The sequence below is a fragment of the Panicum virgatum genome, chromosome 4N, assembly GCF_016808335.1.
Source record: "Panicum virgatum strain AP13 chromosome 4N, P.virgatum_v5, whole genome shotgun sequence".
Classification (NCBI taxonomy): Eukaryota; Viridiplantae; Streptophyta; class Magnoliopsida; order Poales; family Poaceae; genus Panicum; species Panicum virgatum.
Window position 1 is genome coordinate 34279386 of NC_053148.1, and position 71050 is coordinate 34350435.

At 45.6% G+C, this 71050-nt stretch overlaps 5 protein-coding genes across 5 annotated transcripts in view; 3 read left to right on the forward strand and 2 right to left on the reverse strand.

Moving 5' to 3' along the window:
• Positions 1-17962: 17962 nt before the first annotated feature.
• On the forward strand, positions 17963-19885 carry LOC120670601. The gene is made up of 2 exons (XM_039950744.1): positions 17963-19554; positions 19638-19885. The coding sequence occupies exon 1, from the start codon at positions 18026-18028 to the stop codon at positions 18770-18772; it is 747 nt and encodes a 248-aa protein (XP_039806678.1). The 5' UTR covers positions 17963-18025; the 3' UTR covers positions 18773-19554; positions 19638-19885.
• An 11869-nt stretch (positions 19886-31754) lies between these two features.
• Positions 31755-43698, forward strand: LOC120671024 (uncharacterized membrane protein YFL067W-like). Its single transcript, XM_039951247.1, has 3 exons — positions 31755-31832; positions 42892-42975; positions 43263-43698. Exons 1-3 carry the CDS (start codon positions 31760-31762, stop codon positions 43379-43381), a joined length of 276 nt encoding a protein of 91 aa, XP_039807181.1. The 5' UTR covers positions 31755-31759; the 3' UTR covers positions 43382-43698.
• A 970-nt stretch (positions 43699-44668) lies between these two features.
• LOC120669347 (4-hydroxyphenylacetaldehyde oxime monooxygenase-like) lies at positions 44669-47403 on the forward strand. Its single transcript, XM_039949116.1, has 3 exons — positions 44669-44932; positions 45032-45486; positions 46782-47403. Exons 1-3 carry the CDS (start codon positions 44669-44671, stop codon positions 47401-47403), a joined length of 1341 nt encoding a protein of 446 aa, XP_039805050.1.
• Positions 47404-54179: 6776 nt separating this feature from the next.
• LOC120671567 (tyrosine N-monooxygenase-like) lies at positions 54180-56880 on the reverse strand. The gene is made up of 2 exons (XM_039951939.1): positions 54648-56880; positions 54180-54556 (listed from the first exon to the last, which is right to left on the reverse strand). The coding sequence occupies exon 1, from the start codon at positions 56764-56766 to the stop codon at positions 55141-55143; it is 1626 nt and encodes a 541-aa protein (XP_039807873.1). The 5' UTR covers positions 56767-56880; the 3' UTR covers positions 54180-54556; positions 54648-55140.
• A 10490-nt stretch (positions 56881-67370) lies between these two features.
• Positions 67371-71050, reverse strand: part of LOC120670607 (transmembrane 9 superfamily member 7-like) — a 4570-nt gene continuing 890 nt past the window's right edge. Inside the window, exons 2-7 of the mRNA XM_039950752.1 lie at positions 70109-70273; positions 69873-69982; positions 69521-69614; positions 69204-69316; positions 68882-69029; positions 67371-68801 (exon numbers count right to left, since the gene is read on the reverse strand). Of these exons, the coding sequence (XP_039806686.1) occupies positions 67644-68801; positions 68882-69029; positions 69204-69316; positions 69521-69614; positions 69873-69982; positions 70109-70273 (1788 nt within the window). The 3' untranslated portion in view covers positions 67371-67643. The remainder of the gene's footprint in view (positions 68802-68881; positions 69030-69203; positions 69317-69520; positions 69615-69872; positions 69983-70108; positions 70274-71050) is intronic.

Genomic DNA, 71050 nt, shown 5'->3' on the forward strand with positions numbered 1-71050 from the left:
GCCGAGCTCTTGCGCGAGAAGGCGACCGTCGCCACGCTCACCGGGACCCTCGAGGAGAAGGAAGCGGCCATCCAAAACGCGGAGGCCACCCTCAAGGAGAAGGAGGAAGCCGCGCGGGTCCAGCAAGAAGAGGTGCAAGGACATATCGCGGGTAAGTATCGAAATTTTGCTGTTGTTCGATTCTAGTTTATCACAACTTATCTTGGTTCCCCTGTTCAGAGCTGAGGAAAAAGGTGGCGGACGAGACCGCAGCGAAGGAGGCTGCCAACACCGTGTTCACTACAGTGCACGACGAGTATGCAGAGCTGGAGCGGACTGCTGTGAGTGTGTGTCAGGAGCTCGAGGGGGACGGTGCCTTGTCTGGCAGCTCGGTGGCCGGCCGCCTGCGAGCGCTAGGAGGTCGGATCGCCGAGCATGCCAAGAGCACTTTCTGCCTCGGTGTCCTACGAGCCCTCGCCGTGGCCTCGACACACTACGACATGGACCTCCGGTTGGTGTCGTCGGGGTACGTCGTCCCGACCGACACCGATGCGGATGCTGCGTCGGCCATCATGAACAATGTCGCCGCCGCCGCCGAGGAGTTCGCCTCCGTTTTGGCTACGAAGCTTGAAGCCGACATCCCTCCGATAGCTGAATTTGATGCTGTCAAAGACCCATAGAGGGGAGAGGATAACCTGTAGGGAATCTGGGCCTCTGAGCCCATGTAAATAAGTTAGTACTTGTCGTAGTTGTACTTCTAGATTAAGTAATTCGTTATTGTGTATCGACGGTGTGACCCATCGAGGCCTTGTGCATTCGAGCCCTCGTTTTTTCTACTTTATTTCCGTGTTCTCGTATATGCTTTAGATAGGTTTCAGCGAGGAAGTTGTCATTCATAAATGTTTTAGGCGTAGGGAGGTGAGTGGGGATGCCGTATCCCGGAGGCGTAGGCGGTCCCGCGGCTTTGCCGATGCCGTTCCTTAGTCGCTTATGCCTTGCGTCTACCTTTCTAAGTACACGAGAAATTTAGATATGGATTTTTTTTTGAAAAAATGTTGGCGATTTTTGGGGACGTTCGGGGGTTCCCCCCGTAGTAGCCCCCGAGGGAGGCTTGGCTTTGCCGAGGGTAAAGCCAAGCGTATCTCAGTGTTCGTGCGCATCTGAGCCCCCGAGGGTTCAGAGAGTTCCCAAAGATAAATAAGTAAAGCATACTCCTTTATTGCTTCGGGAAATCTTAAATACGAGTACAAACGATGTACAAATAGCTTGGTATTCTAAGGATAGAAGCGACGTAGCTGCTGTATGTTCCAAGCATTGCGGAAGACTTCGCCATTCTCGTTCTCCAGCTTGTATGTGCCAGGCTTGAGTACTTCAGCGATGATGTACGGGCCTTCCCATGGCGGTGAAAGCTTGTGGCATCCCCTGTTGTCCTGTCGAAGCCTCAACACCAAGTCGCCCTTGTTGAGGTCTCGGCGTCGAACTCTCTGCGCTTGGTATCTTCGCAGGGATTGCTGATAGCGTGCTGAGTGTTGGAGCGCCACGTCTCGAGCCTCGTCTACTTGGTCCAACGAGTCCTCACGGGCCTGCTGGTTCTGCTGCTCTTGGTAGGCCTTGAGCCTCGGTGACCCGTACTCCAAGTCCGTGGGGAGCATGGCCTTGGCGCCATAGACGAGGAAGAACGGGGTAAAGCCCGTGGCTCTACTTGGGGTCGTCCTAAGGCTCTAGATAGCCAAGGGCAGCTCTGTGAGCCACCTCCGGCCAAACTTGTTCAGATTGTTGAAGATCCTTGGCTTGAGGCCTTGGAGGATCATGCCATTGGTACGCTCTACTTGCCCATTCGTCTGTGGGTGCGCCACAGCCGACCAGTCCACGCGTATGTGGTAGCTGTCGCAGAACGCCAAGAATTTCTTGCCCATGAACTGGGTGCCGTTGTCGGTGATGATCGAATTCGGGACCCCAAACCTGAAGACAATGTCATTGAAAAACAGAACAGTTTGCTCAGACTTGATCTTGCCGATGGGTCGAGCCTCGATCCACTTGGAGAACTTGTCGATCGCCACCAACAAGTGAGTGAAGCCCCCGGGCGCCTTCTGCAGCGGGCCAACGAGGTCTAGTACCCACACGGCGAATGGCCACATGATGGGGATGGTCTGCAGAGCGTGAGCCGGGAGGTGTGTCTTCTGGGCGTAGAACTGGCAACCCTCGCAGGTCCGCACAACGTCAGTGGCGTCGGCGACCGCAGTGGGCCAGTAAAAGCCCTGTCGAAACGCGTTGCCCATGAGGGTACATGGCGCGGCGTGGTGACCGCAGATGCCAGCGTGGATTTCTCGAATCAGCTCCTTGCCCTCGAGGATCGGGATGCAGCGTTGCAAAATGCCCGAGGGACTGCGCTTGTATAGTTCGTCGTCGATCAGAACGAAGGACTTGGCCCACCTAGCGATGCACCGTGCCTGAGCACGATACGAGGCTAGGATCCCTCGAATCATCCAGTCAAGGTACTGGGTGCGCCAATCTCTCGGGAGCGGGGCCTCGTCGATCTCCATTGCTTCCGCCTCGTCCACCGAGGAGGTCTCCAAGTCAGTGTCCATGGCCTCGGGCTCCTCCGTCGAGGGGTCCTCGGCCGATGGCTCCGTGGTCGCAGCCCCCGAGGGTCTAGGTGCCGCTCCAACGGCTTCCGCAGGGTTCTTGAAATTGACAGACGGCTTAGCGAGGTTGCGGGCGAAGACGTTCAGGGGAACGGTGGTCCGCCCGGACGCGATCTTGGCTAGTTGGTCTGCTTCCTCGTTGTACTTGCGCGCGATGTGGTTAAGCTCGAGCCCGTCGAACTTGTCCTCGAGGTGATGCACTGCGTTGTAGTACGCCTCCATCTTCTTGTCGTGGCAGCTTGCCTCCTTCATCACCTGGTCGATGATGAGCTGAGAGTCCCCCCGGACGTCAAGATGCTTTATGCCGAGCTCGATGGAGATGCGGAGGCCACCGAGGAGAGCCTCGTACTCTGCCATGTTGTTGGACGCCGGGAAGTGCAAACGCACCACGTAGCGCATGTGTTCTCCGAGGGGTGAGACAAAAAGCAGGCCCGCGCTTGCGCCGGTCTTCATCACCGACCCGTCGAAGTACATGAGCCAACATTCCGCTTGAATCTGGGGTGCGGGCAGCTGAGTGTCGGTCCACTCGGCTATGAAGTCCGCCAGGATCTGGGATTTGACTGCCTTGTGAGGTGTGTAGGTGAGGGTCTCTCCCATCAGCTCCACTGGCCACTTGGCAATCCTACCCGTGACCTCCTGGTTGTGGACTATTTCCCCGAGGGGGAAGGATGAGACCACGGAGACGGGATGGGCCTCGAAGTAGTGGCGCAGCTCGCGCCGAGCCAGGATCACTGCATAGAGCGGTTTCTGGATCTGTGGATACCGTATCTTGGTTTCGAACATCACTTCAATGATGAAGTACACCGGCCTCTGGACGGGCAGAGCATGTCCCTTCTCTTGTTGTTCCACAACGATAGCCGCGCTGACGACCTGAGTCGTGGCTGCCACGTATAGGTAGAGGGGCTCGCCGTCCACTGGTGGTGTTAGGATCGGAGCGCTAGTAAGCGACACCTTGAGTTTGTCGAGGGCTTCCTGGGCCTCGGGGGTCCACGAGAAGCGTTCGGACTTCCTTAGGAGTCGATACAGGGGCCAGCCTTTCTCGTCGAGGTGCGAGATGAATCGGCTAAGGGACGCCAGGCATCCCATGACCCTCTATACTCTCTTTAGGTCTCGGATCGGTCCCATCCGAGTGATGGACGAGACTTTCTCAGGGTTGGGTTCAATGCCCCGCTGGGAGACGATGAAGCCCTAGAGCATGCCTCGAGGGACTCCAAACACGCACTTCTCGAGGTTGAGTTTCACCCTCTTAGTCCTGAGACAATCGAACGCGGTCCTAAGATCGGCCACCAGGTCGTCCGCCTTCCTGGATTTCACAATGATGTCGTCGACATATGCCTCTACGGTTTGCCCTATATGGTCTTTGAACACATGGAGCATACATCGCTGGTATGTGGCTCCGACGTTTCTAAGGCCAAAGAGCATTGTGACGTAGCAGTACATGCCGAAAGGAGTGATAAAAGAGGTCGCGAGCTGGTTGGACTCTTTCATCTTGATTTGGTGGTAACCGGAATACGCATCGAGAAAGGATAAAAGTTTGCGTCCCGCAGTTGAATCAATGATTTGATCAATTCGTGGCAAAGGAAAGGGAACTTTAGGACATGCTTTATTTAAACTAGTTTAGTCTACACACATCCTCCATTTCCCACTCTTTTTCTTAACTAAGACAGGGTTAGCAAGCCACTCAGGATGGAATACCTCCTTGATGAATCCGGCCTCCAAAAGCTTGTGCACCTCCTCGCCAATCGCGCGCAGCTTGAGCTCGTCGAAGCGCCGCAGGCGTTGCTTGACTGGCTTGGAGTTTGGCAGGATATCAAGGGAGTGCTCGGCAACCTCCCTCTGGATGCTAGGCATATTCGAGGGGCTCCATGCGAAGATGTCAGTGTTGGCGCGGAGGAAGTCGACGAGCACCACTACCTATTTGCTGTTGACGGTGGCGCTGATCTTCAGCGTCTTGCCGTCGGGGGTCTTCGGGTCGAGGGGAATGTCCTTGGTGCCCTCGGCAGGCTCGAAGGTGCCCGCGTGCCGCTGCTTGGAGTCCATGGCCTCCTCGGCCATTCCTTGTAGCTGCGCGGCGAGGGCCTCGTCGAGCGCTAGAGCCTCGACGTGCTCAACGCACTCGACATCACACTCGTAGGCGTGCTCGAACGAGGAGCCGACAGTGATGACACCCTTCGGGCCCGGCATCTTCAGCTTGAGGTAGGTGTAGTTGGGGATGGCCATGAACTTGGCGTAGCAGGGACGGCCAAGGATGGCATGGTAGGCTCCTCGGAACCCCACCACCTCGAAGGTGAGCACTTCCTTGCGGAAGTTGGTCGCCGTGCCAAAGCAGACAAGCAGGTCGATCTGGCCGAGGGGTTGGACTCGCTTCCCCAGTGCAACACCATGGAATGGTGACTTGCTGGGGCGGAGCTTGTCCAGTCCGATCCCCATGAGCTCCAAGGTGAAGGCGTACATGATGTTGAGGCTGCTGCCCCCGTCCATGAGCACCTTGGAGAAGCGGGTGTTGCCGATGATGGGTTCGACAATGAGTGGATACTGTCCCGGGTGCGGGACGTAGTCGGGGTGATCCTCGCGGGCGAAGGAAATGGTGTCCTCTGACCAGTCGAGGTAGGATGGCATGGCCTTGGTGACGGAATAGACTTCTTGGCGCTCGCGTTTGCGCTGCTGAGAGGTCATGTTCGCCGTCGGCCCTCTGAAGATGAAGAAGGCGTTTTCCACCGAGGGGAACTCGCCATCTCCACCCTTGTCACTAGTGTCCTTCTTCTTGTCCTCGTCGCGGTTTGCGACGCAGTTGTAGTACTTCCAGAGCATCTCGCACTGCTCGAGGGTGTGGTTGACCGAGCCCTTGTGGTAAGGGCACAACTTCTTGAGCATGTCATAAAAAAAGCCGCCACCGCCTCGAGGGGGGCCTCGAGGACCTTTGGGGTCTGGGGCGGCGACGAAGGCCTCGTCAGAGTCCTCCGCCTGCCCCTGTCCGCGCTGGTTCAGTGGGGCTAGCTTCTTCCCTTTCTTCCCCCGCTTTTGTCTTTTGGCGGGGGCCTTGGTCTTGCTGTTGCTGCCCTCTGCGGGCGCATCTTCCTTGTGTTTGTTTGCCTTGCCATCGAAGATGGCACCAACTGCCTCCTCGCCAGTGGTGTAGTTGGTGGCAGCGTCGAACAGCTCGTTGGTGTTGGTAGGACGGCTTCGCGCAAGCTCGTGCACCAAGTTCCTGCACGTCGTGCCTTCGAGGAAGCTCGTGCTCCGGCATGGCTTGGAGTACGTAAGCCGCGGCGACGAGCTTTTCGCTGGCCCTTTTCAGTTCCAGCGATTTGCTGACGTTGTCGTCGGCCAGGATCCGCTCCCGAGTGACGCGTCCCGCTGCCTGAGCACGCGCACCGCACACGGCGCGCTTCTGCTCAAGCGTGGTGCGTAGCAGTCGTGTCTGCCGACGCTCCTCCTCGAGCTTTTTCTCGAGCTCCGTGAGTTGCACCAGCTGTGCCTGCCGTGACGCCGAGCTTGACAAAGCGGCGGGGTTCGGAGGGGCACTGCCCCCCGGTTCGCTGGTGGGGGTGCCACCACCTGGTCCGCAGGTGGATGCTCCCTTCGGTCCCCGTCGGCACTTGACACTTCCTCGACGGCTCCGTCCGCTAGCTCGACCATGAAGCACTCTCGAGTGGGATCGTAATCCCCCTCGTTGGAGTCTTCAGAGCAGGTGAGGCAGTGCGCCGCCACGAGCTGAAACGACCGGAAGGTGTCATGGTCACGGACCCCAGAGTAGTCTACGGCCTCCTCGGCCATGAAGTTGTCCATGAAGAAGTTGATGTCGTCGGCGATCGAGCCCACCGTCTCGGGGTAGGAGTCATCAGGAGATGACACAATGAGGTTGCGGATCGAGAAGAGGTGATGACCCGGCAGATCCTCGTACTCGGTGAAGTTGGTGATGGCTGAAGAGGCGTAGGTGGCAGCGTTGCGCATCCCGAAGGGAAAAGGCAACGGTGCAATCGCGCCCTCCCTGGGAGGCACCGGGGCTGTAGTTGGTGATGGTGCTAGCGCAGGTGGCGCCGGAGCACGTGGTGTCGAAGTGGTGACTCCGTCGGCCGCGACGCTGAGCTGCGACATGCCAACCTCGACCCACGTGGGGGAGCTGAGGTGTGCCGCCCTGCGCCGCTCCATGCGCCCTTATCGCGAGCACTGGCCCAAGCGCCTGTTGCACCGGGCTGGTGGAGTCGGAGCGTCGGGTTTGCCTCTGGACGAGAGGAGCTCCATGAGGTAACCATGGCCGGTTGCCCTGAACTCCAGACTACCGAACCAAATCACGTATCCCGCCGGGAGCGGATCCGAGACGCCCATGGGAAATGGGTCGGATCTGCTCGCCATCCTGGATATCAAATGGGAACAAAAGAGGAATGTCACGCAGCGTACCCATACCTGGCACGCCAACTGTCGGTGCCCAGACCCGACGGCCTAGCACCAACTAATGATGATGCTGCGTGTCCCTAATCCCAGATGGTTGATGCAAGAGGCAACACAGTAACGCACGGGTTTATCCTAGTTCCGGCAGCGGGGCCGTACTTTCAGCAAAGGGGTGTGTGAGGGCACTGTTTTGTCTTGCACCGAGGGTGCCTATAGTAGGGGGTACAAGCGAGGCGAGAGAGGGAGGGAAGCTCCAAAGTCTCTGCTAGAGGAGAAGTTGATTGAGGCAAGTGCCAATATTGGGGCTCAAGAGCGTGTGTGCTCTGTGAGTTGTGCTGAGTGTAGTGTTCTGCCCAGATATACAGATATATATACAAGATAGAGCCCACCTCCCCCTTTTATAGACACAAGGAGGGGCGGTGTACATGTACGGGAGGAGGGAGAAGTCGTCATTCTTCCCCGAATCGGGGGCGCATTGTGGTCGTCTACTGTAGGAAGTACACAGTGGGGTATGACGCCTGGCATGGCTGTTGTCCTGGGTGTCGTCCTTGGTCCTGCGGAGATCGCGGCGGCGTCCTTGTGGCCCCTGCAGGTGGTGTGGTGGTCGATGTGGAGAGTATGTTCTCCAGGCGTGACGTGGCGGCGTCCCGAGGGCCCTGCAGGTCGGGGTCTTGATCTGGTCAAGGCACGGGCCGCGTTCAAGGGTCGCGCCCATACTTGTAAAGGTTTCTGCAGCAGAGGAAGGTACACGGAGTTGGCAGCACAGTGGCGGCAACAGAGCCGGGCACGTCAGTACAGGGCGTCACAGGTTCCCACAGTGTTGCCACAGGGCCGGGGATGGCGGAGCAGTGACTGGAGTTGGCAGACGGGACTCCGGTCACTGCTGCCGTGCGGCGTGGTGGCCTGACGCCATCTGACCTGGGTGCCGCGGCGGAGTCGTGGGCATTTAACGCCTCCGTACGGCGTGCGGGTGAGCGGATGGCGGTTTGTCCTTTCCGTCGAGGGGTGGCCTCGAACGAGGCAGAGCCGATCTGCTTGCTCGAGGGTAGGTCGCTACCCTCGAGCGATGCGGAGCCGTGGGGCGCTGTCGAGGGTCTCGGCGGGGAACCCTCGAGCGAGGCGGAGTTTGCCCCGCTGGTTCGAGGGGGCTCAGATGGGTCGCACTGTGTTGTTGGGCCGTGGATTGGGCTTCTTTGAGTCCTTTCCTTTCCTTCGGATTGGAGAGAGGTTGTAGGCCTTCGTGGGCCCGATTGCCTAACACGTGTTTGCGTTTTAAGGGTGATTTAGTCCCCTAGTGTGGGTGCCCCTAATCATGGTACCCGACAATGCTCATATAGTGTGATGAAGGAACTCATTGCATATGAGATATGACATGGAATCATGTGATCAAAGTGGATAAGATCAAGACAAGGCTTGGCTCGATGGACCGGTTGCAATGGTGAAGGGCAAGTCAATGCTTTGAAGCGATGGACCGCTACGCGGTGAAGCTTGGGCAAGACTTGGCGCCGATGGACCGAGGCAACGGTGAAGAGCGAGCAAGATCAAGATCGATGGATCAAAGAGGTCATGTGATGATATGGAGTGGATCATATCATTCAAGGAAGATCAAGCCAAGTGTTGACACATGATGATGATCAAAAGGCTTGATGGAGATTGGTGCTTGTGTGACATAAACATTTCGGAAGATAAAATGGAATGCGCACGGCAAAGTTATGACTTGTAGGGCATTTAATTTCACCGGTCGAAGGTTGTGTAGAGAAGTGCATGACCGGATTTAGGATAGATGGTTGTACTATCAAGAGGGGCAAACTTGTTTGCATATCGGTCATCTAGTGCCACTTGAGCGATCTAACATTGTGATGTTGCTAGGATTGAGTGGCATGGTGAGATCAAGTGAAAATCCTTTGAAAATGATTGTGAAAATGCTAACACACATGCACATGATGTTTTTCACTTGGTATTGTTGGCACATTTGCAAAGGAGAAGGTGTTGGAGTTGATGTTGATCAACTTGGGGATGCAAGAAATGTTTTTTTGGTGTTCTCCGAAAACTAGGTTGGATCTTGGAGTAGAATACTGCTTTGATTCATTGTGTTTTGAATCAAGTATTCAGTTGGGTTGTGTAGTCCTCTGAATAAGCTTTCCACAGAGTCCAATATCACCTAATTTGGATGTCCGAGCTAAGAGTTATGGTCGTTTTACCGAGGTTCGTTTCTGCTAGAAATGTACCTGCGGATGGTCCGCTTCTGGGGGGCGGACGGTCCGTCGTTGCCTCGTTTGACCTCGAACAGAACCGTTCTTGGCTCTGGATGGTGGTCCAAAATGAATTGCGGACCGTCCGGTCCATGGGGGCGGACGGTCCGCCCTTAAAAACTGAAACGGGCGTAGAAACTTGGTCTTTGTGTATCGGGTGTCCAAATGAACTGCGGACCGTCCGCCATTTGTGAGGCGGACCGTCCGCCTGAGCTGTAACGGTCGACTCAGAGAAGCATTTATTGAGGATATAGCCGTTGGATTTCAAATGGCGGACCGTCTGGGCCCTGTCATGCGAACTGTCCGCGAAAACTCTGTTTTCATGGGATTTGAGTGTAACGGCTAGTTTGAGGCTTCCCTCTATAAATAGAGGTGGTGGCCTGCCATTTGAGAGGTTGAGCACCTTGGGGACTTGGTGTCCTTGTGTGAGAGTGCTTGAGAGCCCTCCAACTCACTTGAGTTTAGAGTAAATCATATGCACTAAGTGAGAGAGCGATTCTAGTGCGTTGCTTTGAGAGATTGCAAGAGTTTGGCACTAGGTGATCGAGTTGCAAGCCGGTGGTGCTTGTTACTCTTGGAGGTTGCCACCTCCTAAATGGTTTGGTGGTGTGTCTCCGTTGTGAATCCCGCAAGAAGATTGTGCGGTGCTCCGGAGAAGTGATTATGAGAGGTTTTGTGCTCACCCCGCTGGAGTCGCAAAGAACAACTCTAGTTGAGCGAGACGCGAAGAGTAATAAGTGTTTCGGCCGGATCATGTGCTAGAGCTTGGTGTGAGCACTCCACGTGGGAGCTATAGTGTGACTCGAGAGTCACCACTAGCAAGAGGATCGGCGGCAACCTTGGAGCTTGTCTCAACGGGGATTAGCTTGGTGGCATCCAAGTGAACCTCGGGATAAAAATCACCGTGTCAACTTTGTCTACTCTTCTCGGTGGTTTGCATTCTTCAAATCACAAGCTTTGTATTTACATTCATATATATCTTGTGCTTGTGTAGTCGCTCTAGTGATTAATTAGCTTGTGTAGCTTGCTAATCATCTTCTTACTTGTGTAGCATAGAAATAAAGATCTTAGTGTAGCTAATTATCTTCTGTAGCTTAATTAGTTGCCGTGCTTAGTTTGTGTAGCTAAGTTAGTTTGAGTCTTTGGATTTGATTTATGTAGCCTTGTCCATTGTGCATCTAGTGAGCTTAGGTTGGCTTTGTGCTTTTACTCATTAGAATTGTGTAGGAGCTCCCCCGGTGTGTGAAGTACTAGTTGCATAGGTTTGTGTGACCTTGCAAACTAAAATTGTGTAGGTGAGCTCTACCTAGCCCGGCACCTTAGTTGCTTAATTAGGATCTTTTTGTAAGGTGCAAGTTTTAGATAGAGAGGTGTAGTCTTGGCTAAGCGAATAGTTTCAATTCCGTATAAGTTTCGGTTAGCCGGCGCAATTAGTTTTAGAAAGAACTATTCACCCCCCTCTAATCCACCATCTCGACCCTACAGTTGGGCCGGTCTGCAGCGGTTGGATAGTGGGCTAATTAAGCCCAATATGACAAAATAACAGAAAATCCTGTTTTATGGTTGTATTTTTGCATTTTATGATACATATAAATGTTATATATTATATCTATAAATTTTTTACCAAAAATTTTGGGTATTCAACTGGATACCCATAAATACATATGGGGGCCGCCCCTGCTCGGGGCTGTATTAATTAATTTGCACGTCCAAAAAAATTAAAGGCAGCAGCGTGATTACTATCATGTGGAACATTAGTGGATTACTGTTGAGGAGTCACTGCTCTAGTGCTCTTTCAACTGCCATTGTCACTTTCAGCGTCCAAGTGAAGCAGAGAATGAATAAGAGGGTGCTGTCTGCAGGCTACGCCGGAACGTCCTGAGATTCCGGAAAATATCTATTTGCCTAAGTTTTAATTCACGTTCTCTTTTACCAAATACCAAATTTTATGTTAGAAAATTCAAAATTCAAGGTCGGAAATAACTATTTGCCTAAGTTTTAATTCCAATTCTCTTTTGCCAAATACCAAATTTTATGTTAGAGAATTCAAAATTCAAACCAAAATAAATTTGAACACATATTTAGTCTCTCTAACATAAAATTCGGTATTTGGCAAAATAGAATTAAAATTAAAATTTGACCAAATAGCTATTTTCAATCTCCAGTTTAAATATGAGTTCAAATTTATTTTGGTTAAAATATGGTAAAAAAGGGGAACTATCATCCTATCAAATTTGAATGAAATCCGAGGTTGTTTACTCACCTTTTTAAGCCCTCAAACATTTCTAAAAAAAAGAGAATTTAGTGCTTCTGCCCCTACTTCAAACCTTAATGGTGATTTTACTCCTTTTTTTAACTTTGTGATTTAACCGTTGTTATTTTCAAACGAAGCAGCCGTTTGCCCCTGGTCAATGTGTTTTTGCCCCTGTTTTGACCATTTTCTTCGTTGAATTTGCTCCTGTTTTGTGAAGAGTAAGGGTAAAATCACAAAGTTAAAAAAATAAGGATAAAATATGTAGGAATATGGGTAGCAAAAACAAAATTTTTGTACCATATAAACTAGGATTACTGCAGTTATAGATCACGAGATTACTACTAGACGCGCGGTTACCGAACTTCTGTAGCACGTCGGTGTAGTGCAGATGGAAGCCGGCAGTGCAGTTGAGAGAACCTCCTCTCGAACGGCTCATCCTTGTGCAGCAAGCATAGCACCTCCACGAAGTCCACACGTACGGGAAGAAGCTTCGCACTCCGGATTGCTAGATCCACGAGAACGAACTAGGGCTAGATGCACGAGGAGGAGGAACAGGGGGTGCTACTGTTCATCCACGTGAATAGTAGCAAGGGTAAGGGTTTTTAGGTGCCCTCTTCCTCTATTTATATAGCCCCTTAGGTGGGCTGCCTTGGGCCCCACCTTGGGCGCCCCCTTTTGGGACTAAAAGGCCCATTAGTGCACTTAAGCCTAGTCTAATTCGGATCTCATCCTTATCAGGCTTTTTTCCTTTAAGTGTGCGACCCTATGGGCTTACATGCGAATAGACATGGCCCGAGTACTCTTACTCGGCCCAATAATAGACAGTGGCCTCTAGCAAGACATGTCAACTCCTATACGCACACAAAGATCATATCAGACGAGCCGCCACAATATCATATACATGCTGTTCCCTTTGCCTCACGATATTTGGTCCAGCTTAAAGCCGACCACTCTTTCTCGATCCTGTGATTCGGAATCCTTGGTTAACTCTTAACCCCAGCATGGCCATGCATTTCCTGATCCAAATCACTCGAGGGGCCCAGAGATATCTCTCTCTTGTAGAGAGGGGCAAATCCCATCTTGACCGACTATGTCTCACAGCATGCTTCTTGACAGACCCGAAAGCCACCTTTATTACTACCCTGTTACGGTGCAGTGTTTGATGGCTCCTAAGTAAGTCGGTTCACATCTTGAGTATATACGACGATCTCAGGTCTTAGGACACAGCGTACATATTGTGTAATAAGAAGTCATCATCTCGTGTTGGGTCAGTTCTATCTTATGTCTCAAATGAGCCCACATTATTAGTTTGACATCACCATGTCCGTGACTTGTGAAACATAGTCAATCAACTAATATATGTGCTAGTCTAATATTCATGTGTGTCCTCACATGAACTCCGACTAGGAATATTTTAGAATATTCATACAAGTATAGAGTTTCACAAATACTTCACATAACCATTAATCAATACAAGTTGCCATCCATGAATATTCAAGGTACACTTTATTAATCATGAATACAAGAAAATATGATTGCCTCTAGGGCATATTTCCAACAAAATCATCATTTCACTTCAAAACAAGGTTAGAAACGCTATAGTCCCAAAAATAAAACACGGAGGGAGGCTTCAAAACCTGAGACCTAGTGCACACAACAAGCACCTCGACCATCCGAGCTAGAGGACAAATTCGGTTGTATACTGGAACGGTAGTATTTATATATTTTTCAACCCGCCACCCTGGCGCCACATCATCCCGAAGTCCCAGCGTGACTCATGGCGCCGACCCTTTGGGTCCAAAAAATGCAATTCTATTTTTAAGGATCTAAATGTGAAATTCTTTCATATAAAGGGCTAAAGTATAAAAAAATACGGGCATGACGGCGAGTTCGAAAAGGGCAGGTGGTAACGAGGTCGAGCAGGGCGGACGACACCAATGGACGGCAAATAGACCAGCCGGCCGCTAAGGTCTCTCTATAGCATTGTGCGTCCGTGAAAAAACAAAGAAGGGCAGTGACGACGAATATAGGTGAGGGGTCCACCGTGGCCAGCTTGTCCATCGCTCGGGCGCATGGTCCTACTCCGGTGCACGATCCTAACCCCAGCGCACTCCGGCGAGGGCGAGCTTCGCTGCCGGTGCGGGCCGCCGCCCCGAGGACCCAGCGAGGCTCGCTGGCTCCAGTATAGACTTTCTCACCGCCATGGACATGGAGCACAAGGAGGAGGAGAAGGAGGGCCCACGTGTAAGTGAGTGGGAGAGAGAGGAGAGTTAGATACGAAGAGGAAGACTTAGCTAGACTGTTGAAGGAAGAAAAGCTATAAAGAGAGAAGTCTAACTAAATTACTGAAGTTTAACTAAATATATATTTTTTCTGTTCATATGTATTAATTTTTAAATATCTTGTCTAGATGGATGGCCACATGGAAGATTTGGCACAAAAGGGGTCCAAAGGACTGTTGCTTCTAGCCGAACTTTCCCAGCAGGCTGCAATTATTGGTCAAATGGGGTCCCAGTACACTGATAAGTATTTGAACAAAGGAGAATATAGTATAGCACCAGAAACTGGACTTCAATGGGTCATGAGGTGCATGGATCGATCGAGGTACTTTTACAAAATGTTTTAGATGAGTCCTGATATTTTCATGTCACTCCATGACTTGCTAGTATCAACCTATGGGTTGACATCGACTATCCATGTTTCATCAATTGAGTCATTGGCGATGTTCTTATGGATTGTTGGAGGGCCCCAAGCTTTTGCACAAGCTGAAGATAAATTTACGCGGTCTCTCTGGACAGTTCACACCAAGTTTCATGAAGTATTGAATTGTTTGCACAAGTTAGCAAAGAATAACATCAAAGTAAGGGACCCTACTTTCAGTACTGAGCATGAAAGGATCAAAGAGGACCGTTTCTGGCCTTATTTTAAAGGCACTATTGGAGCTATAGATGGTTCACATGTTAAAGTTGAAGTACCAGCAGAGGAAGTGGTTAACCATACATGCCAACATGGATATACATCTCAAAACATCCTAACTGTTTGTGACTTTGACATGAGATTTATCTTCGTGTTGCTGGTTGGCCAGGTTCTGCACATGACTCACGGATCCTCAATCATGCCTTAGCAAACTTTTCTTCTTTTCTTGTGCCTCCTAAAGGTAAGAAAAAAAGTTTCTTACAAAGTAATGGTATCAATCATGCTGCTTTTGGTTTTGCTAATCCTTATTCTATAGGAAAATATTATCTTGTGGATTCTGGTTACCCTAATCAAGTAGGATATCTTGCCCCTTTCAAAGGAAGCACATACCATATTCCAGAATTTCGCCATAGTTCTGGGCGTCCTCCGCAAGGGAAGTATTAGATGTTCAATTTCTTGCATTCATCCCTTCGAAATGTCATTAAGCGGTCTTTTGGAGTCTTGAAGCAGAAGTGGCGTATTTTGAAAGGCATCTCTAGTTTCAGTACACGTGCCCAGAAGCACATTGTTCTTGCTTGTATGGCATTGCATAATTTTATTCGTGACAATAAGTTGCATGATAAGGAGTTTGATAGATGTAATGCTGATGAGGACTACCTACTGGAAGAGACATCCGAATCAGAAGAAGATGCTTGTCCAGATGGTGAGAACGAGGATACCATGAATACCATTCGTAGTAGGATAGCTGATGATTTTGTTTAGTGTGAGAGGATGATAAATTATGATGTAAGCATGTTGCCATATGAACCATATATATATTTTTATTATTATTGTACTTATGTGGGCCATATGTTGATGGTGGATGCAAAACTTTAAAGTAATTAAATTTGTTCTCCAAATATGGTTTATTATATGTCAATCAGTGAACAACAAATATTTTGACGATCAATTTGTATATAAAACAGTCTCACAGCCTTTTAGGAGCATTACAGACATTTTGTACCAAAGCTACATCCCACAGCAGCTTTTAGCCAAATGGTTTTCAGTTTTTTCACAGCTTACAGCACACAACAGCTTTTTTCACAGCCACAGCCCATAGCAGCTTTTTTTCACAGCCACAGCCCAACCAAACAGACCCTAGAGCAACTCCAACAGATTCTCCATCCCAAAAGATTAGCTAAAAAAATAGAAAAAACCTGTAAATTAAGCATCCAACAGCTTATCTATCCACCCTGCTTCGCTATCCTCTTCGCCATCCGCGAGGCCTTCTTATGCAAATATCGCGACACAGCCCCATTCGCTATCTGCCCCTCCCATGCTCCCCTGCCCTCCCGCGCTCCGCTCACTTCTTCCGCGCGCCCTGACCATAGTTGACGCCGGTGACGAGCGAACCGAGCAGGCGCGCCCCCCACAGAAAAGCCCCGCTCCCTCTGAGGCCGGCTCACCCACCGCCGATGAGCTCTAGATCCAGGCGGAGAGCAGTCTCTCGACGGAGCGTGAGGTCCTGGGCGCTGGAGGGTGAGGTCCCGGCGGAGCGCCGGAGGGCGGGAGGAGGAGGGCACCGCGGCACAGATGGAGGCCGCGCTCAACAGCAAGAACGTGGGGGTGGTCAACGAGGAGGGGCGGTCCGCGACGGTGCTCCTGGAAGAGGCAGTCGATGCGCTGCGGTGCGTGGGTGCCACCGAGGCTGAGGACACCTGGGTGCCCGACCAGGACACAGGCGTCTTCATCCCCGCAGAGGAGACCAGCAGACCAGGCCGTCCGTGCTGGACCAAGCGGTGTTCGTCCGTGAGTTCATGGAGAATAGCAGAGCAGGTCAGGGGAGGGAGAAAGGATGGAGTGGGACCCAGAGTTGAATAAATGAATGACTAGTTTGTTGGAAAGAAACATAATTTAGAGATATGATATTAGCTAAATGGCTAGCTAAAATAAAATTTGGCTAATGAGATTGGAGAAGCTTTTGGAGATTCTCTTAGAAAGGCTCTAAGATAGCGTTTGGATGTAGACATTGAATGCTGGAATCTGGAATTGTCATTGTGTGAACCTAATATCAGTTGTTTGGATGCTCTAGGAATTGACATTGGAAACCTCCTCCAATACCGAGCGGTATTCAGCATGCAGTTCCACCATCTCCCACGATTCCGACCCCGGCTCTCTGTACTCGCTTGCATTCGCGCACCCCTTCTTCTTCCCCGTGTTTCTCCACCATCGTGCAGCTCCCCCACGCGCCTCCGCCGTCACGCCACTCCCTCTGCGGCTATCTCCGCGTGCCGCTCTACTCTACTGCGCTGCTCCCCACGCTCGCTCAGTCGCCTCCCTCCCTCTGCTGCAGTGCCGAAGCCATCGCGCCCCCGCTCTGCACCCTCGCTCCACCGTGCCCCTCTGCCCTGCGCCGCTCCTCCTCCTCCTCCCTTGCCGGCATGGCTCGCAGCCGCGGCCGGCTCCTCCTCTTCCTTGCGGCCGCGGCCCCCCTCCTCTTCCTCGCGAGCGCACCGCCCTCCTCCTTCTTCCTCACCGGTGCGGCTTGCGGCCAGCGCCCAATCCCCTTCTTCCTCGCTGGCCGCGGCCACACCCCCTCCTCCTTCCTTACCTGTCGCGGCCCCCTACTCCTTTCGCCGGCTGTGGCCACACCCTCTCCTTATCCTTCCTCGCCAGCGCGCCCAGCTCCCGATCTCTGCCCAATGGAGGACGCGCCTCTGCGGCTGCCTCCCCGCTGCGCGATGTGGAGCCTTCTCCCCCTCCGCGCTTCGGCAGCGCAGCGCGGTGTCTGCCTCTTCCTCGCCGGCGCGGCTTCCTTGCGAGTCTCGACAGGGCGGCACCAAGAACAAATGTTAATACCACGTTTATGTGCATCCAAACAGGAATCCAATTTGTCTGCTTTCTAAGATTCCAAAAGATAATTCAATGGTCATCCAAACACTTGAATATGAATCATGACCCATTTCAATACTATGGTTGATTTGGTATTGAACCCAATTTCAATTCAATGTCATACCCTCCAAAGAGCATCCGCATAGCGCTAGATAGAATAAAAATCGACCCATTAAATTAAATCATCGAATCGTACTACTTCTCCAGTGGTGTGGGACCCACTCGACTCATTTCCTGGACGGAGCGCAACCAGAGGACGGGGAAAGGAAAGAAGGACGCAGATGGCGGTATCGAGCTCTCCGTCCTCCACCAGCGTCGCGCTCTCCGCTCTCTAGCCAGCCCTTCTCACCTCCAGCCAGATACCCCTCACCGCCCGCCTCCGGCCAGATCTGGACGCGCCGCCCCGCCTCCGGCCTCCCCTCCGTCCGGAAGCCCCTCCTCGGTGGCTCTTAGCAAGGTGAGGCGAGACAAAGCAAGAGTCCCAAACTGACTCACTGTCTTTACTTTCCAAATATCTCCACCTATCCCCAGAGAAATTCACTGGAAGTGGCAAATTCACGAGTGGTCAGTGTTTGCAGTCCTAATATTGCAATTTTTTCCTATCTATCCCCAACCCCCTCCCCACCTCAGATCCCTAAATCTGTGTGGATTCGGTGTCTAACCCTAACACCCGTCTTTCTACCCTACCGTTCCGGCGATCCCACCGGGCCGCCTCCATGTTCACCTCCCGTGGCGGCGGCGGCAACATCTGCATCTGTGAACCGAGCGACCTTAAGGACGGATTCCACTTTGCCAAGAGCAAAGATGAGATTGAATCAGTTCTTGCCAAGATCGAGAAGATCTACAGCCGGTCGAAGCTGCCTAAGCACGCGTCGCGCAACGGCTGCTGCTCCTGCGTCGGTCTCCTGGCTCCTGCCACCCTCGTCAACTTCCTCACCTGCAAAGATGCTGCGGAACTGCTGCCCGAAGGACAGGAGGCTGGGGGCATGATCCAGCGGTCTCTCGACGGCCTCATCGCCTTCCTCAACTGCCTCTTCCCCTACCTCCCCGACGCGGAGGCCCTGGCATATCTCTCCGCTGCCGACGGAGACCCCCTTGTCGCCGCCCTCATCATCATCGAGAGGCGCGGGCTGATCAGAGAGTCCTTCATCACCGAGACAGGACTCGAGATCGCCCTCAGATCCGCAGCGGTTGCCGCCCAGCACCCTGATCCGCAGCGTTTCATGCGAGGGTGGAAGCTGGTTTCACTTTGCCCACAAGAGTTTGCCAAGTTGGCCGTACCATGCGACGACAGTCAAGGGTTGATTTTTGAGCTGGCCCGCATAATGAGCGTGCTTGATGGGTCCTCAACAGATCTTTGCCTGGCTGATGGGACCTCTTGGGAACTAGCCAGGGATCGCCTTTCATCTTGGTCTCTTGGAAAGGGGGGCTTCCTCGGCTTCCTCCTGTCCGAGCAGCCATGAAGCGCCTGCTCCTTTCCATGATCCACGGATTCTATCTGAAGGCGCTGGGGGCTCTACCAAAGAAGGAGCTGACTGATTGCTATCACCGCAGCTTGCTCATGGGTGGCCACTGCTATGGCCCGCTGGACCCAGTCTCCAACATCATCGTCAACACCATCTGGTATGATCAAACCTTCCCAGCAAGAGAAGTACAGCCACTAAACATGATCAGCACCAACTGCCTGTGGCGCATCACGGCCCGATCACTCTATGGCCTTGTATCCTTCCTTCGCAGCCGCTACCCAAACCTCACACCTGACCAAGCCTTGCAGCGCTTGCTGGAGGCACGGGCTGAGTTGTCTTTTGCTGATCCCTTACTGCAAACTGGATGCACCACAACCTCTCGTATGCTGCGCAAAGACGCTGAACATACCAAGCCACACGCCACTCTCACCGAAGCGTATGTTGCTGCAGCCACCGCTGCGTTCCACCCAAGCCCACTATTGCAGAAAGATTTTCTTGGGATACCAGATTCTGTGCGTAATCTCATGGTTATCTCAGAGATGTTGTCTGTGCACGATGGTCAAACAATCCCTAAAGAGAAATTTGAGTGCCTTTTGATCCTTCTCAAGTGTCCATCCTCTGTTGGCACGTCACTCCGACTGCAACAGGAGCTGGAGCATAAACAGGTAAGCAAGAGGGTCTACGTCCAGGCTTCTGTATGCAAGAATATTTTCTGGGGCAAGGATGAGCGAGTCAACAGCATGGTGAGAGCAGTCTTCGACAAGTACAACGAGACCGCGGTTGGTTTCTTCAACTACTCACTTTTACTGCTTTCTTAGATTCTAATCTAAGTATCTAACACTCTTTTTCCTCGTGGTTAAAGGTATCCAAGTATAGTCTTCATGTTATCTGTGGTGTTAATGAGCTTGATGACTGGGAGTTTAGCTTGGACCGGAGTATCAAATGCCACAATCCTCGGACCCCTTACAAATACAATTACTCTCACATCAATTTCCTGGCGACTCGTGAAGGCTCTTCTTCTGCAACACTTTTCTTTGCTGAATGCAGTAATCATTGCACCAGCAATTCTTGGTGTGTCCCTGTGCTACTGCAGCCAGATGCTGGTATCACTACTACAGAAAGGCTAATTTATCCCGGTTGGGAAACCTTTGTTGTCCCGGTTTCCCAACCGGGAACGCCAGGCCAGGACAAAAGGGGGTCATTGGCTACCTTTTGTCCCGGTTGGTAACACGCACCCTTTTGTCCCGGTCTTTTTTTTTTCCTGTTTTCCTTTTCTCAATTCTTTTTCTATTTCAATTATACTTTTGCATTTCAATTAAATTTATGTATTGGAATTCAGTGTGTATGATCTCCACTAATATATATATATAGTTACTTATATAATATTTGTCCTAGATAGTTTTGATATATAAATTAATTCACTTATATATATATATATGTATACACATATCTATACATGTGAATTCCTTTACATATGAAAATGTCTAGGACCAATATTATATAAATATAAATATATATATATATGTATATATATGTATGTATGTATATATATATGTATATATATATGTATCTATATGTATGTATATATATATACATATATATGTATCTATATGTATGTATATATATCTATATATATATAAATATATATAAATATATAGACACACACATATATATTATTGGAGTGCTTATATATAATACATACATACTCATAAATAGAAATTTAATACATACACACACATATATATTTACATAGGTATATTCGTTCTTAATTACTTATATACGCGTATATTATCATATTTGCTGGGATTGTCAATATTAGATAGTCCATCATAGTAGAATTTGCCTTTTGGATCGAGGACTTGCTCAACAATAAATCCGGACAATTATTCTTGAATCGCCATAATCTTTTCCTCCGGTATGAGTTTATCGCGCATCTCCTCGACCTCTGGAAAAAGGGGATAATTAATTTCGACTAATTAAAATACGAGTTCAAATATTAACAAGTTTTTTACTTACTTCCTCCTCCCAATCTGTCCAGCCCTTTGGAGGACCTACCAGACCATGGATGTTCTCGCATACATAGTATGCGCATAATACAGTGCCTTGTTTCTGCCTCATACACTTTAAGAGAGAAGAAATTATCAGGTATTTACATGAATATATAATAAAACTAATGAATCGTGCAACAAATCATCCAAGTGCGTACCACAAAATCTGTCTTGATCTTCAATTCCTTGTCAAATTTGCCTGGATGATTTTTAGCGAATTCTTTCCAAATCCTGCGCATGATTAGAACAATTATAGTCAAGTAACAAAGTGATTCAAATTATCGGTCATCAACGGAGTAGTGGTAGAATTACTTTTTCATCATGTTAAGAAGATTTCCGTATTGTTCTGGAGGTCTCCTCAATGAGTCCATAACCACGAGTAGGCTCTTCTCGGGAATTATGACAATTAGGACCCAGTGTTCACTGCAAGATTATACGGAGGCAGTTATTGGTAGTTAAGGTTTAAACAATTCGATTACAGAATAGAAAGAGTTAGACGAAAGGAATCACTCACGCAAAGTTGTAAGGAAACAATATCATTTGCTTGTTGTGATGAACACTTATGTACTTGAACAAGTTTTGGTATAGCTCATGGGCAGTGTCGCGTAGAATCCTCCAATTACAAGTAATTAGGTCGATGAAGCCGAGGTGAGAGTATCCCTTTCTCCTGCAAGTTTGTATCTCCATTCTACATGATACCGAATAAATCAAGGGATCAGTATGTTGAGATCATGCAAAACAATACGTAAAGAGAGTAAAATACTTACAGAACCCACAAGCCGACCATAGAGATGTCGAGGGCCTCCTGATGGAATAGTTGGTAAATTTCTTCCCAGTTTATCCATATAATGGCCTCCCCCCTAAAGAAATCATCATCTTTAATCTTTGCACCCTGCATGAAGATGCAATCGGCCATCGCACGCATGTAGTGCTGGTGCAGCTTATACATTTGCATTGGAAGCACAGACACTACTTCGGGGGGTACAAGAGTTTTGCCGATCTCATACGTCCATTTGACGACCACATCGGCCTTTGGAATATCTTCTCCCCCTGCAATCTGAGCCGCCGTCAGGTTTGATTCTTTCAAAAATGTAACAAAGTCTTGTTCTTGCGTCGTCTGTCCCACTACGAGAGGCTCTATTGATTGTTTCTTTTGGGCTCCGAGCTGTGGAACGTCGGACAACGACGACTTTGATTGTCTCTTCTTTTTCTCAGTAGATTTGATAATTGAGCGTTCGTAGTCTGAAGGGGGATCTCTCGGAATGAATTTTCTCTTATTTGCTTCGCACATTCCCTTAAAAAATTTCAAATCTATCGGATTTATCACTTTCTCGGGCTCCGGCTTCGGCTTCGGCTTGAAGTGCTCTTTAACTCTTTCTTGAGTTATCCGATCGCATTCTTCAAGGCTCATGTCCCAGGGTTTAATAGGAGCCTCCTTGGTTTTCTTCTCCTTTTCCTTTTTCTTTGGAGGTTCCTTAGCCGGTGCAGCTACCTTCTTTGCCAGCCGCTGTTTCTGCTTCTTTGCCGGCGGCGGAGGGGGTGACCATGGAGGCGACGGTGATGCTTGAGTGTTCATCGGCGCATGAGATGATGGTGATGGAGAATGTGCCGGTGAACCTTGCCAAGACAGTGCTGCCCTTGGGGAGTTTTGCGGAGATGCCGGCCTTGGAGAGGCATGCTGAGATGCCGGTCTTGGTGTTTGATCATTCGACTTTAGGACAATGTAGCGCTTATTCCATAGGATGATGCCATGAATGGCTTCTGCTAGTGTCCTCTCCCCATCACCTCCAGGAATATCAAGCTCGAGCGTCTCCCAACACTGGTACACCTGCTCCATGCCAACTCTTGTGTATCCTGGCGGAATTTGTTGCCCGTGGTACACGTCGCCTGGTTGGGTTGGCATGGCGGTACCGTACGCAACAGTGAATATTAAGTTCTTAAGGGCAGTCTGCAGGTCACAAGATGTCCGCTGGGTGATCTCATCCACTGGAAATCGCTGCGGGGCCGTCGCTTCAACTGCGGCTTGGATCCCCGTTGGCTCAGCGATGGCGACGTCTGTGGAAGCGCAGCTGCTTTTCCGCTAAGACAGATGATCGGCTGCGACATTAGGCTCTGGAGGCACCGTTTGCGCTTGCTATTGCTGGCTCATTGCTATGGCCACTTGGCGTTGAACCTTTTCCTCCAGTCTCTGATCGTGTGACATGAGCCGTTCCTCTAGCCTTCGCAAGTGCTCCCGCTCATCATTATTTCTTCTTTGCTAGCTTCTATATGATTCAATGTAATCCCTGAACCCATACTTCCACGGAACCACGCCTTTGCCTCTTGTGTGGCCCGGATGCTCTGGATTCCCAAGGGCGTAAGTCAGCTCATCCCTCTCTCTATCCAGCTGGAATGTTCCCTCGGCCACTGCTTGTATGGCCTCCTGTAGTCTCTGGGCTGCTCACTGGATGTTTGGCCCATAGATGCAGTCACCAGTCAATGGGTCCAAGCTCAGCTCGTCCCTCTCTCTATCCGGCTGGAATGTTCCCTCGGCCGCTGCTTGTATGGCCTCCTGTTGTCTCTGGGCTGCTCGCTGGATGTTTGGCCCATAGATGCAGTCACCAGTCAATGGGTCCAAGCTTCCCCCATGACCATAAAACCAGGTCCTTGACCTTTCAGGCCAGTTCATGGTCGCAGATTGGATGGCTCTGTCAAGCAGATCCTGCTCCATCTTCTCCTATTTGGGTATTGCAAGCTTGTAGCCTCCTTGGCCTAGAGTGTGATGGTACACTTTCTTCGAGACGTTATCTTTGGCCTTCTGCACCTTCTGAAGCCCAAGCTCTGAAGACTTGTATTCCACAAATGCATCCCAGTGACCCATGAGCTTTTCGAGCTCGCTGGTAAATACGGGTGTGGTCCCGGTCTTGATATATTTCTTCGTCAAAATTTTCTTGAATGATTGCAGCTGTTCGGCCATCTTACTCAGGGTCCAGCGCTTGCATATCTCTTCGGATTCAGCTGGAACCATGAAGTTTTTCTTAAGCTCCCGCCAGCACCATTCTTTTTCTCTTTCGGGTACCGCATCCCGTTCCTCGCTTGGATTGGAAGCTTTCTAGAGCCTGAAACTGATCGGGATGTGGTCCCTGATAATACATCTGGATTGTCTTATGAATTTTTTGGCGGCAGCTTCTGGAGCAATCGGTTCGCCATCTGGATCAACTTCCATTATAATGAACCGCCCTTCCAGTTTTTTTGTTGGGCCTCGCTTCGTCTTTTTCTGCTGCGACGATGATCCAGACGGCTATAAAAAAACATTCATAGTATTCATATAGATTCAGATGAAAATATGATTGTCACTACAAATAAGTATAGTTGTGATATGTACATTAGCACTTTGTTCAGCAACAGCGTCATCCTGAATAGATGGCTCATTTCCATCACCGGACATATTCAAATATATGTCGGTATTGCTGCCATCATCAGCTTGTTCAGGGACATCTCCTTGACCTTCGCCAATCATATTCAACAGGAACTGTTCGTCTTCTGCGTCTGTGTGTCGCGGGTCCATCGTAACTAAAATATGAATACAAATAAAACCCTTAAAAAATTCTCTAAATGATCCACATATTTAGATCGGCAACGATCGGAAACTATCGGAAATGATTCGGTCGGTATCGGTAACGATCGAAAACTATCGGAAACGATTCGGTTGGGATCGGTAACTATCGGAAACGATTCGGTCGGGATCGGTAATGATCAGAAACTATCGGAAATGATTCGGTCGAGAAGTAATATAAATGACATAATTAAATAATAAATACATGATAAATTAAAGGCTTCGAATGATATAATTAAATAATAAAAACATGATAAATTAAAGGCTTCGAATGACATAATTAAATAATAAATACAAGATAAATTAAAGTCTTTGAATGACATAATTAAATAATGAATATATGATAATTAAAGTCTTTGAATGACATAATTAAATAATAAATACATGATAAATTAAAGTCTATGAATGACATATGTAAATAATGAATACAAGATAATTAAAGTCTTTGAATGACATAATTAAATAATAAATACATTATACACTCTCTAATTCTCTAATACATTATACACTCTCTATTTAAATAATTAAAAGCATTTCCTTCTCTATTTCTCTCTAAATTCTCCATAATTCTCACTATATCTAATAACTAAATTCTAGATAATATCAAATAATGGAAACCTTATACCTTAATTAAATTCAACAAAAATATCTCTATAATTAAATTGTAGTTAATATTTACTAATAGAAACAAATAATATATATATAATTCTATAGTAAAAGAAAAAAAGAAATGGCCGGCGACCGGCCCATACCACGTCGGGGACAAGGACTACGGTGCGGCGTCGGCGTCGAGGCGTGCCGGCGGGTGGAGTAGCGGCGAGGCGGCGACGCGGCGACGTCGAGGCGTAGCCGGCGGCGCGCTGCGGCGGGGGCGGTGGCGTCGAGGCACACGATGACCGGCGCGACGGAGGCGGGGCCGGAGCGGGCCAGGGGAGGCACGCACAGGGTGGAGGACACGGCGGCGAACCTCACCGGCGACTCCAAAGGGGCGGAACGGCGGCGTGGAGGCGGCCCGACGGCACTCGGGCGGCGGATCGAGCTCGGGCGCGCGGCGCTCGTGGCGGATGATGGGGGACGTCGACGGCGCTCGGGGACGGCGGAGCTCGGCACCGACGGCGCGATGGGGCGGCGGAGCTCGGGCGGCGGAGGTCGGCAGCACTCGGGGACAGCGGCGGCGGCGAGCAGGAGGCGCGGTGGGAGCAGGGGATGATTGCGGCGCGACGCAGATCAAGAAAACCACCAAGTGTTGGGGAAGGGGGAGGAAGAAGGGAGATATAGGGGTGGGGGCCTTTTGTTCCGGGTGGAACCACGACCCGGGACAAAAGGCCCCCCCTTTTGTCCCAGGTGAAACCACTACCCGGGACAAAAGGGCCTTATGTCCCGGGTCGTGGCTCCACCCGGGACAAAAGTTATTTTTGGGCGGGCCGGAAAAATTCCCAGCCTGCGGCCCACCTTTAGTTTCGGGTGGATCTACCACCCGGGACAAAAGGGGCCCGTTTTCCCTCATTCCCGCCAAATCTTATGTTTGTTTTTTTATTTCTTTTTACTTCTCTTTTAAAATAGACTTTTTGTGTTAATTCAGTTAATAAATTTTGATTCCAAAAATTATGGAACAAAATTTCTTATCTCTATATAAACTTGATACACGCAACAAAAATAATTAATTTTCATTCAAGTGATTGGGTCAACGAAATATCTAACTTTTTTGAAATCATATTTGTTATTTTGACGATGCAAAAATATATTAGGTGAACAAATTTTTTCAAACTGTTGCTTTTCGACAGAAAGTGGATTCTATCACGATATTAACGTTTAAAAAGTGAATTTTACATAAAATTAAGTAATTTCATGATATTAATGAGTAGTGTATGAGTTTGAGAGATAGTGTGTGTTAGTGAGATTGTGTGTGTTAGTGAGAGAGTATAGTGTGTTAATGTGAATGTAATTTCATGAAATAAATAAAATTATAATTGAGTCTGGTAATTAAGTGAAAATATAAAAAATGAGATATATATATATATATATAACACATAAAGTATAATTGTACAGTACATATATAATAAAAGTATTCGAATTGCGATTACGTTTTTATACAATAATATAAAATGATTCAAGTACATGAAGGATTAGCGGTAACAGACTTTCTCTTCACAAATGTCCCTTGATTATGATCACGGCGCAAGTATTGAGCATCATCATTGGCTAGCAGGATGCATGGATCAGCATTTACTTCGAAAGGTGGAATGACAACAAAATTATTATATTCTTCTGACAAGTCTGTCTTGTCCTCCACTCCAACGATATTTCTCTTTCCTGATAGAACTATGTGTCGCTTAAGCTCATCCTTTTGCTTTTTTATCCCCTTCTTTGGCTTGTTGGACATGTCCTTAATATAGAAAACCTGAGCGACATCCTGGGCTAGGACAAATGGCTCGTCTCTATACCCAAGATTGTTGAGATCAACTATTGTCATCTCATACTCATCTTTTTTTACCCCTCCTCCAGATAGCTTAACACATTGGCAACGAAATAGAGGCACCTTGAAATTGGGACCGTAATCCAGCTCCCATATCTCTTCAATGTAGCCGTAATATGTGTCCTTTTTCCATTATTATCCGTGGCATCCATACGAACACCGCTGTTTTGGTTGGTACTCTTTTTATCTTGGGCTATCGTATAAAATGTGTTTCCATTTATCTCGTACCCTTGGTATGTTAAGATATTCCAAGATGGTCCCCTAGCCAATAAGAATAGTTGTTCACTTATATCCATGTTATGCATTAGATGCTTCCGCAACCAGCTGCAGAAAGTGTTCATGTGCTCACGTGTAATCCATGCCTCAGATTTTTCCGGGAAATTGGAGAGCAGAATTTTCTTGTGTTCCTCGATATATGGGTCTACCAAGGATGATTGTTGAAGAACCCTATAATGCGCTTTCTTGAATGAGAAATCATCTGTGCAGACATAAAATTTCTTTCCTAATGTACCCTTTCCAGTTAGTCTCCCCTCATATTGCGATTCAGGGACTCCAATCGGTTTAAGGTCATCAATAAAGTCAACATAAAAGTCAATGACCTCCTCAGTTCCGTAGGCACTGGCGATGTTTCCTTCTGGACGAGCTCGATTACGAACACATTTCTTGAGTACCCCCATGAACCTTTCGAATGGGAACATGTTGTGTAGAAATACTGGTCCGAGGATATCAATCTCTTTCACAAGGTGCACTAGAAGATGTGTCATGATGTTGAAGAAAGATGGTGGAAATATCAGCTCAAAGCCAACAAGACATTGCACCACATCGATTTGCAGCTTTATCAAATTCTCCAGGTCAATTATCTTCTGTGAAACTGCGTTGAGGAAGGCACATATCTTCACGATGGTTAACCGGACATTATCAGGCAGAATCCCCCACAACACAACCGGAAGAAGTTCAGTCATAAGCACATGGCAGTCATGGGACTTGAGATTTGTAAATTTCTTCTCTGCCAAATTTAAGATTCCTTTTATATTGGATGAGTATCCAGATAGAACCTTTATACTGATCAAGCAGTCAAACATGGTTTCTTTCTCTTCCTTGCTAAGAGTATAGCTGGCAGGACTTAAGTATTGTCGTCCATTATCTCGCTGTTGTGGATGTAAGGCATCTCGTTCTTCCATACGTTGCAATTCTTGACGTGCTTCTATTGTATCTTTTGTCTTTCCGTACACTCCCAAATATGCTATCAGGTTGACGCAAAAATTCTTCGTGAGGTGCATCACATCAATTGCATGACGAACATCTAAGACCTCCCAATATGGTAGCTCCCAAAATATAGATTTCTTCTTCCACATGGGCGCCATTCCGTTTTCGTTCGGAACAGGTTGGCTACCAGATCCCTTTCCAAAAATAACTTCTAGATCTTTTACCATGTTGAAGACATCATTACCACTACGGTGCATCGGTTTTGTTCGGTGGTCCGCTTGGCCTTTGAAATGCTTGCCCTTCTTTCGTACCGCATGCCTGATGGGAAGAAACCGACAATGACCCATGTATACAACCTTCTTACAGTGAGTCAACCATATATTATCAGAATCATCTAAACAGTGTGTGCATGCTTTGTATCCCTTGTTCGAATGACCTGACAAGTTACTAAGAGCAGGCCAGTCATTGATCATTATGAACAATAATGCTCGTAGGTTGAAGTTTTTCTGTTTGTATTCATCCCACATCCGTACACCTTCATCGCCCCAGAGCAATAAGAGTTCTTCGACCAATGGTCTTAGGTACACATCAATGTCATTTCCGGGCTGCTTTGGACCCGGGATAAGCACTGGCATCATGATGAACTTTCGTTTCATGCAGAGCCATGGTGGAAGATTGTACATACAAAGAGTCACAGGCCAAGTGCTACGACCACTGCTCATCTCACCAAAAGGATTCATGACATCCGTACTCAAACCGAACCTTATGTTTCTCGCATCCAAATCAAATTCAGGGTACGTTCTATCTGTTTTCTCCACTGCGACCCATCAGCGGGGTGTCTCAACATCGAGTCTTTCTTGCGTTCCTCTTTGTGCCATCGCATCAACTCAGCATTATCTTTATTTCTAAGTAGACGCTTCAAACGTGGTATTATAGGCGAATACCACATGACCTTCGCAGGAACTCTCTTCCGGGGAGGCTCCCCCTCGACATCTCCAGGATCATCTTTTCTAATCTTGTAACGCAATGCACTGCATACGGGATATGCATCCAAATTCTCGTACTCGCCTCGGTAGAGGATGCAGTCATTGGGGGCATGCATGTATCTTTTGCACTTCCAATCCTAAAGGGCAAACAAGTTGTTTGGCTTCATACGTTGTGGCAGGCAATTCGTTGTCCTTAGGAAGCATTTTTTAACAAGTTTGAGTAATTCACCAAATCCCTTGTCGGATACTCCATTTGTCGCCTTCCATTGCATCAACTCCAAGGTGGTGCCAAGTTTCTTCAATCCATTTTGACAATCTGGGTACAACAACTTACGGTGGTCCTCTAACAACTTCTTGAACTTCAACCTCTCCGTTTCACTCTCACAGTCTGCCTGCACATTGTGCAATGCCTGCCCCAGATCATCGCTGGGATCATTTTCTACTACATCTACTTCGGGCTCTTCCATGGGAATATCGTCATCGAATGCACCGATTCCAGTATTCTCGGGAAAGTGGTCGTCAAAATCTTCTTATTCATTGTCTTCCATGGTAACCCCCTATTCTCCGTGCTTCGTCCAACAAACATACTTCTCCATGAAACCATTTGCGAAAATGTAGCTGTGTAGGATTCTTGAAGATGAGTAATCCTTGTTATTGTTGCAATGAACACACGGGCAGCACATAAAACCATTCTGCTTGTTTGCCTTAGCCACAGACAAAAAATAATGCAGGCCATCAATGAATTCTTTTGAACGTCGGTCAGCATTGTACATCCATTGCCGGTCCATCTACATTTTAAATAAATTGATTTGAATTCTTTACACGTATCGAATAAATAAAATATATCAAATCTAAATTAAACTAAATGTAACATAACATGAATAATTAAAAGATATGCAATATACATCATACATCTTGATTAATTAAAAGGAGTACTTAATCCATTACAGAACTTAACAAAGGAGTACTATACATGAAACTTAAAAATTCGGACAACAACACATAGGTTTTCAACCATCCTTGCGTTGGAACGCAGAATGCTCTAACGGATTTCTTGCTGGCGCAGAAGAAGATGGCGGAGCTGAAACCTCCGAGTTTGGTGGTGACGAACCGTAACGCCGCAATAAATCCTCAAGATCAAACGGAGGTTCCTCGCCCCTTGCCATGCATTCTCTATATTCTTTTTCCAAATAACAGAGCACTGCCCTATGAAAAGCACTAGGTTTTTTGGACCGACGACCTACTCGAGTTGTGCCCTTCTCTCCAGAAGGACAACGATCACCCCCACCGGCGCCACTCCCTCCAGCTGCTGAAGCCATATTTTACTGAAAAATACCTTTATTTTCCACAAAATTATAAATTCTTACCATTACAATGCAAAAATTATTTACTATTACAATTACAATGATCTGATTAATAACTCTTGCAAATAACAATGAAATCATATAAAAAAGACGAAATGTATCATTAATTGAAAGAAATCTCTAATTAATTGAAAGAAATCTCTATAACTTCTAATTACTTTGACACCCTTCAGTTCCAGGAGTACACTCTTTTCAATATCCAGAAACCCTCTAGAAGAAAAATAAACCTTTATTTCTAAAAATGTATATGTCAGTAACCTCAACCTTGCGGTGATGACACTGCCTTTTGGGGGGACACGGTGCGGTACAAGGATGTCATCAATCGGCTAGTCGCAGCACCAACATTTACGATTAATAGGCATAGCACTTGGCACAGGCAGCGTGCTTGTTGATATGCTCTCAGTACAACAACGGACATGCTGACTGCGTCAAATGCTGTCTTCTTATCAATCGTAAGTGCTGGTGATGCGACCAACCGATTCGCGACGTCCTTATAGCGCATCGTGTATCCCCGAAAGGTAGTGCCATCACTGTTGGATGGAGATTAACGACGTATACTTGTTTCGAAATAAAGATTTTTTTAGCTTCTAGATGGTTTCAATGTTAGCCTGAATAAATACATCACTAGAGTGTCAAAATAATCCATTCATAATACAAAAAATTCTAATATACTCATTTCATTAATTCACTCATGAATACAAAAATCAACTATCCACAATATGGTCATATATACAAGTACATCACATGAAGTGTCTACACTCATTCTAAAAATTTCTACTATCCACATACTCATCTAAATGTAAAAGAAAATCACACCTACATATGCAATCTAGCTAAATGTTCAAGAAATGAGCTAGCTACACATTTTCTCTATTTCTAAAGCATGAAATGAGCTATACAAGCCAAGGAAGAAGAGAAAAACAAGCCCCAAACCTTTAGCGCCGATGGATGGACGGGGAATCAAAGATCTTCACAAATGTGGTGAAGAAATGAGCAAGAACTCCTCTCTCCCGAGCCAAGAATAGAAAGAAACAAGTGAGCTAAATGGCTCGGGCGGGGGGAGAGGGAAGGGGATAAGCGGGCCAAGGCCTTTTGTCCCAGTTGGAGACACCAACCAGGACAAAATGGGGGCCTTTTATCCCGGTTGGTGGCTCCAACCGGGACAAAAGGCCCCTGTCCCCCCCCCCCCCCCCGCTGGCCCGGCTAGCCGTTGGACCCGGGACAAAAGCCACCTATTGTCCCGGGCCCAAAGGCTGCCGGGACAAATGACTTGGAACAAAGGCCTATTCTATAGTAGTGTATCTGTACGATGGCTGGTACGCATCCAGAGTCCAGGCCAGGTGTTGGTACGCGTCCAGAGACTAGTGTGCAGCCAGATGCTGGTATTGACCTTGCCTATATAATCTTCTAACTTCTTGATTTTTATTCCATTATAGAATTATACTCGTTTTAATCTAGTTTTTTTTAGCATCATTCAATTATAAATACAAATTGAGCATGAGCTTGTGATATAGCTCACTACTAGAAAACGGGCCATGGGAACCGGTTGGAAATGGCCTTAGGCACCGGTTTTCCAACCGGTTCCCGCCAACCGAGACTAATGGCCTCACCTTAGGACACCAGGTATTTAACCCGGTGCCTTAGGCACCCATTGGTACCGGTTGGAAAGTCCAACCGGTACCAAAGAGGCTGCCACGCTGACGCAAGGTGGCAGCCCCTTTGGTGCCGGTTGGTCTTTCCAACCGGTACCGATGACCTTTTCCTTTTTTTCCCAAATCCAGTTTTCTTTGTTATATTTATTACTGTTTATTCTTTTATAATTGCTAAACGCACTCAAGCTCTACAGTACTATACGTTCATTGGTCATTCGTGTTCGTTTTCAGAGAATATTTGAAACTAAATAAAAGTGAAATGCGAGCATATAATTAAGCTAATTAGATGAACTAATATATTTACAAATTTACAAACATCAAGACATAATGTTTAAAAATATTTACAAATGTACAAGTCATGTTTGTAGTCTAACTACTGGTCCCCTCAGGAGGTAGATGGAAGTCCTCTATGGATGTGACCGTCGTGGTAGAACTCGCCTCTAGGATCCAAGATCTCGTTCAAAATGAATCCGGCGAGCTGCTCGCACACGGCGTTGATCCGATCAGTAGAGTAACATTCATCCGCCATTTGAGACATCTATCATTTAGAAAAAAAAGGATTAACATCATGTGCGTTAGTACAATTATGAAAATATACTAGTGAACGGTTTGGACGTACTCTCGTGTCTTCATCAGTAACCTTCCCGCATGGAGTCATGATGTGCAAGTAGTCGCATACGTAGTACCCGCACCAATTAGTTCCTTGTTGTCTCGCACACTTAAGGAGAAACAAATAAATTACTCAATTTAGAACAATTTGGGATTATATACTTAACTAGACAAATCTTTATGAATCAACATACCGGATAATCCATGTTAACGTTCAGTTCGGGCCTTCATTGACCACGTCCTTTGTTATTTCTCACAAATTTTTTCCAAACCCTGCGCTCAAAGTTAAGTTTGATATTCAGAAATTGTTATTAACAGAAAAAAGATTTGATTGTGCAAACTGAACTTACCTGTTCAAGGGGTCTATGATATGTTCGATTGCGGACTTTGGATTTCTCATTGAGTCAAAGACTATAAGATTGCCGGTCTCTATGGAAAGTATGAGTAAAATCCAATGATAACTGCAGATATAGATAGGATATATACATACATGCATTAGACGACTTAGTATTTATTTAGTAATATAACAGAGGATTGAGTCAACCAAGGCTTACCCAAAGTTGTATGGTATGAATATATAGGATTTATAATTTTGCCTAGTCAATGAATTGTACATGTTTTTGCACGTTTCCTTGTAATTTTCGTTGAGCACTTTCTGGTTGACTAGCAAAGGAGACATGAAGCCGATCTGATGGTGCCATCCATGTTTTCGGCTTCTTTGGGTCTCCTGTCTAAACGATACAATAGAAATTTTATAATGCACACATATAATTATGTTCTTGTTAACAAAAAGTATTAATGTAGAGGTAAGTGATACTTACAAAACCCAAATGGTGATGATAGCGCCGTCGAGGGCTTGTTGATGGTAAATGTGATATAAATTTTCGAAGTACACCCAGAAGTCCTCCTCCCCGTGGAAGAAATCATGGTCACGATACTTGACTCCAAACATTTTCCCATGGTCCTTCGACATTCGCAGGTACCATCTATGCAAATTGAACATCTGCGTGCCTAGACTTTTCTCCTCTTCCTCAGTGACAAAAGGTTTTCCATGCTGGAATGGAGTAAGAATGGGAGCGACAGGGATTTCCGTCTCCACTTGCCCCGTTGCCTCCTCTAGCGTTAATCCAGTTTCAGAAAGAAATATCGCGGCCTGTAGGTCCGCCTGGAGTTGTACGTCCGTCGGGTGTAGGAGTGGCAACCCTGGCACCCGGAGGGGCTCGAGTTCTTTTTGTTGTGTGCCAAGCTGAGGAATGGTCTTGCCACATTTTTTCTTCAGATTTCTCACGTTGTGTGCTTTTGTCAGAGTACGATCATAGTCCGAGGGTAAGCTTTTCGGTTTTTGTGGGTTGTCTAGGTTTGCGAGAAGCTTTTTCCCTAGTTCTAGAGGTACCTTTTCCCTCGGCAGGGGGACTTTAGGCTTCAATTGTTCTTTTATATATTGAGCAGTCTCCTCTTCTAACTCCTCAGTAGTTTTCTCGTAGGTTAATTTTCTTTCGACCGTTTTCTGCTTCTTCTTTGAGGGTCCATCTGCTGGGAGGCCGGATGCTGTCTTTTTCTTTCCTTTTTCTGGGTCAGGAGGAGTTGGAGTACTCGTGGCCCTTTGCGCCGGCGGAGACGGTGGTGAAGGAGGTGGTTGTGGGGACGGCGGTGAGGGAGACCGCGGAAACGGGGGATCGGTCTGCACGGGAGCCATTGTGCTTGCAGTAAGTTTGATGTCGGCCTTGCGCCATAGAACGACCCCGTGCAGTGCATCTCCCAATGTCTTCTCTCCATCCCCTCCAACGAAGTCGAGCTCAAGATCCTCATTGTTTCCAACTATCTGCTCGACTGTGACGGAGGTGTAGCCAGGGGGTATCGGCCTTCCATGAATTGTAGTAGAAGGATTCAGGGGCAGGGCTGACCCGTATGCGACATGAATGGATATATTTCTTGCTCGTACATGAAGCTCGCACGGTGTCGGCATGGTGACATCGTCCACTGGATACCTCTGGTCATCTACCGCTGTTGGCTCAATCTGGGGTTGCTGTTCCGCTTGTACGTCGGGCGCCGCTGTGGATGCACAGCTGCTGCGTCGCTGAGAGACCGGGCTTATCACAACATCCGGGTGCGACCCAGTAGTGCCCCTTTGGCTCAGAGCTAGCTGCACTGCCTTATTGACCCTGGCGTATATCTGAGATTCCAAGGACGCAACCTTCCTTGTCATCTCTTCTTGCATAGCACGAAGTTTCTCTTCCTGTTTGGCTTTGCTCTTTCGGTGAGTCTTGTAAGAGGAATCTCCGGCCCAAGCAACTTTCCATGGGACCACGCCGATGCTGCGGGCTCGTCCAGGGTGTTCTGGATTCTTTAATTCCCTTGTCAGCTCATCATTCTCCCTTTGAGGATGGAATGTTCCTTGTTGGGTCTCATCTATTGCAGCGACTAGATCGCGGGACACTTCTTGCATATGCTCGGGCACGACCAAATTTCCATCCAACTGGTTTAGTGTCACGCCATTAGCAAATAACCACCACTTGGATCTATTCGGCCAATCCCAAGTCGTCGGCCTGATGCCTCTATCCATAAGGTCCTGCTCCATCTTCTGCCATTTTTTTAATGACTTCTTGTACCCGGCAGCCCCAAGGTGATGGCTGTACTTCTTATTTGCTGCATTCACCTTGGCCTGTTCAGATTTTTCTTGGGCTTCCTCTGATAATTTGTATTGTTTGAACTCCTCCCAGTATGGTTTAACCTGAGGAAGATCATCCCAGTTCGGCTCCTTATCCTTCTTGATGTAATTGATGTACAACTTCTTCTTGAAAGTTGCAAAGGCAAGGGCCATCTTTTTCAAGGCACATTTCTTCACAAGTTCTTGGTCAACTCCTTCAGGAAGAGTGAACATATCCTTGAGTTCTGCCCATAGCATTTCCTTCTGATGTGCAGGCATGGCGTGTTGCTATTCTTCGGGTTTGCTCGTTTTCCATAGTCTTGTGGTGATCGGAATTCTTGCCCGAACAATAACCCCACATTGGTTGACAAATTTTGTGCTAGCAGCCTCTGGAGCACTTGGACAGCCCTCTGCGTCCACTTCTGTGACGACCTGTCTTCCCTCCATTTTCTTGTTTGGCCGGCGTCTCCCTTTTGACTGGCTCAACGAAGTCGATGCGGAGGTCGACTAAATTAGGGAAAACATATGTTAATCGCAAAACTAATCTAACGAAGTCACCATGCATATAGTTTTAAGATTTGTACTGGAACATGCCGCTGTTGATTGGGCGGCGGCGCAAAGTCATCATCTTCTTCATCGGCATCTCTAGAAATATTCAGGAACGAATCAGCTGTCCGAGCATCTTCTTCAGCGATTGGTTGGGTGGTGTTGGCCCTTGTATCTTCGTTTATTGCGTCCAACATGTATTGCTTGGCGACCTCGTCATCACCAAAGGGGTCCATCCTTAACTGAAACCGTAAAAATGTGTTAGAATATGCGCGTTTGAGAGAGAGAGTGTGTGTGTATGTTAGAGGGACAGAGAAAGAGAGAGAGAGAGTTAGTGAGTGTGTTTGTGTGTGTGTTAGGGTGTGTTTGTGTGTGTGTGTTAGAGAGAGAGAGAGAGTGTGTGTGTGTGTGTCTGTGTGTGTGTGAGAGTGTGTGTGTGTGTGTGTATGTTAGAGGGACAGAGAAAGAGAGAGAGAGAGTTAGTGAGTGTGTTTGTGTGTGTGTTTGTGAGAGTGTGTGTTAGGGTGTGTTTGTGTGTGTTAGAGAGAGAGAGTGTGTGTGTGTGTGTCTGTGTGTGTGTGAGTGTGTGTGTGTGTGTGTGTGTGTGTGTGTGTGTTAGAGAGAGTGTGTGTATGTGTGTGTCGAGGAACCGGGGTTGAGGGTCGAGGTCTAGGGTTGAGGGTCGAGGTCGAGAGTCGAGGGACGGGGTTGAGAGTCGGGGTCGAGGGTCGAGGGACGGCGAATGCATGAGTGAGTTAGAGAGCGAATACGAACGGGTTCGAGCTCGAGAATTAATTTAAATCAATCTAAATTATAAATGCAATACATGTAATAAAGAATTGTACATAAAATTATTACTCGTCGTCGTTACTCGTCATTACTCGTCGTCGTCATTACTCATTGTCGTCGTCATTACTCGTCGTCGTCATTACATTATACAGTGAAATACATGTCGTCATCGTTTAACCATTAAATACATGATTAAATAAAATCTTTGAATGACAAAATTCTCCCTCTAAATTCTCTTCATTTCCTTCTATATATGAAATAACTTAATTCTAGATAATATCAAATAATGGCAAAAAAATAATGACAATATTTTAGGTATTTTGCCGCCAAAAGGATTGAATTCACCGAGTATCCCAGTGGTAACCCGAAATATTCTGTGCGCCACAGCCCGGTTTCGAAACCCACGCCCACCCTTTAATTAAATTATAAATAATGGCAATATATAATAATTAAATATAAAAATATCTCTATAATTAAATTCTAATCAATATATAATAATGGCAACACTATATCTACAACTAAATTAACACAGATAGCACTGACATCTAACATGCACGAGTATTTTTCCTTCGAAGATCTAGATGCAACTAAACTAACAAAGTTGATTTTGTATTTTTACCATTTTTCTATGATTTGTTATGCAATTTACAAAATCTCAGCCGAATTAAACAATTTTGGAAAACCCTAAACCCAAAACAGGGGCTGACAGCTGGGCCCCACTGGTCAGTGAGAGGCCCAGCCCAGCCCCAGCTCGCGCACGCCATGGCATGGTGGCGGCGGCGTTCCGGCCGGCGCAGGGCCGGGCGGCGGGAGTGCGGCGCGCGCCCGTGGCCAGGGAGGCAAGGTGGCTTCGGGGCGCGCGGCGGCGGCGTGCAGCCTCGCATAGGGGCTGTCCGCGATGTGCGTGCGGCGGCGGGACGCCAACCGCAGCAGTGCAGCTGCGCCCCGGCAATGCGGCGCCGGAAAGAGAGGGGAAAGGGGTCGGAGAGGATGAGGAGGGCGTGGGGAAGCTCACCACGAGCTCTATTCGGGTGGAGGTAGACTGGAGCGGCGTCGAGGCCGATGGGCGGCGGCGCCTCTCGTACGTGGTGGTCGAGGGGGCGTCGAGGCGTCGAGGGCAGGCGCGGAGGTCGAGGTGGCGGGTCGAGGAGATGTCGCGGCGGCCGGAGCAGAGGGCACGAGCGTCGTCGAGGCCGGCGGCGGAGTGAGGCGGCGAGGTGGACGATCGGAGGCCGGCGGCAATCGCGAGAGGAGGGGGAATGGAGGAAGAAGGGCCGGGGTTTAAATACCCTAAGCCTTTGGCACCGGGTGATAATTTCAACCGGTACCTAAGAGCTCCTTAGGTACCGGTTGCAGTTCCACCCGGTGCCTTAGTGAAGCCTTAGGCACTGGTTGCAATTCCACCCGGTGCCTTAGGTCCAACGGGTGGGAATGAAATTTCCCTTTGGCACCGGGTGGAGAAGCAAAACCGGTGCCTTAGGGTTTTTAAAATTTGCTTTTGTAGATTGCTAGCGGGATGAGATCTGAAATCCCTCGATAGCTCAATAGTAACTCTGTGTAATTTGTGCACCGTCGCCACAGTTCGAACCCGCGCCCAACCCCTTTTTTTTCGAATTGCCTGCCTTAGGTACCGGTTGATAATTCTAACCGGTACCTAAGGATTTCTTTTCTAATTACTACATGATAAATCATTTAGGTGCATAACTAATTATTTTAATTGCATAATAAATCATTTAAATGCACAATAATTCTAATTACTACATGATAAATCATTTAGGTGCATAACTAATCATTTTAATTGCAAAATAAATCATAATAAATCAAATAATTGCATAATAAATCATTTAATTGTCCAATAAATCAATTCATTGCACAAGAAATCTAATAATGTTCAGAGAAAATATTACAAGACATAATCATTCAACTAAGGGAATATTAACGATGATTCGCTTTACAATCGTCCCTTCATTATGATCATGACGTGCGTACGGAGCCTCCTCTTCGGCTAAAAGAATACTTGTGTCAACATCAACTGCGAACGGAGTCATATCTTCAACCTTATTATATTCTTCTTCATCTGTGACATCATCGACTCCCACAATTTACCTTTTTCCTGCCAGAACAATATGGCGCTTTGGCTCATCTCCGGCACCTACAAAACTTTATTTATTCCTGGACTTGTCCTTTCTCGGTTTGCTAGACATGTCCTGCACATAGAAAACTTGAGTGACATCTTTAGCTAGGACGAATGGTTCGTCTCGGTAGCCAAGCTCTTTCAGGTCTACCGTTGTCATTCCGTACTCGTCGATATCAACACATTTTCCTGTGAGTTTAACCCGTTGACAACGAAATAGAGGTATTTTCAATGGCCCATAGTCGAGTTCCCAGATATATTCAATGTAACCAAAATATGAGTTCATTTGGCCACTAGAGTCGGTGGCATCTATACGGACACCACTATTTTGATTGGTGCTCTTGTTATCTTGGGCTCTTGTATAAAATGTGTAACCATTAATTTCATATCCTTGGTACATCAAGATTGAATTTGCCGGACCCTTGGCCAGCCAAGCTAGCTGCTCATGAATTTGATCGTTAGCCATGACTTCCTTCTGCAACCAGGTGGCGAATGTATCATTATGATGTTTTGCAATCCATGTCTCAGACTTCAAATGGTATATGCTTCGTACAATTTGCATGTGCTCCTCCATGTATGGAGCCACCAAGGCTGATTGTTGCAGAACTATGAGATGTGCTTTGCTCAACGTGGCATGATCTGTGGCATTTACTGATTTTCTCCCAAGTGTGCCCTTTCCAATCAGCCGCCCCTCATGACGTGATACTGGAATCCCAATTGGGCAGAGTTCTTCCACATAGTCAACACAAAACTCAATGACCTCCTCTGTGATGTAACCCTTCGCAATGCTTCCTTCTGGACGAGCCCGATTACAAACGTATTTCTTTAGGACTGCAAAATATCGTTCAAAAGGGAGCATATTATGAAGGAAAACAGGACCGAGAATACTAATCTCTTTGACCAGGTGAACTAGAAGATGCGTCATAATATTGAAGAATGATGGAGGAAATATCATTTCAAGACTGACTAAACTTTGTACAACATCCTCTTGTAGCTTGTTTAAACTCGATGGATCGATTGCCTTCTGAGAAATTGTGTTGAGAAAGGCGCATAGCTTTATGATTGTTGCTCGAACATTAGCTGGTAGAATACCTCTAAGTGCAACTGGAATCAATTGCGTCATCAACACGTGACAGTCATGGGACTTTACGTGTGCAAATTTCTTCTCTTTCAAGTTCAGTAGCCTCTTTATATTCGAAGAGTATCCTGATGGGACCTTGATACTGTTCAAACAGTCAAACATATTTTGCTTCTCTTCCTTACTAAGAGTGTAGCACGCAGGACCTAGATAATGACATCCTTTGTCCCTTTTTTCTGGATGTAGGGCGGCCCGTTGTTTCATACGTTGAAGATCTTGCCGCGCTTCCAATGTATCCTTTGCCTTACCGTAGACACCAAGGAAACCTAGAAGATTCACACAAAGATTTTTTGTTAGGTGCATCACATCAATTGCGCGGCGGACGTCTAAGACTTCCCAATAAGGTAACTCCCAAAAAATACTCTTCTTCTTCCACATAGGTGCACGTTCGTCATCACTCTGCACTGATTTGCTGCTGGGTCCTTTTCCGAATACTACTTTTATATATTTGACCATTTCAAACACCATTTTCCCACAACGGTGCCTAGGCTTGGTATGATGATCTGCCTTTCTATCGTAGTGAGCATGCCTCCTCCTTAATGGGTGCTTGATCGGAAGAAATCGACGATGACCCATATACACGATCTTCCTACAGTGCTTGAGGTACATGCTGTCGGTTTCTTCTAAACAATGGGTGCATGCCCTATAACCCTTATTGGATTGTCCAGAGAGGTTACTTAGTGCTGGCCAATCGTTTGTGGTTACGAAAAGCAATGCACGAAGGTTAAAATGATCCTTTGCGTGCGCATCCCACATATGAACACCCTCCTCTTTCCACAACAATAGAAGATCCTCAATCAGTGGTTTCAGATACACATCTATATCGTTGTCGGGTTGCTTCGGGCCGGGGATAAGCACCGGCATCATAATGAATTTCCGCTTCATTCACAACTAGGGAGGAAGGTTGTATATACAGAGTGTCACAGGCCAGGTACTATGGCCACTGCTCTGCTCACCGAAAGGATTCATGCCATCCGTACTTAAGCCGAATCTTATATTCCTCGCATCATTTGCAAATGTTGGGAATGTTCTGTCCACTTTTCTCCACTGCGACCCATCAGCGGGAAGCCTCAACATATTGTCTTGCGTACGTTCTTCTTTGTGACATCGCATCAATTTAGCATTCGTTTTGTTCATGAACAAACGTTTCAGACGTGGTATTAGAGGAAAATACCACATCACCTTGGCAGGCACCCTCTTCTTGACACGCATCCCCTCAACGTCACCTGGATCATCTCGAGGGATCTTATACCGGCATGCGTTGCATACAGGGCATGAATCTAAATTTTCATACTCACCTCGATATAGGATGCAGTCATTAGGACAAGCATGTATTTTCTGTGCCTCTAATCCTAAAGGACAAACAACTTTTTTTGCCTCGTATGTTGTCTCCGATAAGGTGTTACCCTCAGGGAGTAAGTTTTTTATAAGTTTCAGCAACTCCTCGAATCCCTTGTCAGACAAACCATTTGATGCCTTCCATTGCAATAATTCCAATGTGGTACCCAACTTCTTTTGGTCATGTTTGCAATCAGGGTACAACAATGTTCTGTAGTCCTCCAACATACGCTTCAGATCTCTCGATTCCTTTTCTGTTTCGCAACCTTCCTCAGCTTCGCGCAGCATCTGACCAAGATCATCTTCTACAATGTATCCTTCAGTATCTTCTTCAGGCTCACCCATTGCAGTGTCATTGAAAAAGGAATTATAATTGGCTGCAAAGTCAGGAATCCTGTCCTCTTCTTCTACATTATTATCCAGCACAATTCCTCTTTCGCCATGCTTGGTCCAAACATAGTAGTTCGGCATGAAACCACTATTGAACAAGTGACTATGGATGGTTCTTGATGATGAGTAATCCTTCTCATTCTTACAGAATTTGCATGGACAACGAACGAAACCGTCATACTTGTGTTTCTCGGCCGCTTCTATGAATTCATGCATATAATTATAATAAATAGATACTATTCACTTATCAAATAAATGGATAAAACATATAAATACAATAATTTGATAGTATTCAAATATCAAATAAATTGATAACACATATAACTACAATAAGATGCTACAAATAAAAATAATTATCACATGTATAAACTAAATCAAGTAATAACTGTTTCTAAAAATTAATTGCTAAGTTATAAAGAAAAATAACTAACCTTTTTTTCAAAAAAAAAAAGCAAAAATTCCCCTCTCCTCACCTCACTCAGCTGCCATGAACAGTGAGTTCACGGCAGCTTGAGGGGGGAGGGGCTGGGGTATTTATAGGCTCGGGCCAAAGGCACCGGTTGGTTTCAATGACCCGGTGCTAAATTTTGTTCAATAGCACCGGGTCAAGGCACCAACCGGTGCCTTAGGCCCGAGCTCCTGGCAGCTGCCACGTTTCATCACCATAGGAATCGGTTATTACCATCAACCGGTGCTATAGCGCCGCCTTCATTTGGTACCGGGTGGTGGTTCAAACCGGTGGCTATGCTGACGCATTGGAACCGGTTGGAACCACCACCTGGTGCCAATTGTCCTCCACTTGGTTGGTCCAAGGCCAAAGGTACCAGCTGCTGTCGGTACCGGCTGCAACAGCAGCTGGTACCTTTGGCCTAGACCGATGGCCCGTTTTCTAGTACTAGCTACACCTAATTCCAGACCGATTAATGCAAGAACTATAAATAAGGACCAAGATCTTCTATGAAACAAAATTTGTTATTCAGAAATAGCATAGTCTAAGCAAAGCCATTTTCAACCTTTCTGTCCAGGGGCCCGTAAACATCCAGAGTACGGGACAGATGCTGGTGTTGACCTTTTCTCATTTCCCTATAATCGTTGGCTGATTGTTTTTATTCAATTATGGAATCACTCTGATTGTGATTTGTTGCATAATTCAAGTAATCGAGAGTCTAAGCAAAGCCGTTTAAATCTTTGTGTCCAGGGGCTGGTATCCACACAGAGGCTGATGCAGATGCTGGTATGCGTCCAGGGGCTGGTATCCGTTCAGAGTCCGGACCAGATGCTGGTGCTGTCCTTTTCTCGTGTCCCTATAATCTCTAGCTCCTCGTTTTTATTCAACTATGGAATTGAATTACTCACATTGATTGTGATTTGTAGCATCATTCAAGTAAATACAAATTGAGATTGTAGAAATATGAGCTTATTTCAATGTGAAAGACTGTATGCACATACAAAAAAACGTGAAAGACTGTTTCCACATAAAAAACTAGAAAAATCATGCCCTAGAAAGAAAAAAAATATTATTCATAATAGCATAGTCCAAGCAACCCCATTTACAAGCTTTGTGTTCAGGGGATGGTATCCATCCAGGGGCTGCGCCAGATGCTGGTATGCGTCGAGGTCCTGGTATCCATCCAGATACTGGTATGCGTCGAGGTCCTGGTATCCGCCCAGAGGTTGGTATGTTCTAGTCTTATGATTTCCATGTTTATTTAATTTCTCGTCAAGTAGATCTGGAAGATGAGAATGGAAACATCAATTCCTGCTCATATAAAGACTCCTTCCAGTCAGATTTACCTGCTGTTTGAATTTTTTAGAGACTAAAGTTAAAGGAAAAAAATGATGTTTTGAGACTTCATCACAGTTTTCTCCAATGGTACCCCTTCTTAATATATGCCTGCATTTGTTGCTACAGCTGCATGCGCAGTCCAGCATAGAGGTAGCGTGCTTTAAAGTTAACGGAGGGTGCATGGTTACTATTGTGAGATAATAATTGTATCTGGGTCTGTGAAGTGAGCTCCCAAACATTGCTTAAAAGTGACTGGAGGGAGTATGTAGATCATGCTCAGGATGCTTGCATTGAATATATGGCTTGCTCAAGTATTATGGATGCTGTAGCAGCAACATAAAATTACATGAATCTGGCAGAACTTGCCCATCCGTTGTAGTTGAAGCATTTGAGAAGACAAGCTGGTTTCATAAGGAACGGACAGCTCATTTTATGTTCAATCTATCAGTAGAAAATTAGTTTGTGAAATCATTAGCTTTGTTAGATTTTGATACATCAGCATATCTTAACTTGAAGGTATGGATGAGTGGCTGAATGTTATAAAATAATCTGAGCGGTAGTCTGGTATTTAACTTAATTGGAATATCATGCTAATTTTGTTATACTCTGAACCTAAGCAGTGATTTAGTGTACTTCTTTATGTTTTGAAAGCAATATCTAATTTCCCATATTGTTCGTCCCGATATTAGATGTGTCTATTTAAAGAATATGATGACATCCTCATTTTGTCAATCAAGAACTTAGCAAAACTATCTAGGCTCCTGCTGCCACTGACAGTGCTTTTTGTATGTACTGTAAACTCGCTGCATTTACTGTGAGTATGGAGGGAGCAAGATTTTGCATCCAATCGCAAAGAGTTTTCCTGGGCGTGATGATTTTAAGAAGCTCAGTGGTGGAGGTCTTTACACCAATAACCGGCTCATAAAAAAAGAGGTGGTAGATTGGGTGTATGGGTCTCAAGAAGAGACCATCTACTTCAACTACTGGGTGGACGCTGACGCTACCGCCGCGGATGGATATAGGCTGCCGAAGCTGAGGAGGCGGTAAGTAGTGGTGTGGCACAAGTGGCGTGCAAACCAGACGATGCCATTGACATTTGTGCTTGTGTGAAAAGCACTTCATATATTCTGTCAAGATGGTCTTCATCCTGAACCGTTAGGCGCAAGCATCTGCAAGTGAACGTTAAACTATGCCGGTCATGCTGCTGCGCCTGGGCTCCGTGCCGATGGTGGTGGTGTGCTCGCCGGAGGCTGCGAGGGAGGTCATGAGGACGCACGACGCGCATTGCTGCAGCTGGCCAGCCATGCCGGGGCCGCGCCGGCTGACATACGGGTACAAGGACATCGCCTTCGCCCCTTACGGCGACCACGTCCGCGAGATGCGCAAGCTCTTCATCCTCGAGCTGCTGAGCATGCGCCGTGTGCAGGCGGCCTGGGACGCCAGGGAAGCTCAGGTAATTCTCCATCACTCCATGACAGTGAGCTACCAAAATTTGTGGCAGCGTCTCGATCAAATGTTGCAATGCCTCAAGCCCTCAAACACTTGTTGTTAGGTGGACAAGCTTGTTGAAAACCTGAGCTGTGCCGGGCCGAACCCGGTGACGCTCGACGAGCACATCTTCGGCGCCGTGGATGGCATCATCGGCACGGTGGTGTTCGGGAAACTCTATGGAACGGAGCACTTCAAGATGCAGTTCCTGGACATGTTCAGTGAAGCGATGGACATGCTAGGCAGCTTCTCCGCCGAGCATTTCTTCCCCAACACCGCTGGCCGTCTTGTTGACCGCCTGACGGGCCTCGTCGCCCGTCGTGACAGGATATTCAGGAGGCTCGATGCCTTCTTTGATGCAGTCATCGATCAGCACCTGAGCACCACTTGCAACAAGCTTGATGGCGAAAACTGCGGATCAGACCTAGTGCAAGCACTGATTGAGCTATGGAAGGGCGACGGGAGTGTGGTGCCTTTCACCCGTGACCATGTGAAGGCTATGCTCTTTGTAAGTCTGAAGTTTTCCTCAGTTATTATGTCTAAAAGCATGACGATCTTATTTTGAGCTTCAGCTTTTCTACCTTATGTTTTTTAATCAAGGAACAAAATTATTCTAGCCGCTGCTTCAACCAAGCATGACGACATTTTAAGTTACATTTCCATTTTCTCTTAGCTAGGTTTTCTTTTGTTAGGACTACTCCATATATAAGTAGCACATGAAGATTTTAATGTTGAGAAGGAGCTTTACTTTCCAAATATAATGGTTACCTGGGATGATAATATGATTTATCAATGCACTAAACATATTATGAATTGTCTCTGCTTATGCAAAAAAAAAAAAAACACATGGAAAGTCATCTTGCTACTCATTCAAATTTATATTTGCAACCCTTGGAACCAGCTCATGCCATTTTGTTAGTTTGCAATCCAGAAAGATATGTTTAATTTAGTGGAACTGAGATAAGATAAGCACGAATGGTACTTGTTCCTTAGAATATTTTGCCAAATTAAACCCTCTGTATTAGCGATTAATCAATTAAACAACCATTTACTTAGAAGGCATTTATTCTATATATCCAAGTTTGTTATTCTAAAGGCTCCTTGGTCCTTCACTTAGGTTGATTTAATTTAGGCCGGAGGTGTTGTGCAAATTATACTCCACATGTATGGTCTATATTTCTTTTTATATTAATCACTATGCCAAACAAAAATCTAGAACAATAGTAATCTAGGTTTTTAAGAATGCCCCTTGGGACTTCAAAGAACGAGAACATTTTTAACATGTAGTTACCAAACCCAAGTTATTTTGGTACCTTTTTGACATATTTTCGTGGACTGTACACTGTACATAAACTTGTTTCAGTTAACAACAACAACATCAACAACATAGCATTTTGTCCCACTCGAGTTGGGGTAGGCTAGAGATGAAACCCAAAAGACACAAAGGTCATAGTTCAGTCATGTTGATAGCTAGTCTCCAAGCGCTCCTATCGAAAGCTAACTCCTCAGAGATATCCCAATCTTTAAGATCTCTCTTAACCGACTCGTCCCAAATCAGTTTAGGTCTACCTCTACCCCTCTTTACCTTATCAACACGCTTTAACATCCCACTACGCACCGGCGCCTCCGGAGGTCTCCGTTGGACATGTTCATACCATCTCAACCGATGTTGGGTAAGTTTCTCCTCAATTAGTGCCACCCCTACCCTTTCCCGAATAACTTCGTTACGGACTCTATCCCTCCTTGTGTGCCCGCAAAACCACCGCAAACTTATTTCAGTTAACAAATCGAGATATTGCTACTTGATCTCCCAGGATATATACCTTTATCGGCGGAATTAACACAAGCGCCATCACCATGGTGTGGGCGATGTCAGAAATGATCCAACACCCGGGGGTGCTGAAGAATGTACAGGACGAGATCAGAGCTGTGGTAGGAAGCAAACAGAGGGCTTCACGTGATGATATGTCCAAGCTCAAGAGTCTGAAGATGGTTGTGAAGGAAACCCTGCGGATGCACCCTCCCTTAACTCTGCTACTTCCAAGGGAGACCACTCAGCAGGTTAATATCTCGGGATATGATGTTCCAAATACAAGAATTATCGTGAACACATGGGCAATCAGCAGGGACCCTAACATTTGGAAAGATCCAGAGGAGTTCAACCTGGGGAGGTTCATAGGGTCAAACACTGACTTCAATGGCACACATTTCGAGTTCATGCCGTTTGGCTCAGGTCGCCGGATTTGCCCTGGCATGGCCATGGCTGTGACTAACATGGAGTTCATCTTGGCCAACCTGCTATGCTGTTTTGAGTGGGAACTCCCTGAGGGTGTGGCAAAGGAGGACATAAGCATGGAGGAGGCAGGGAGCCTGGCGTTCCAAAAGAAGTCACCACTCATGTTGGTGCCAAGGAGGTACCAGACTGCTAGTTATTGAACTAATGCACATTCAACAAATTAAGCTGAAGGTTATATTCGTTGTCATTGTCTTTGTATCAAAGGAATTACGTATTCTGCATCCCTAAATTATTCTAGGTTCAGTATTGTGGATATTTTTCTTCTAAAATATATGTTTCATAATAATATATAGGGTTTTGCTATGGTACACCGAAGTGACTATGGACCGTTGATCTAATATCATATTACCTCCTAAGAAGTAATAATTTAAATATTTATTATAAATATTTTAAATCATAAAATAAAGAATTAGATCTAACATGCATGCATGATTAGTTTTTCCCCGGCCACGTGATGCCTGGCCATGGGAATTAGATGGAGACATGCGTGTAATATTTTTTTATCCTCTCCAGTTAGGTCACACAACCACGAGCAGATTGCATGCACCGTTTTTTTTTTTGCCAATCTCGTCATGGTACATCTGGGAGTGTAACAATTTGTTTTCTATATGTTTGGTCTTTTGTTTGTTATTAGGAACATATTTTTTGTTCAAGGGGGCTCTAATGTACCATTTGGCAATTCTTTCAGTTGCTTTTTATTGCGAAATGCTAGTAATAAGGTACACCTACAGCAGTTTACTAGCTAGCCAAGTAACAACAGTTGGCCAAGGCCTGTTTTGTACGTGCTAGTGTCCGCCTCCATGATGCATAGGAGCATTTTAAAAATGCAACCAGTCATAACTCTGAACAAATAGCTATTCTGCTATTGTTACCTATCACCACAATGGATCTAATTGATTGGAATTGAGAAACAAGTGGATATGCATAATGATAACATCGAAAACACATATCTAGTTGTTCGCTATTTTAGAAAAAAAATTGTAACACGAATGTGCACGTAGATCCAACAACTTCGGAGGAGGAAGAGGAGGCGCTCACGCCACTCGCCAAACACCTGCATGGCCGCATGCATGATGAACTGAATAGCCGGAAATTTATTTCAATTAATTAGTTTCTCTTTCAAAATTCAAAGATCCAGATTTATCTAACCTCTTACCTCCTAAGAGGTAAAAGGTGTACCGTAGCAAACCCCTAATATATAATATATGAAAATGATTAAACTCTCTAAAATAAACTACTATAAGTTTTTACTTAGCACCCTTAACTACTTTTGGATTCTTTTTGGGCTTAGGGGGTGAGAAGGGGGGCGCTATTGTTCATGTGAACATTAAGATATAGAGAGCGCGCGGGCAATAGGTTGGATACATAGGGAAGTTCCTCTTTGTTCTTGTTTTGTTTTTCAAAGAGTGCATGGGGCCACTATTTACGGAGGAGATTCCACTTGATGGCTAACGACCATATGAGATCTTACGATCATGGTCTGTGTTTTACTTACACGAAATATATAGTTGCTAAAAACAAATTGACTTAACTACAGAAAGCATTTGTAGGGGCGGGTAAAAATCAATTTTTAGAGGCGGGTAGCACACGCATCTCTGTTTTTCGTAGCTAAAAATACTGTTTGTGGTTGCGGGTAATGTACCCGCCCCTGAATATCCATTTCCAGGACGGGTCACCCCATACGTTTTCGGAAATGAATTTGTAGGGGCGGATCTCCCTTCCCCCACACCTGCCCTTACAAATCGATTTTCAGGGGCGGTTGGGGGTGACCCGCTCATATATATGCATTTCCAGGGGCGTGAGGGGTGACCCGCATCTGGAAATATTTTCCCAACCAAGCCAAAAAATTCATCGATTCAAATTTGAAATCTTCAATTATGTTTCCTGCTATTTTTTAAAATTAGGATTCTCGCCAATATATCAAGCTAGTTCGCGATTTAGATATGGAATATATTTGATAAATAAAAATACTTACAGATATAAAATTAAATTATATTAAAATAAAAATTACTAGAGTACAACGTTAAATGGCACATTGAATACATTTTTTTAATTCCCTAGGATTGCTACTAGAGGCGGCACGATGCTCTTCATTGTGCCACTCACCAAGTCTAGTGTATTTATCTTCCATTGCTAATTCTTGTGCATGGTAAAAAAAATTGCCCCTCACATTGACCACTGCATGCAGAATGAAATGGCACAAATCATTGACTATATTTAGAAGTTGTTTTCTCTTGGAGCCAACCAACATGCTTTTTCGGGTGAATCTGCAATTTTTGATGCCATGGTAAAATTAAGCAACTATTAGTTACAATTAAAAACAATATACATATATGCATCTATTCCTAACAAAGAGTACCCTCTTACACGTTCGGGATCAGTAGTGTATCTTTCTTGCACCCTCATATGCTTTCAAATGTAGTATCCACAATACACATTTGGTGGAATGAGCTCCTCCTTTGTAAATGTAGTACCGGTAAGCCCTATTTTAAATTGAAAGAAATGTGAAGTTAATTTATATATGTATACTTCTGTGGAGAAATTAGCACGATGTACATAGGCAAGATAAGAAATTCACTCACAATCCTAGGATTTATGTAAATTCTTCTTATCTACTCTTTGGCCAATCCAAGGAGTCAAATACGAGGACTTTTCCAAGCTTTGGTTGTACTTGGAAAGCAAACTAATGATTCCTGAAAAAGAAAAAAATATTATATGCGATTTGTAGCCATGGATAGGAGCAAGTGTTTATTATATCAAATGATAGATATTAGACTTACTAGATATGGTATAGCGCATATATGACATCCATATCTTTCCATCATGTCATCATAAGCGATATGTAGGCCACAACCCTTTTCATGGTCTCTTGGTGAAAATTAATTCATTCTTTTTTGTTTTTCTATGCGTGTTTTAATCGGCTTTAGGAAGTCATCATCATCCTTCATCCATCTTGACCCGGCGTGCAAGGACTCGCATATCACTAATGGGTCAAGGTACCGGACCTTTTGCTTTGAATAATGGCATCCATTATTTGCATCCTGTAGAATATAATGTATGACAATTTAATATTTATGCATATATAGTACTGTTGACACAAAAATCAACGCATTGGAATCTAAAGGCACTGTTCGCCAAAGCTTCAGAATGCAAACAAAGCGTGCCAGTCAGTTTGACCATTCAACTGACAAGGTGAAGATAATTCTTCTAAGGTCAAAGGGGATCGGCCAATGTCGATTTCATCCTGGCACCAGTAGCGATAACAACACAATAGAATAAAACATGATAAATGAATAATCGGCCATGATAACAGCACAATAGAATAACAGCACAGTTCACCATGAGGCCGATTTCTAACATCCTGATGAGTATAAGCAACTCATCGGTTCTCCGAACTACATTTATGCAATTAATGATAATAAAGCTCAGGAGCTATCGGCTCGGAAGCCGATATAGAAATCAGAGTGACATTGGGCTTTTAATCCACATGAACAAGACCATAAGCCAATGATGCTTCGACTAACATTACCACCAGTATTTCTAGATGAAACGACAGCGATGCTTCCGGAAGTTGCAGTCTAGAAATATTACTAGCAAAAGATTAATCTAATCTCACCAGCCAATAGATCTATCCACAATAGAACTCGTTCTCGATAACACTTGAGAAGCAGCCAAGATTAAGATGCAACATGCTGTTGAACAATCTATCATCTATTTTATCAAGATAAAGCTAATTAAATCAATCTGAACAACAAGATGATAGATTAAAGATAAATCAGCCAATGCAATCTTACTCGAGGCTAGGATAATTGTGATTCTACCACATCTAGCAAGAGATAACGCTCACAAGATAGGGCAAAATCGATAACTGGTGAATACCGTAGATCCAGGCAGAAGCGAATGTGTCGTCGGCCGAAGATCCAAAGGTACTCGATAAATGATGGATAAGAACTAGATTCAATGACAGCGATGCGCCCGGAAATTGAGATCTGGGATACCCGATAACTCGTAAGCGAATCAAGACGAAACCACAGCGATGAGCTCGGTGGTTAAAGCCTAGAACTCCTGGTAGTCGAAGACCGCGGCGAACTGGAGGTCGAGACGATGTAGCCCAGCTTGCTGAAGAACTCATCAAAAATCTACATTACTTCTACTCCTAGGGCAGAAAGGTAAAGGTACTTGAGAAAGTAAATGTGTTTGTATTAGTCGTGTGACAAACCTTTCACAATGAATGGGAGTACATATTTATAGCCTAGACAACCTACCCAGTCAGGGCACACCAAACTTGCTAAAGAAGAAATATCTAAACAAAAAAGAAATATTAAGATACACGGATTCTAATTTCCCTTATATAGAGTCCTTGCTAATAAAGCTTCCTCAATTTGCACGCACGATTATCCTGGACTTCTCCTTTCCGTGCGGCAGTTTAATTTAATCACCTTTGCCTCGTCCATATAAATCATGCGGAGAGTCCATGCACATGGCGCCATGCGGCCATGCCTCACGTATGTGGATATGCATCTCCTTTGCATCCTTCTCCATGTAGCAATCTGATTATTTATTCTGATGTATGCGCATGCTGGATTGCCTTTCTTGACGCCATCCTTCTCTTTCTTTATTCTTCTTGCCTTTACGTGATCAGCATGCGCCTCCAAATATATATCAAAGAATATCCCTCAAATTCATCGGTAACATCTTCTACCAACAATAATAAAATATATGGCCAGGTGCTAATCATTATTTCCTTTTTTCTTCACGTGTGACTATATATGCTCATGCAAACCAGACCAAATATTCTTGACTTCGTTACCTCTACACATGTGAACTCCAGCTTAACTCAAATCATCATGTATCAAAATCTTGCACGGCTGACATGCCTTGCTGATGTGTACCGGGTGCTGATGGCCTTCTGCTCATTTAATATCACATCGGATTTGCTGACCAAAATCCGGTGTCAACAAGTACTTTAGGCCATTATATACAACATATTATTGACAAGTCACTTACATGCACCAGAGTTGATCCATCTCAACACCAAGTTCTTTGAGGCGGTACATGTTTTTGGATGTCTTCAAAATGGGACTTAATATCATGGATTTGATGCCTTTAACCCTGAATACATCCGGATGGTGCGGAGCATATTTGGTTTGGAGTCCAAGTCTACATGCCCTCTTATACCAATTTATGCATCCTCTGCATGTAACTTGGGAGATCACATATTGCCCAGTCCGATAGAAAGTCTTTACCGTACTGAAACTTTATAGGAGCATCATCTAAGTCTTGATGTCATCAACCCCGATCTACTATTTGTGCTCCATATCAGTGCGGGGCACAGAAAAGCCTGATCGTCTGCTAGCACTAGAATTTGCCGGATTATCCATTGACTTTAACTTTTCATCAGGTTTCTTGATTACGATGTGCCATCTGTCCATAATATCTAACCCTTCCTTCTGGTTCTAGATAGCCCGTAAAACTCGAGGAAGCCTTTGTTCTTATGGTGCTGGCGAAGCTGGGGCCGGTGGTGGAGCCGGTGGAGTATGCTCTCGTGATCGGGCAACCGGAGCCGGTGGTAGCGATAACGGGGCCCGTGGTGATGGCTGTCGTGGTGGTGGCAATGTTCGAGCAGGTGGTGATAGTGGGGCCTGTGGTGATGGCTCTCATGGTGGTGGCGATGTTCAAGCTAGTGGTAACAGTGGGGCCTGTGGTGATGGCTCTCGCAGTGGTGGCGATGTCCGAGCCGGCGGTTATAATGGGGCATGTGATGATGGCAGAGCCGGTAGAGTATGCTCTGTTGTTGTTGTTGTTGTTGTTGTTGTTGTTGGCAAGGTACGATTCGAAGCTGCCAGTACGATATCTCGCTTATGCCATGTAATAGTGTTGCCGACACATTCTCCAAAACAATTCTTCCCATATGTAGTGAGGATGTCTATCTCAATATACTCATAGATTGAATTCAATAGTCTCTCTACTTGTACGAATGCATATAGGGGCGGGATTGGTTTCCACCCAAATAAACCCCCATGGGCTCCACACGGGCTTTGGCAAGTTCTTTTGTCTTCCTAGCTCTGCCGATCGGATAGAGCAACAAGTAGGGAGTAGAGGTATGGCTGTCCTGTGGTCAAGGCGACACTGCTCTGAACACACGTACTCGCTTGGCCATGCACCACAGGGGGCATGACCACCATCTGTTGATGCCCCACCTCTTGCAATGGGTTTAACCAAAGTAACCCCAACTACTGCTACTCCGCAAGTGTTACCATGAACAAATCCTTAAACTTAGAGTGCATTTCATTCTCTGCTGCTGCTACGATTTCTTCTTTGTAGTGTTCATGGCTCCTGTACCTTGCCCGGTAATTCTCGAACCCATCCATGATGCTCAGCTTAGAGGATAGGCCTCTGATGCGGCCTCCATGCTCGTTGGAGCCAATGGTTGTACTGAGCACATTCTTCTCCCTATGGGGTTTGAACTGACCTTTTTCTCTGAAGCAAGGCAAGTTGTAACCTTTTTTCTGCCACAGCTTCCGTCTTTAGTTTATCAAATTTTGGTTTTCCTTCAACTATATTTATCTTCCTTGCTTGAAGCCACCGCCAGCCACATTCGTCCAAGCCTTCATAAGGGTCGGGCTGCCCGGCAGCTCTTGCCGCCTCTCTTTCACGCCGCCACTGGTCGACCTTCCTTTGGCACCCACCTAGCCCATGGTGGGCTTTATGTATGTTGCTCAATGCTAGATCTCGATTCTTCTGGCTTAGGGATAGAGCTTCTTCAGTGGTCTTTTATCAAACAAACTCTTCCCATTGTGTTAGTGTGATATTCCCATAATCTGCAAATGGCGTTCGACCCTTCTAGATATACTGGGTATTCAGTTGGCCCTTCCACTGGCGGAAAGTTTTACCCCACATCTTCCAAGCATAATACTTTACTTGATTTTTAGTTCTCTAGGCAGAATAAGAGTTCTGCTAAACAATTGCCACATCGCTTCTTTCTTCCCCTCAGGAACTAGCGTCCAATTGGAGATCGTTGGATCCAAAAACCACATTTGTTTTGATTATAGCACCGATAGCATTCCAAAACTTTGCTACAATCTCCGGAGGATGTATGGGCTCTCCTGCCACGCTAACTGCATTGATCGTCCATTGCCCTTTGGGGTATTGGTTTCTTCCTCATTGATCTCTATTCCTTTTGTTTTGGTTGTCAGAGGTTGTACTTGCAGGATCCAGATCTAAGCTTTCATTGTCTTCCTCTGTGGTGCTAGGGGGTCGGCGTCAGCGCTTACTCCTTCCAGTCGGAGCCGCCTACATGGTTCATACGATCCGGCAAGTCATTGCCCATAGTCTATGAAAAAGATAGTAAATGTTTGGTTGTAATTAATCAGGTATTCATTACCTGACATGAATTCGGTTCGTAATCCGAATAAAATTCCTCCCTTGAACAGCTTTCTCTTGGTGGAACAGGTGTGGAATAAGTGGATCATGCCACCTGTTTCCTACCCAAGGCCCTTGTCCAATCATAGGGCTGTCCTCGTCCCTAGATTCGACGCCGATGTTGGACTCGTCGTCCCCAGATTGGACTTAGAACGTCATCCTCGTTGTTCCACTCCATCTGGGGTGCAATTTAATCAATATCATCATCCTCTAAATTAATAAAAAATTGTTGCATCCAGACAGTACAGATCTTAGTTCTCTAAAACCTTCGTTATTTTGCGAAATCATACTTGTTCACTAAGACTAAAAAAATAGTTTACATCTGAACATGGCCTGATCCTATTGTTAATTTGGCTTTATGTGTGTAATAAACAATATAATATTTTTTGAAAGAAATAAACAATATAATATAGGCTAAGGAATCTTCTACATGCTTGATAGCAATTAGGGATGAATCACATAGAGACGGCCGAGTAGAGGTGCGCCGGCAGCCGTGGCTCGGCGTGCAGCACCAGCGGCTTGGCCATGAAAGTGTCGTGCCGCGACTCGCTGAGGTCGACGGCTGTCATCCCTGACGGCTTGCTCCAGGAGAACCCCTGCAAGAGCCTGCCAAAGAGCATGACGCTCATGGCCGTGCCAAGCGGAGCGGCAATGCAGCCGCGGCGGCCGGTGCTGAAAGAGATGAACCTCAGGTCTTTCTCGTCGAGCGTGACATCCGCCGTCGGATCACAGGCGAGGTGTCGGTCAGGGTTGAAGCGGAGCGGGTCGTCCCAGACGGCAGGGTTGCGGCCGAGGCCGATGCGGCTGAGGATGACGTGGCTGCCCTTGGGGATGTGGTAGCCGGCCACGGTGGCGTCGGCGAGCGCGACGTGGGGCACGTTGAACGGCGAGACGGGGTGGAGGCGGAATGCCTCGCGGATGCAGGCCTTGAGGTAGCTGAGCCGCGGGATGTCGGACTCCTGCACCAGCCGGTCCCGGCCGACGACGCCGTCGATCTCCCCCACCGCCTTCCTCAGCATCTCCGGGCCGTTCACCATCTCGGCCAGAGTCCACTCCACCGCGTTCGACGGGTTGTCCATGGCCGCCAACATGATGTCCTGCGACTGAGCTTTGACCTCCTCGATGGTGAGCACCGGTTTGCCCTCGGCATCTCCGAGGCTAATGAGCACGTCGAGCAGGTCCTCGAGCTCCCGCCTCTCGCCGCTCTTCCACTGCCTCCACCGCTCGTCGATGAACGCGTCGTGCAGCCTGGTCACCTTCTCGTTGGCCTCCCTGACCATCCTCTCGTGGCCGTCGAGGTCGAGGCCCAGCAGCCATGGCAGGTAGTCGGAGACGCAGAAGGCGTAGAGGAGCCCCAGGGAGGCGAACACTGCGTCCACGTGCTGCACCTCCAGCGGGCCAGGGCCGCCGTCGCGCCGCGGCTCGCCGAAGTAGCGCCTGCCGAAGACGAGGCGGCGGACGACGTTTCCGCAGTAGTGGCGTGCGACGTGCCTAACGTCGACGGCGCCGCCGGACCCCGCTCCGGCGAGGTTGTAGACGTAGCGGGTGAGGTTGTCGGCCTCGTCGGCGCGCTTGCCGTGGAGCCACTTGTGGCGGGAGGGGCAGACGATCTCGGAGGTGAGCACGCGGCGCATCTTCCTCCACTGCTCGCCGTAGGGGGACATCACGGCGTCCGTGTAGCCTCTGCTGAATGTCCTGGAGGCCATGGTCAGCGGCCGGGAGGCGAAGTTGGCGTCCTGCTCCTTGAGCACCTCCCGTGCGATCTTGGGGCAGGTGACGGGGATGACGTGGACGCCGCCTAGCTTCACGCAGGCGATGTCGGTGCCCGTCTTCTCCATAACGAGGTGGATCCACCGGAACGCAGGCTTGCCGCTGAAAAGCATCTCCGGCAGGTTGCCGACGAGGGGCCACGGCATGGGCCCTGGAGGGAGCGGCGCGGTGCACATGCTCTTTCGCCACCGCACGAGGGTTTGGACGAGGTACGCCAGCATCAGCATGAGCAGTAACGCTTTGAGGACGGTGGAGGAGGGCAAGGAGGCTCCAAGCGACGGGGAGGCAGCGGCCACCGCCTCCATTGCCATGTTCAGTTTTGCAGGATGGGAGCGTTGGAGATCGAACTGATCGATGAGCTCTTCAGCGGCCTACCCCGAGCAGAATAGCAGAGTTCTGTAGATTCGACATCGCATTATTACAGTGCTCACGGGTTAACCTTTATCAGTTACAGTTAGAGAAAAATTGGGACTTTGGGAGGTCACCGATAAATGCGTTTAATGAATTTCTCAGAAACTAATCTGAGTTTACCATTTTTTCTTCGGATAAAATTTAAAAAAATCCTTAAATTGTACAAAAATAGATTATTTTCAAATAATATAATATGGAAAATAAGACATCGCAATGAGTCGAAATGAGAAGATATATATAGTAGGAGAAAAGGGGTAAGCACGAATTCAAAATAACTGAAATTTTCAATAATTAGAAAAAAAATAATGTCACCATCGATGTTTATTGGTTTTCTCAGTTTTTTTTCACCTAGAAACTTTTCCCTTTGTGACACGGCATCGATCTTGACTGCTGGTAGCTTTTGCATGGACTTGTCACTTGTGGCTGTCGTAGACACACGCACCCAAACCCACAAACATCATGGCTATATATGAGAATCTCTGAAAGACTAAGCTTGTAAGATTGACAATGTTGATGTCGTCGTCTAGTTGGTCTAGCATATAAAATTAAAAAAAACATCATTTATTCAAGAAATTAATGTTCGCACCAAATCTAATTGAGACTCGAATTAAGTAAACATGTTTTATCATAAGGAAACCTAACCAATTGAGCTCGCAGGTGCATATTTATCTAAAAAACAGTTCGCACATATGTGGTCACCCGCCAGTTCCATGATAGAGAAAAGGAGTCTGAGCCGTGTCCATACTTTTGTAAGCCAAAATTATTGAAATATTATGTACTGTTAGATGTTATGCCATTCAACCACCAGTTCTGTCTTGACGAACAACCCTCACTGCCTCGCAAAGCCTTATCATCGCTCGTGATAGACGCATGATCCAGTGTCTCAATTATTGATACTAGCATGGGTTCGGCGTTCAGTTAGTTGTATTCATCCCGGCCGCTCCGTGGAATTCACAGAATAGTCCAGTGACGATTGTGCTAGGTGTTCTGATTCCCACGTTGTACATCTAGTCATCATGTGTTTTTGTTAGGTTTGGTATCCAACCCTCATCTTACTGTATGTTTCGAGGTTCAGTGCCAAGCCATATATATAATACCAAATTATTGGCAAATACAAGGGCAAAGAAGGTCGTCTGCAACTTTCACCATGTCAAAAATACGATATAAGGGCACCCTCAATCACTACTGCAAACATAATTTATAGTAACACCTTTTTTATGTAAAATACATGGCCGATCCTCGAACTTGTCAGGTGGGTTATCCCGATCTCCAAACTTATAAAATTAGGAATCCGAATCTTTGAACTTGTAAGAGTGTATCATCGCCGTCGCGGACCCTAAGCTTAGAAAACCAGGAATCCAGGTCCGTGCAACAATTAAAAGTGGTTTTGAACCATATTTTTACTTCAAAAATAAATTCAACAAATAATAGATATAGTTTTTAAATCTTAAAAATATCTCTAAGCGCTCCAAAATTCTCAAAACTTTCAAAAAAAAAGGTTGCTAGGGATACATCGGAGCAAGGGGAGCCTAAACAAAATAATTGGAGGTCATGAAAATTTATTTTCACATTCTCCTAGAGTTACATGTAATTTTTATGAGCTTCCAATAATATTTTCATGAGCTTTAATTATCTTGTTTAGGCTACCCGTGCTCCAATGTATCTCTACTATCTTTTTTGGAATATTTCAAAAAAGACAATAGAGATATATTGGAGCACTGGGAGCCTAAACAAAATAATTAGAGCCCATGAAAATATTTTTGGAAGCTTCTAAAAGTTCGATTCAACTATAAAAGAATGTGAAAATCGGGATATTTTCATGAGAGCCAATTATTTTATTTAGACTTCCCTTGCTCCGATGTATCTAGTATTTTTTTTGGAATTTTCGGAGAATTTTGGGGACTTAGGGATATTTTTATGGTTTTAAAACTATATCTATTATTTGTTGGATTTGTTTTTAATGGAAACACGTGGTTTCAAACCACTTTTAATTATTGCACTGATCTGGATTCCGGATTTTCTAAGTTTAGAGATCAAGATGACACACTCTGACAAGTTCAAAGACCCATATTGCTGGTTTTATAAGTTTAGAGATCGGGATGACACAGCCTGATAAGTTCAAGAACCGGTCATGTATTTTACTCTATTTTTTTCTAAGGATGGCCTAAAGATGACTGTCGCATCCGACCCGCCCCTGCAAATGCATTTTTAGAAGCTAGTGATGGCGTCACCCGCCTCATAAAAATGGCCACCATTTTCAGGAGTGGGTGACGCCACCACCTCGTGAAATGGCTACCATTTTTAGGAGTAGGTGATGCCATCACCTGCCTTTGAAAATAGCAATTCTAGTGGCGGGTGGTGGTGTCACCGGCTCCAAAATACATTTTTAGAAATGGGCAACGGCATGACGCATCCCTAGAAATGTTCCCATGCAAGAAAAACAATGAAATCAAATTATATTAAAATCATGCGAGTGGACGAGACCAAAAACATTATAGTTGATAACTTTTTCATTTAAGATCATTTAATAGTTCAAAGATTATTATAAATCCTCTAATTTTAAAATTTAGAAGTTTTAATTTTATTAAAAAGCCTCGGTTGTAGAGTAGCTCCATATAAAAGTTCTAGTGGTAAAATTAAAATTTATTTATATATTATTCATTTAAGATCTTTTAGAATCATAAGATCATTAAATAATTGTGCTCTATACAAGGCTATAACTATATAGTATCTCCTGCAATTCAAGTCATACTTAAGGTTTCCACTATTTTAACCTTTATATACACTGAAATATACTTAGCATATTTTTTCTATATCCATAGTTCACAATAAACATAGTGTGGAAGTTTTATTTTTTATTTGTTTTACTATATTTAAAATTTAAATGATTATTTGGAATAAAATAGAAAAATATTTTTAGGGATGGGTAATGGCGTCACCTGCCTCTAGAAACGGATTTCTGGGGACGGGTGTTGACGGCGTCAACAAATCAATTTTTGAGTTGATACAAAAGAATAGAATACCTCATAGAGTTATAAGTGAATGTGTAGTGTGGTGGAGAGGTGGGTATGCGTGATGCTGGAGGTCAGTGGTTTGAACCTCAATTTATACAAGTGTGCATATTTTTTTTAGAAAAACTGTACCTTATAGTAGAGGAGCTAGTTGGCAGGGATATTTATTTCCTTTGTTATTTTGATTTTTTTTCTAATTTTTATTTTCTGGAAATCGATTTCTAGGGATGGTCACGTTATCTGCTCCTGCAACTATTCGTAGCTGTGAGATTAGGCACAGGTACCACGCACCTGCATCTACAAATTATGTTTATACCCACCACTAAAAATTGTTTTTGTATAGTGAGTGTCCCAATCTTATGTTGTCGCCATTAACATATCATAGACGAGTTGTCGCCATCAATCCTGGCCTCATTCATACGGAGAAGAATCCTTAGATTCATCGGACTTTTCAATAATCCTTATTTTGGTTCATATACATAACCTTGCCCCCAAGCGGCATCAAGGAGAGAATCAAAACCATATATAACATATATAGACCATCCGGTTTTTCCCTAATAATTTTCAGATCTCATTTTTGGTTTATACCTAAACGATTTTCAAAATAAGTTCTTTGGTATAACCTTTTCATAGCATACTTAGTTTGGACAGAATCATTTTATATATTCCGACATACACAGTGCAGTATGTAGCTGCGCGCTGTGGTACAATACAAGAGTACATTTCAGAGATTTTGAAAGTTCTAGATCAATCCTTCTGAATCACTTATAGGAACAAAAGTAACAGACAGATCGGAGGGGTACAATGGCTGTGGATCCAGTATTTTCAACTATTGCTACAGAAACAGCCTTTAGTTCCAATTCGGAAGCTATTTAGTCCTGATTTTCGAATCGGGACCACGAATACGACGCTTAAGGGTCTGAAACTCCAAAAAATTAATTAGCAAGCAGCTAACAGCCACACATATATAGTCCGCGGAACTTGAACTCAAACATCTTGTATCTTGCGTAAAGCTTTCTTACCATCTTACATACACAGCATATATGTGACTTTAGATGAGATGATTTTTTTTTAAAACTAACATATGGAGGATGTTTTAGCCCCGATTAATAACTCCAACTGGAACTAAAGAACTCTTTAGTCATGACTAATAACACCAATCATGACTGACCTTTTAGTCTCGATTGGTAACATAAACTGGGATTGAAGATAGACTTTGAGTCCCGGATGGAGGTTCCAATACAAGCTAAAATTCTCTCCCATCCCTTAGCTGTTCAACCCGGACTAATGCCAGACTAATATCTAGATCAATCCCGGATCCAAATATGACCGGGACAATGGGTGGGATGGATGTGTCGTTTTGTAGTAGTGAACGTATGTGTATACAAAGGTGAAAAAGGAACTACCTCTCAAGGAATGCCACGCGTCGTTTCATTGATATATTTCAAACTCAGAAGTCCTTATATATTCGTGGATGGAGCGAGCTAGTATAAAGTGCCAAGGCGACAAGTTCTATTTGCTGGTACGTGCAGCCGGCAATCTCAGCAGCCATTATTTGTAGGGAAATTTGTGTGTAGGACACTCTGAAAAAGTGGTTTTGTGTGAGGCACATCCTGAAAGCTGGATTTGTCTCCAACACATCGTGAAATTGCAATTTTGTCTCCAACACACCACGCCAAGTATATTAATCATTTTTAGCTGAGTGAAGGTGTAAAAAGACCATTTTACCCTCGGGCCCACATGTCATCTTATTCCCCCTCCGACAGGCCACCGCCGGCACTCCCCCGCGCCCGCTCCAGCACGTCGACCGCCGCCGCTAGCCTGCGCCGCCGCCCCTCGACACCAGCCCGCGCCGCTGCCGCCCCTTGACCCGGCGCGCGCGGAGGCCGGGGCACGGGGGCTCCAGCTACGAGACCCCGCCGCGAGGGACCGGCAGCCGCGAGCTGGAGCTCCCCTACTCCACCGCGCAGCTCGCGCTCGGCCCCCGCGCCCGTTGAGGATGGAGAGGAGGGGAGCGAGGCGCCGCCGGCCATCCGCGCGCGCTCGGCCATCCGCCGGCCGAGCTCGAGGCAAGGCCCCCGCGCGCGCTCTGCTGGCCCGGCCGCCGCCGCCGCCGAGCTCGAGCGCGCGCGGGCGCGGACTCAATTCCGCCAGGGGAGCGCGGCGAGGACGCGCAGTGAGGCCCCGCGCGGAGGGGAGGGAGCTTGAATCGCTGCTCGCCGGCGAATCGAACGATTCCTCCGCCGAATCGGCCTCCAGCACCTCCGCGTCGAGCTCGGCTCCACCTCCAGCACCACCCGCCTCCCAACACCTCCACGTCGAGCTCGCATCCGTCTCCAGCACTGCCCGCGAACGTACCCGGCGGCGAAGCTCCCCAGGCGCAGCCGCGACGGCGCTCACTCGCGGCCGCCGAGCTCTCCACGTGCAGTGACCCAAGGCGGCGGTTGAGCTCCCTCACGCCCGGCGGCGGTGCTCCCCGGCGCTGCTCAGCACTCTCGCGCGAAGAGTCTCGTAGCTGGAGCTCACGGGCATCGGCGCCATCTCGTCGCCGTCGTCGTGGTCGTCGAAGTCCATGGCCGGCGTCGGCCAGCAGCAGCAGCGGCCGGTGGCAGGTGTTTCTTGTGCCTGGCCTGTGAGCCGCGGCGGCACAGGCAAGCAACGGCGAGCCGCGGCCGTGCAGGCGGGCAAGGGGACGGCGGCGAGCCACGGCGGAATGGGCAGGCGAGCAGACCGGCACGCAGCTTGGGCCTGCTGAGGGCAATATGGTCTTTTCGCTTTTTATCTGAGCTACAAACATTTACATTATTCGGTGCGGTGTGCTGCACACCAAGCCACTTTTTCATGGTGTGTGAGGAACAAAATCGGCATTGGTAGTGTGCTTAGTATAAATCCACTTTTTGGCAGTGTCCCACACACAAATTTCCCTTATTTGTATGGTGCACATGCTGTTTTGGGTGAGCCGCGACGGTTTTTTTTTTCTTGAGAGCCATCGCCGGATGAACCGTGAACGAGGAAGGCTAGCTGCTGCGTGCAGTATTCATCTATCAGAGCGGATTCTCTGACGTAGTGATGTTGAGTCACTAACACGTCAGAGAAGAAATCGCTGGCAAATGAACAGAAAGCATAGTAGTCTGCATTACATCATCACTCACTATGCTCAAAATTTCCCTTCTGCGATCGAGCGGCTCATATCCTTTTGGCTGGATATAGAAAAATTAAAGTTGGGCTTCCAGGGCCGCCAGGTCGTGTGTGGCCTCACCAGCCGCCGCCCATCCACGACCACTAGAGTTCCAACATTAGGACCCTGCTTCTGCTTTTATGATAGCTAGCAGGAGCTGGAGCAATAGTTGAGCTATGAATGCGATCTTCACAATTTTCATTGTTCGAAATTTTAATATTTCAAACAACTAGAAAAAAAACATAACCTAAAATATAGGTAAAAAAAGTCAGATCTATCAGCACTCCAGGCTGTGATTTATAAGGTCCTTCCGCACCCTACACTCAACGTCTTCACCATATACTGATATACGTCAGCATTACTTTCTATCCTCATCACCTGTGAATTGTTAGGGTCAGTTTGGTCGAGCTTCACTACTTGATTCTGATTTTCTATGGGAGCTGATTTTCTAAAGAAGTTATTCTCTAGATGAAAGTGATTCTCTATGATTCTCTAAGATTAACTTTATGAAGAATAGGTCCACTGCGAGAAGTGAATAAGGACAAACTACTTTTTTCAGCTCCCAACACCTTAGTTCATTTCAGAGAATGACTTCACAGAATCATCGTAGAATCACTTCTCTTAGAAAAACTGTTTGATAGAAAAGCTGGATTCAGCCAAGAAGCTGCTATAGGAATTCTGGCAAAGAGGCTTAATTTTTTCTCCTTTGTACTTAGCCTTGGACTGAGGCTTTTTCTATATTTTGATAGTATAGATATCTAGACGACACTCAAAGTCCAGTTTGTGAGTATGGAGCTCTAAATAACATATAGCACGCCAAGTTTAATTTATAGACCGTCCATATATTTTAATCAATAATCCAAATGTATATTAAAACTTTTTATGTGTTTGTACTCGCTAGTGCTCAAATATTTTGTAACTAATGTTCCTATCCTACAATTATCCATGGAAATTCTAGATAATGTTCGTAGAGAATCACCTAAATAAAAGATGTACTTGGCAAGAAAATTCAAATTCAGAAAGATCAAACCCGGGGTATTTTTTCCTTCCGTACTATGCACTGAAGCCTTGAGTGGATGAGAATGTGGTACTAACATCATTTTTAACTTGGAAAAGTCCATTTTACTCCCTCACAAATATCAACTCACAAAATCTAAAATTAAGATCCAATTTATATAAGGAGAAATAAAAAATATAAATTTCATCAAGGTTAGAATGGATCAATTAAAATTTTTCAAGGGAGCGAATTGAGCCTAATTTTGTTGAGAGGACTAAGCGGACATAGTGGATTGGTGAGTGTAGTAAAATAGTCTTTTTCCATTTATAATTAAATATGGTAAATTGTGTTCTTGTGCCATGAACAATAATAATGCATCGCAATGCACTTTTATGTTGCATACCACAGGCATCAAGCTTGGTTCAACGCGGACGCAAAGGAGCCTCCATGCCATTCGGTGGTTGCTGGTCAAGTCTGGACACGCTACCTCCATCCTAGAATATAGCTATTTGTAAGTTTTCTTCAAGTTAAACCTTTTAAACTTTGACTACATATGGTAATAAAAAGATAAAGAATGATAACATAAAAGTAATATTAGTTTATTCATGAAGAAACCAACTATTGTAACATGTAACTTTTCTACTTAAATGTAATTATTTTGGATATATTATTGGTCAAAAATGAAAATATTTGACTTTGACTAAGTCTAAAGTTGTTATATTTTGGAGACAGAGGTAACAGTGTTTTTTGTCGCTCATTCCCGGACGACCAACGAGTACAGTTGAACCAAAGTTTGGTCCATGTGGAATCCACCATTTAGAATCGCTAAGGTACCTTATTGCCAGGTGGATGAGATTTTACTGCTGGGTCACAAGGTCATCACCATACGTGCATTTGAGAAACAAGTTTTGTTATATGAATCTATATGAAATTAATCTCTATCAGAAAATAACAGCTCTAGATGTGGGGGGCTGTTTGGTAGCCGACCACCGGTTGCCACACAAAGGTGAGGCGGCGCCACAGTTTGTGGCGCAGATTTTCCACGCCACACTTGTGGTGAGAAACAGCAAACTACTTGGAAGTAGCATGGCGTGCCAACTCATGAACCAAGCAGCGACCATTTTTCTAGCGGCGTCACAACTGTAGCTGTGGCAGATTGTGGTGGGGAACCAAACAACCCTAAGATCTACAACCTTTTAGTTTATCTATCAGTTTTTCACTTGATCTGAACATTATGGTAACTATATAGTTCGATGTCTAAATGGATTCAAATGGAAGAAGATCAAATCCAAAGTTTTATCTCAGGAAAAGCTAAGAATTCTCGTATGTGAATCATCTCTATTTAAGTCTACACGAAATGTTACAATTTTTGAATATGTGTTGTGTGCAGTGATGGTGTGGGCGACTTTTGTAAATTTCGCCCACCCCTTAATTAAGACATGTCAATTAAACATATTTAAATTATGGACCTCAATTTGCTGATGATATTTTTGACACTTTCTAAAACTGACTTGAGGGGCATGCAGCACATTCCTCGTGCAGATACGTACAAAACACATGTGGTCGACAATGATCGACCGACGGTCATTTCGTTCACAATCACACAACAGGGATTTTTGCCATAATTGTTTATTCCAATCACGGAATAGTAGAGGGATTTATTTTGTATTGTGCACACGTGCAAGAGCACGTGCGATGATATTGATATATAGAGAGAGAGATAGTAACCACACTCATGAAGTACATGACCTCGGAAAACGAAACATCAAAAGGGAACAAAAAAAAAGATAGAAGATATGTTTGGATGTTATTCTATAAAGTTATTAGGGCATACACAAGACATAGAGTAGCCACAAGACATTTGGGGCCACCAAATTAATTAAGTGGAGGGCATCACACCGCGTGGCATGTATGTGTTTGAAAAGATAGACTGCTATATTGCGTGGCATGCATCGTATGGAACCGTGTCCTATCACATTTGTATGGTGTGGATGCAATAATCATATTTTTGATAGTTGGATTGCTGCAGTTTGAATTGCACCTACGACACCAAATTTTCGCTGTGTTCGCTTGGCTGTGGCAGATGGTTGATGCTGATTTGTTATGAGAGAACAGTACTGCTGACTGACTGGTAGCTGGTGGCTGGTGCTGATTTAGTATGAGAGAACAGTACTGCTGGATAGTTGGCTGACAAGCCAAGCGAACACAACTTTGTGTTTGTTTATGGAATTTTTGCAGCTCGATCTCAAACGCCTGGCATTTAGAGTTGATTCTATAAATACCAGGTACCGGATCATTGGAATGTTGTTGGATGCATCAGAGCCTATACAATCGGTCCATTATATTTAAGAGATCTTTCCCTTGAGGTGCACTTTTTTTTTTGGAAAGGTTTAAGGTGCACATATTGAAAATGAAGACAATCTAACACAATATTAAATATTGATGGGTGGATTAAGACCATTGACAAGGTGTCCTCTCAACTAAGAAAAAAGAGAGGCAGTGATCGTCCTTGTGGCATGGATGATCTAAAACACAAAAAGCCATGTGTTTTAAATGGTGTATTGCCAAATGTGCAGCAGATGCTGCAATTAGTTAGAGAGGAAGCATAACTCTCGATTCTGATAGGGGCTAGAGGCTTGGCGCAGCTAGATGTGGGTGGTCATAAGTGTTCATGCTAGTCATGCTTCTATCGTCCTTGACGTGAATCTTGAAACTGTGCTATTGTGTATTCAGAAGAAGAAAAAAAAGATATGTGAGGCTAATTTTGGTTTATTGTGCATCTTTATAGATTATTAGCCTTGAATTAGGTTGAATGAGTGATGTCTCAGCATCATTGATTTCTTGCTAGGCCATATAATTGGGCTTGTAGACGAGTGACTACATGTTTTTGTTACATGGGAGTGTAGTAGACTGCTGGAGTGGAAGTGCTGCTGCTAATGAATCCAATGACGAGCAGTACAGGAAAAGCCAATTTACAATCACAAGAAAGAACAACATTAACCAAAACACCTCCATAGTGAACAGGTTAGGTGCTGGAGTCCCAGTTGTCGAACTTGTGAAAACAGATGCAGCGTCTAATCTTATTTTACAAAATTAAACTCTTACAATGAAAGGATACTAAGTACTGAATGCTGACTGACCCATGCAACATGCAAAGCACTTTCCACATAACAGGCAGCGATCAGAAACCCTATGTTTTTGCACGGCCACGACGGTTGACATACTAGTGAAATATTAGCAGCATCAAGATTTCAAACCCACAGCCCATGGGAAAGCATGCCCACCTATTCAGAGCACAATACCAAACACGAGGTGAGGTGGAACAGGCAAAGAAAATCACGATAAGGCATATAACAAGACGCACTCAATATCTTTAAAGGTACAAAATCCATGTTGATCATCACGTATCAAGATCTCACTTAAACTTCCAGCAGTTCTTACTCCTAATAGACTACACATATTCTACCAAAACCATGGAATCCCATCTCAAATCCCAGTTTCCTTTACATGTCAACCGAGCAGCAGCATGCACGATGTTGCAACCATACCTTGGAAACAAGGTGCTCTAAGTTTCTCTAGAGACTGGTTCTATCAGTCGATCTTCACAGAAGCATAGATCTTCCTCACGAACCAGAAGCAGGCATAGAAGCCAATGGTACCAGTCAGCACGAAGAAGGCATAAGAGATGATCAGCATGTAACCAAAGTACAGGATGCCTGAGACAAGCTTTGTGATCTCCAACTTGTTGAAGAAGTAGAAGATAGCATAAGCAAACAGATAGAGCGCCGATGAGCCTGCAGTCAGGTATGCCCTCCACCACCAGTGGTAATCCTCGCTGCATAGTTGGAAGTAGCATAGCACAATCGTGATCTCAGCACAGGTCACAATGAGGATGATGAAGACTATGAAGAGGAAGCCAAAGATGTAGTAAAACTGGTTCAGCCAGATCGATGTCAGGATGAAGAAGAGCTCAATAAAGACAGCCCCAAATGGCAATATACCACCAGCAAGTATTGCAAAAGCTGGCTGCAGGTACCATGCTTGCTCGGGAATTTGCCTGGGAATCTTGTTTGTCTTCACTGGGTCCTCAATGGCTGGCTGCTTGAATCCCAAGAAACTTCCAACAAAGACCAGTGGCACAGAGATGCCGAACCAGAGGAGGAACAAAGCAAACATTGTTCCGAAAGGAACTGCACCAGATGATTTCTCACCCCAGATGAGGGCATTCAAAAAGAAGAAGACCGCAAAGATAATACCAGGAAACATGAAGGCAGTTTTGAGGGTGATCTTCTTCCACTCAGTGCCTTTGAACATCTTGTACAGGCGAGATGAGGTGTATCCTGCCAGTACACCCATGAACACCCACAAAAGGACCATAGCAGTCATGAGTCCTCCACGGTTTGCAGGCGATAAGAATCCAAGTAGCGCAAACATCATGGTCACTAGTGTCATCCCAAAGAACTGCACGCCAGTGCCAACGTAAACACAAAGGAGGCCTGAATGGACAGGAGGCCGGAATACATCACCATGCACTAACTTCCAACCAGTTTCTTCCTGGGCCTCATCCTGATTGTCAAGCTGATTATAGTTCGCTATGTCCTTGTAAAGGGTTCTCATCATGATCATGGCTACCATACCAGACAGGAATAGGACAATCATCAATGAATTAACAATTGAGAACCAATGGATTTGGCTATCGCTAGAAAGAAGGTAGACATCCCAGCGAGATGCCCATATGATATCACTAGCCTGCAATAGGTCAATTCAAAATTAATCAAAATTGGGGAACAACAATCTCTGTCACAATCTTTGAGAAATGAGCTATATACCTCAAAGGTAACATCGTAAGAGAATACTACATATGCATCAGGGGCCACCTCTTGAGGAGTGTGACTACCAGGTGTAATCTTAATGTTAGCATTGCAAGTTTGCGCTGTGGGATTAGCATCATCCCAGGCACCATATTCATGCTTGATGCTGTAACAGATGAGCAGAAAGAAGTAATCAAATATAGATGACTTCATAGTTGATATGCTGATGGAAGTGGGAAGCATTGTAAGCAGAAAGAACAAAATATTGGAAATCGGTGAAGAGAAAATGTAACTTGCAAACATCTACTATGCAAGCTAAAGATCATGAAACATGACATACCTGCTGGGAATCACATGAAACCCAACAATGCGAGCATCGGGAGAAGTTTGGTCTTCATGGTACAAGACTTTAAAACTCAAGTGGTTGTTGATATAATACTTGTCATCCTTGAGCTGGCAATATTTCATTCAAATCAAATAAGGTATCGAACAAATATTTAAACTATTTCATGTTTAACTTTTAAAACTCAAGTGGTTGTTGATATAATACTTGTCATCCTTGAGCTGGCAATATTTCATTCAAATCAAATAAGGTATCCAATAAATATTTTAACTAATTCATGTTTAACTTGTGAGACATAAATTTGTTATGCTCACCTTATAACCAACTCGGTAACCATGCTCAAAGCTTGGTGTTTGGCTTCCTTCCCGTGTCTGTCTAGGTACCACAACTGGGAGATTATCTAGAATCCTAACATGCACAAGTTTTTTAAACAGAATAAATTCAGTTAGGCACAGTACTGAACATAACATATAGTGAGATAATTCATGCACAGTCAATATCTCACGGACATGGCAATCGAATGAGCAAATGACAGTGAGAAAATAGAGTGATAAATCTCATATGCACAAATTTGAAGCAGAAAAAACTCAATTCTACTTACCAGATGGTCACATTGTTTACTGACAATTAAAAATAAAAAAAAAACAGCTTTAACTTGAAACCTACATGTTAACTCGGTATTCATCATCGATTTTTTCTTTGAAATTCTTCACAGCTTCTTGAGAAAGCTTCTTTCGACAAACAATCTTGCAACTCTCATCCCTCCTCATCTTGAACTGTATTAATCAAGAATGAAATGACTGCTGATCAAACAGGTTCCCAAAGTATTTTGTATTTTTGTCAAGCAATCCCCCTTCTTTTTACTTGAACTAAGTATAAAAGAAAAGGTTTCATGCCCTTACATTATAGACAGAATTTTCGATGCGGTCCCCACGAAGGACTTCACCCAAGTTCTCAGCACTGTTCTTAATCGCCTCAGGTTTGCAGTAGTCCAGGAAATAGTAGTCATATGGAAGCTGTGTCTTTATAGATGACAGTTTGTTGACTTTCACCTGAAGCTCATCATCCTGCACAGTGGGTGGTCATAAAGAATTCATACTAGAATACAAATATTTGGCATTCTGTTTATATTCTGGGCAGTATGGAGTCACCACTTCTATGATCAAATAACAATCATCCCTATATCATAATCAGTGGATATCAGGACAACAAGCTTGCAATGGATAAAACAAATACACAATGTAAAAGTCAAAAGAGAAAAATCCATCTGTTGGTTGAATTATAAAATAGTGTATAAGTTATCTACGTATTTCCTACATACCATAGTGATTTACACTTTGACTAAAACCTACCATAGTGATTACACTTTGACTATGTGAGGCATTAACCACCAACTACCTACAATCCTCTACAGGCAAAGCCTCACCTGGTGGATCAACACTCCAATGCAGCATTTTCAATAGCATTGAACCAAGAGATTCAAACTTCATTAACAAACAGACACAATGCATGCACTCTGCCAAATCCACTTGTGATAGAATCATGGAACTAGATCAATTTCATGTGTATCATAGTTCTTTAGAATTTTTGGCTATCCCAAACCTTCGTCTTAGAGAGCAACTCCAGTAAGTAGAATGAAAGCTATATCAATAAAACAAGATACCATTAACTTATGCACGTTTGCTAGCAATGAATTGTCTCTTCGCTAATTAGCAAAAATGATACAGATTTAGCTAGTTATATGAAGGCAATGCTTCAGCTCACTATAAAGTCCTCCAGTACTTGCCACTCGAATGCCTAATCTTTAATGAAACCGACTGAAGGAAACTGCAATTGGTGACAAC

Excerpts from the sequence above, each read along its gene's own strand:
- LOC120671024 (XM_039951247.1), top strand. The coding sequence starts at position 31,760 with ATGGCTGGTACGCATCCAGAGTCCAGGCCAGGTGTTGGTACGCGTCCA. Across the intron at positions 31,833-42,891 it reads TAGTGTGCAGCCAGATGCTG|GGGCTGGTATCCACACAGAG; the intron begins GTATTGACCTTG and ends CTTTGTGTCCAG. Across the intron at positions 42,976-43,262 it reads AGAGTCCGGACCAGATGCTG|GGGATGGTATCCATCCAGGG; the intron begins GTGCTGTCCTTT and ends CTTTGTGTTCAG.
- LOC120670601 (XM_039950744.1), top strand. The coding sequence starts at position 18,026 with ATGTTCACCTCCCGTGGCGGCGGCGGCAACATCTGCATCTGTGAACCG.
- LOC120671567 (XM_039951939.1), bottom strand. The coding sequence starts at position 56,766 with ATGGCAATGGAGGCGGTGGCCGCTGCCTCCCCGTCGCTTGGAGCCTCC.
- LOC120669347 (XM_039949116.1), top strand. The coding sequence starts at position 44,669 with ATGCCGGTCATGCTGCTGCGCCTGGGCTCCGTGCCGATGGTGGTGGTG. Across the intron at positions 44,933-45,031 it reads GGGACGCCAGGGAAGCTCAG|GTGGACAAGCTTGTTGAAAA; the intron begins GTAATTCTCCAT and ends ACTTGTTGTTAG. Across the intron at positions 45,487-46,781 it reads ATGCTCTTTGTAAGTCTGAA|GATATATACCTTTATCGGCG; the intron begins GTTTTCCTCAGT and ends TTGATCTCCCAG.